This window comes from Ailuropoda melanoleuca, chromosome 2, assembly GCF_002007445.2.
Source record: "Ailuropoda melanoleuca isolate Jingjing chromosome 2, ASM200744v2, whole genome shotgun sequence".
Lineage (NCBI taxonomy): Eukaryota > Metazoa > Chordata > Mammalia > Carnivora > Ursidae > Ailuropoda > Ailuropoda melanoleuca.
In genome coordinates this window covers 152080041-152152129 of record NC_048219.1, presented here as the reverse complement: position 1 = coordinate 152152129, position 72089 = coordinate 152080041, and positions in this window count along the sequence as shown.

Sequence of the window (72089 nt, the reverse complement as noted above, 5' to 3'; positions counted from 1 at the left end):
TGAATACTACAGGAAATGGAAACATGGATATGATGCAGCTTTCTTTATTAATTTAAAGAGTAAAATTAAAGTCACTTGAACAAATAACAGAGCTTCATGCCTCCCCATGGTAACATTTGCTGCATTCTTATGATACGCCAAGTATAATGTTAATTTCTTTATGTGCAATTTTATTTTCATAACAAACTAATTAACTGCTGGCATGCCTACAAAGATACATTTGTTTGCAAAAAATAAAGATTAGTTTATTATTTAACGTTTGTGAATGTATTCTGACACCAATTCTTTGGCAGCAACTGGATGTCCTGCAATTCAGTTCATTGTGACACTGAATACCTCGAGTTAGTGTCAGATTCTGCAAGTTACAGGATGAGGTCTCTAACAAGACTGCTCCAGCCACAGCTGGGTTCCCCAGGTTATTTCCACTTTTCTCCAACTGGGCTACAAATTCCAGGATTCTCATGCCTCCTCCCCCTTCAGGTTATATAATTTGCTAGCAAAACTCATAGGACTCACTGCAAGTGCTCTACTTAATTATTATTATAATTGTGTTATAATGATTACAACTGAGGAACAGCCAAATGGAAGAGATCAATAAGGCAAGGTCTCAAGGGAAGAGGGGGTGCAGATCTTCCATCTTCTCTGCTTGTAGAATCCAAGCATGCCATCCTCCCAGGACAGCAATGTGTTCAGCAAGCCAGAACCTCCAATGAGCTTCAGTGTACAGGATTTTATTTGGGTTTCCTTAAGTAGGAATGACTGATGAACTCATTGACCACATGATTGAACTTAATCTTCAGTCCCACTACCCTCCTCAGTTTGAGGGATGGGGCTGAAAGTGCCAGCCCTCTAATCAAGTGCTTGGTCTTTCTGGCATGTCCAGCCTTCTTTATCATATCATAAGAAATAATATAATAATATAATATAACATAATATATAATAATATAATAACCCAAGACATTCTGCTTTTGAAAAGTATGTTTATGAAAATATCAAATAATTACAATTAATCAACCAGTGTAATGCTATTATGTCTTTGTTCTAGTGTTCTGAATATAGAACATAAAAGATATTATATGACTAGGCATTCATTTCCTTCATAATCCTCCACTTCAAAGGAAATAGATTGTATAAATACGTATGAAGCTTGTTCATTTTATTTTCCATATATATATATATATATATATATACATGCACACACAAATTTGAGTAAACTGCCCCTTTTACAGAGAGCAGCTGATGTAATTCTTTTTTTAAAATGGCCTGGGTTGATGAGAATGTTGTGGTATTTCAGTGATTTATTTACTTATTAAGTGTGGTATTAAGTGATTAGTAAGTTATACTCTATGAAGAATGAGCATATCTAAGAAAACATCTTAACTTTTTATCAAAAGGAAATTTATCTAGCATATTCTATTGATACAAATGTTAGATGGTAACCTGAGTCCTTTATGTTTATTGATGTTGGAAATTCTTTGGCTAAGGCAGGATTTAAAAATAACTCAAAAGCTATTTTAATGTAGTCGAAGGTTTGTATTTTTAAAAAGTCATTTCTTGCCTTCCTCTGGACTTCAATTCACAATGATCTTTCAACTTGGAGTCAGTACTGCATAAGGCAGAAATTGAATATGCCCTTTAAAGACACTCCAAATCTGAGGTTCTTTGATTTTAAAATATAAATGTAGTGTTATTTAGTGTCAGAGCTGCTTGTTTTCTTCTACTCACCCTATCATACAAAGGATACCAATTTAATCCTTACACAAAACCCAGCTCCACAAAGATCTGGCTCAAATTCCAGCTCTTGGAAAGGAGCCTTAACACTTGGCTAACTCCGAATCACCTCAGCTTTGCTGTTCATCTCATCCGGCTCTTGTGTTTTACACTCGGAGTCAGAGTTTGTGACATTTGTAATCTCCTGTCTGAATTTCTAGACCTCCAACTGCATTGCCTCGATTCTATGTTTTCTAATTCCTCATGCAAGCTAAAATTACCCACCAACTCAGACTACAGTGAAGTCACTATTTCATCAGGACACTTATTTTGCCATGAATGCATTAGGAATTTGCCTAAATGAATTAGGAACTCACAGTCACACTAACGGTTCACATGTCAAATTTGCCTCTTTTTTTTTTTTTTTTTTTCTTTTTCAAGTTTGTCTTTAAATTCCATTTAGTTAACATAAGTGTAATACTGGTTTCAGGAGTAGAATTTAGTGATTCATCACTTACCTGCAACATCCGGTGTTCATCCCAAGTGCCCTCCTTAATCCCCATCACCCATTTAGCCCATCCCCTGCCCACCTTCCCTCCAGCAACCCTCAGTTTTTCTCTCTAGTTCAGAGTCTGCTTTATGGTTTGCTTCTCTCTTTTCCCCCTGCTATGTTCATCTGTTTTGTTTCTTAAATTCCATATACGAGTGAAATCATATGGTATTTGTCTTTCTCTAACTGACTTGTTTCGCTTAGTGTAAACACTTTAGCTCCATCCATGATATCATAAATGGCAAGATTTCTTTCTTTTTTATAAACTTTCTCTTTCTTCATTTCAATTCCTTCCTGTCTTCCTCTTCTGCCTGTGACTAGATTGAACTTGGGTTTTGCTTTGATCTTCGTTTATGATACTCATGTTCTACCAATTTTTTTCCTTCAGTCTTATCTGCTGCTTCACTCTGCTAATTAATATGTGATCAGTATGTTTTACGTCATTGGGTAAGGCGNTGTCACTGGGTAAGGCTGACCTGATTCTTACAAACGTAAAGTGACATAAAAATTCTCATCTTTTAATACATGATGCACATATTCCCTACTCGTATGTTTTCCTTCCACGTGGTTAGTGCTCCACTCATGGCATCTTTTTCAGAGAAGGAACAGCTTTTCTGGCTAGTGAATTTGGGAGAAGTCAACATGCCTCAGTCAGACCCTTTTTCCTGTTCCACTCTTTATTTGGAAGGAGGGGTATCTAACTTTCTCCAGCAAGGACTTTCTTTAGGCTGCTGTCGTTCTTTTGGGGAAGGTGAGGCAGTTTCCATTGTCTAGACTTGACTGTGACTAGCTGTTTGATGAGCTTTTCACATTTTTCCCATTTCATTGTTATAGAAATCCCAGTCCTCCATTTGCTTCATGTAAAGATTTCTCATCGCACCAATAAAATTATTTCCTTAAAACAGTGACCATGCTTTTTCTTCCCCCTCTATGCCCCCAGACTTACTTGCACAGAACGTCTTTCATAAATAAAGACACTGATAAACTTCTCATAAAAGGGTTATATCCTCTTCAATTTGCAAATAAGGTTCTAAGAGTATATGTGGTTAAGTGAATTACCCGAGATACCATACCAGCTATGAAGCCTCCAGAGCTTGCCGTATCCCATCCTGACAAGGAATTCTGCTAACCTGGGTCTACGCCAGCTTCCTACATTTATTAATTTTTCCTCTTCTGTAAATAACGGGCAAAATCTGCCCTGTAGAAGTTTTAAAGTTGCATATAATTAAGAAAGTACATGCATGCACTTTGTACATGTGATCAATGACGTTTAAGACCAACCGGAATCCTTAAAAAATGTACCTACTTCTAAGAAATTGTCTTGGAGTGAATAATGTTAGTTCTTTAATAGGATAAAGTTTATACCAACTCATGAGTGACTTTGCCATGGAAATCAGTTCTTATACCAGAAGTTCTTCACTTATGGGCCCACTGATGCAATGCAGCAGGGTCCTTAAAATGGGACAGGGATAACATGAGATCTTGAGTGTTTCCTAACTTGGAACTTAAATTTAGCATTTCCTTCAACTATGAAAGTAGGCAACAAATCACAGTTGTATCAACAGTAACTGTAATTTTTTTCCCACATAGTAGGTGACATTTTCATATTTTTTACGGTAGCTCTTTAAATGTTTTGAAAGTTCAACAATTTGTTTCAATATTTACCTTTTATTTTTTATTTTTATTTTTTAGAGAGAGAGAGCAAGCAGGGAGGGGCAGAGGGAGAGAGAGAATCTTAAGCAGTCTCCATGCCCAGCATGAAGAGCCCATCGTGGGGCTTGATCTCATGACCCTTAGATCATGATCTGAGCCAAAATTAAGAGTCAAATGCCTAACAGACAGAGCCCCCCACGTGCCCCATCTTCTGATTTTTTTTAAAACTTTGGTTTCCATCAGAAAATGGCACCTAAGAAAAGGGCTTGCTGTGCAGTTTTGTTTTGGGAAGTGATCTCAGAGAACAAGGTGAGGGGCTGGAGAGAGAGAAATGAGAAATGAAGAGAAGAGGGCACACAGCTGTGGGTAGTGATGCCCAACTCCATTGGCATGTTCTGACATGGAGCTAGTAGCATTCAGCTTGTTGGTCAAGGAGCTGGTTCCTGGTGTGTTAACTATTAACCCTTGAACACTTCCAGGTTTTCTGAGAGAGGGTCTTGTGCCTTTGTCAGGAGTCCCTATCTATTGAGAGTTTAGCTGAACTACTCCATAACATTTCTGTGTTGGCATCCATTTTGTGCGGCCAAGAGGCCTCAGGGACTTTGAACTGACATATGCCCTTGATAGCATGTCCTAGATAACAGGTGGCAGAGTCACANATGTTCTGACATGGAGCTAGTAGCATTCAGCTTGTTGGTCAAGGAGCTGGTTCCTGGTGTGTTAACTATTAACCCTTGAACACTTCCAGGTTTTCTGAGAGAGGGTCTTGTGCCTTTGTCAGGAGTCCCTATCTATTGAGAGTTTAGCTGAACTACTCCATAACATTTCTGTGTTGGCATCCATTTTGTGTGGCCAAGAGGCCTCAGGGACTTTGAACTGACATATGCCCTTGATAGCATGTCTAGATAACAGGTGGCAGAGTCACCAATAATTGTAAGTTCCTGATGTGGCACACTTGGTAATAAATAGTCTCTCTTGCCTCCCAACTCCCTCTGCTTGTGTACTGCTTGGATAAGACCCTCACTGAGCTTACAAAACCACTCTTTTTGGTTTGAAATACCAATCTTACCTTAGCCTGGGAGCCCCAAGCACTCAACCCTTCTAAAGGCATGTGCCCCAGGGCCTGCTGCTAGGTGTCTGCCTGCACCCTGCCTTGCCCTCTCTTTGTGGCTCCTGGAGGAATGCACACCATGTACCTCCTTCAGGACCAGTGAGTAATGAACTTCTCTACTTCACCCCCTTGCAGTCTGTTGTTGAACCTTCACATGCTACCCACACCCTAAGGCTATACTTAACAAATGTTAGTTTAACAAAAGTCACAATACAGCCATAGATGTCAGAGAAACAGAAAGAAAAAATAGTTGTAAAGCTGAGGAAATGCCCCATCTGGTTACAGCTGCATGAAATTACTACCACTATTGTCCACGCAATGGCTAGAGTAAAATACAGGCTTGGAAGCTATAAGACAGGCCAAGAGAGATGGCTTACATAACTTTAGACTTAGGATTTTATATATCTACTTCCTTCTTTTTTATTTATAGGATCAGATTCTTGTTCTAAGAGCAAGATTTTATTCTTTTTAAGAACAAGATCCCTAATTTTTATCAGTAGTATTATCTTTCTCAGAATTTACTTTCATATTCTTGAATAAGCTTGGATTTCTTCTACTTGTTTTGTCAGCCTTGAGTCACAGTTATTATAGCTAAGACATACATTAAGCATTCTTATTTTTTCCTACATATTTTCCTTGCCCTCCTCACCGCTTCTTTTAGATGTTTTATTTCTATGTTGTCACTGTGTGTGATGTATATATTCCATTATTTCACCCTTATCCCATCATGGTTTAGAACCAAGAATCTTTAATTAAATATATTAAATGTTCAGGGACATTTCTTTTGCTAAATTTCCACAATTTCACTTGAATAGTTGAAGATATTCCTCTCGTCTTTCCTTAGAAAGACTCATGTTAACAGTGTTCCCTATGTTATTGCATGTACAAATGGTTTGTCTTTCATTATTGCACATAAAAGACAAACTGCCTGGATATAAATTTCTTCATTCCCCTAAGAATGTTGGAGATGTCACTCCACTAATTTTGGTCATTAAATGTTATTGGATCCCGTTTCTGCTTCATAACAAATCACTTCGAAATCTCAGTGGTGTGCAGCATTAAACTGTCATTTTTTAAGGTTTTGTTGATCAGCTGTTAGTCCACCGATCTACTCTGAGCTCAGCCAGGCAGCTCTGATGATTTCTGTTGAGGTGATTTTCATAGCTAAGGGCTGGTTCTGGTCACCTGATTTTAGCTTGGGCTTGAATGGGTAGCTCTATTCCACATGTCTCTATCTTCCCAGAAGAGTCCATCCATCCCAGGGGAGACTAGGCTCTAGATGAGCATGTCCTTCTCATGGTGATGGTGCAAGTGCACAAGCAAGTAAGTGCAATCATAGGAACACTTTCAAAGCTTTTAATTACATCACACCAGTGACATTCCTTTGGCGAAAGTAAGACATGTGGCTTACCCGAATTCAACTGTTGAGGAAATATATTCTACTGTTTTATCTTTAGAAATTGCAAAATAATATGACAAAGAATCTGAGTACAGGGATAGGTAAAGAATTGGACCAATACTGAAATCTACCTCAATGCAGTAAATAAATAAGTTCTACTATAGCATGATTTAATTTTTCTAATGAAATAGTTCAATCACATGTTTGGCTGCCCAAAGTATTTATTATTATTATTATTAATTATTATTATTATTATTTTGTCTTTAAAATCTGAAGTTATACTAAAATATGCCAGCTTTCCCTGGAAGTACTATCTTTTCATATGAAATTCATCTCATTTGATTTCAGGAAAATAGTTTGAATTTGTCAAAGTAAAAATTACATTGGACAAAGTTTAACAGACAAAAAGGACTTTCTCCAAGGCCACTGCAATAGGGAAGGAAGACCAGAACTCAATCTGAGCTCCACTCAGCTGAATGTAAACACTGGAGAGTTATTTAAGAGCTGGCATGGGGTGGAAGGACTGAAGAACACCTGTATTTGTTAGTTGGCTTTACTCAAAAGGAAAAGTAAACTTTCTCCAGTCTTCCGGACAGCAGGTAGTTTTACAGCTTCCAGTAAGGTGCTTGAGGAATTTAAATGCCTACCCTCCCAACAAAACTGGGAGATAGGGTTCTATCTTCCTTGATGATTACATTTTAAAGGGGTGACTTCCAGGTCATTGAGAAAGGCATTCCTGGGTTATAAAGCCATCAAGAAGGTGTTCTAAAGATTTACATCTCAAAAGGGCAGAGAAAGAATTTACAATTACACATTTTCTAAAGTAAATGATCTAGGTCAGGGGCCTAGAGTCAGGGAGAAGCCTGTTTAAAGTTTAGTCAAGCTGAAGGAAACATTAAGGCCTTTTTGCTCAAATTGCATTTTTAAGTATTTGTTCTGTTCTAGTTGTTTTAGTTCTCTCTGGCTTAGATCTCCTTCTTCCTGTACGCTGAGTCATTGAGTTTATTGGGGCTTAAAGGAATAGCTTTTCCTGCATTTAAAAAGAGGTTTCATGGTTGTAAAACATATTTTGTCAACCATGAAGGAAAGTTAATCAGATTTTTGCTTATTTACTTTTACACTACAATACTGTGATAACTTTAAGAGGAAGGCAGATATTTTTGAAAGTAGCATTTGAATCAAGACTAGCTGCATAAGAATAGAGCCCTATAATTGGATTTTGGGTCAGTATTTTTCAGTCCAACTGTGTACGTCTTGCAGCATGAAGGATGCTCTAAATAGAGTGACAAGGGTCCAGGTTCTCCTAAAATACTCTTGATGTAAGCCATCAAAAGTGATGTTTGTAGTGGGACGCACTAATTTTACCTCAAGTTGTAAGTGCTAGTTCAAAAAGTAAGTTATCCGTGAAGCACCATCCATAATCTAAATTGTAAAGTAACACACATGAACGTACTTCAGGCCGAAAGCCAAACTTTCTGTGTATCAGTACATGCTTTGCGTAAGAATAACATGTGTGGGTATGCATGTGTATTAATTTTCAAGTATCTATTCACAGGAAATTTGGAACTGAGATCACAAAAATTGCTGGAAAGAGGTAAATTCATGATTTTCCACTCAGAACAGTCTACCAAAAGGAACTGGTTTGGGAAGAACTTTTGATGTTTCCATGTGATATGCAAAGATGAACAACCCTTACTTTAGGAAATAAGTTAAGTCTGGATAATTGTGGTTTGATGTAGTCCATACTGTCAGTCATACTTCTATGTCATTCTTCTCAGATTATAAATGGGGGATGAGAGGTGGTCATATTATTGACATTAGCAGTTCAGCCACTCAAGGGCCAACTGCATGGACAGAATTAGAGAGGAGGGATATGTTTTCCTGGAGCTATTTTTCAGAAAAGTGACCCCCCACCCCCAAATTCAAGGGTATCCACAAGCTGCAGTGGTTCCCAGATTCCTTCTTGGGCTATCATCCCATTCCTCAGGAATAATCCTCAGCTATACATAGATTCTACTTGTTCACAAGGAACAATTAGTAGCTTACTACTCTAACATGTTGTCAATTCACTGCTAAGAAATTGGTGACAATGTTGTACACTGTTAGGCCTTGTCACTCCAAATTATGGTATTTTTTTAAGGTTTATTCTTAACAACTTACCAATGATGCTGCTGTTTCTGAGGAGGGGAAGTTTCAGCCCCTTAATGCTTTTGTTTCATCCATTGGCGATATATAGAAAGAAGTTTTTTAGCCAATTCCAGGAAGGATATTCTAGAAGGACTGCATATTTTCATCATTTTTATATTATATAGATATGTCCATAGCTTGTGTTCACATTAAGATCATATCCAGATCTCCTATGCCTATCTCAAAGTTCTTAGCTTTTGACCCATTATTGGTTGCTGTTGATGGTTGATTGGTTGACGTTAATTGCACTGTTGACAGTGCTCAGACTAAATTTGATCAACCAGGGAGTGAAAACACATGTGTGGTTGTATCCATACAATACTTGCCAACCAACGGAGATTACCAGCTATGGACATAGTATTTGAGAGGTCAAGCTAAAGAAAAGTATAATTGACCCCCATATGTGAAAACAAATATTTTACAAGTGGAAATATCTACTGCGGTTTGATTTCCTTGATAGATTATAGAGAAAAATGTAATTTTCCTTAGAAAAATCTAATGTGCCATAGGACTACTTAGTGACTTTACTTTTCATTATATTTATTTCAGTTGTTTTAAAGATATTCTGTAGTTATATTTTCTTCAAAAGACCAACAGCTAATTCAGAGGTGTTCACCAAGTCTTATATATTTCTTGTCCTTCTTCATAAGACACAATCAAACATTGTGACAAAAATATACAGAAAAATAAGACCTAGGTTATATTTTATAACACAATATGAAACAAGTAAAATAACTGTGGAAGATTAGAATTTTGGAGATTTCATAGAGGAAATCTTGGCTTTATTGTCAATATACATAGAGTACCACAACTCTTCGTCTTCCCCAACCTGTCCAAGTATCTCTCTTCTTTTAGGGGGAGGGGACTTCTTGATTATGTCAACTTCCTAGCTTCTCATACCCTTCCTGTTTCACCTGCCTCCCTTTCCCCAAAGAATCACACAGAAGCCTGAGTGATTCTTTATATATATAACTCAGACAATTTCACTCCTTTGTACTAATCCGTGCATTTTCCCCCTTGCAAATTAACCTGTAGGATCTGCACTCCCACCTCTTAGGCTTCTCTTTTAGTGCCCTAGTGAACTAACTCAACTGGCTTACATACGCTTTCTTCTTTTCTTTTTCCTTCCAAGTTTTTTATTTAAATTCCAGCTAGTTAACAAACAGTACAATATTAGTTTCAGGTATAGAATTTAGTGATTCCTCACTTTAACATGCAACACCCAGTGCTCATCACTGACAAGCCCTCCTTAATCCCCATCACCTATTTAACCCATTCCCCACCCACCTCCCCTCCTGGGTAACCATCAGTTTGTTCTCTATAGTTAAGTCTGTTACTTGGTTTGCCTCTTCTCCCCCTCCCACGTTTGTCTACTTTATTTCTTAAATTCCACATATGAGTGAAATCATATGGATTTGTCTTTCTCTGACTTACTTCACTTAGCATAAAACTCTCTAGCTCCATCCATGTCAGTGCAAATGGCAAGATTTCATTCTTTTTTATTACATACTATTTCTTGCACATTCCAGGCATGTTCTCTCTTCACGGCCTTTGTCCTACCTGAGTCCCAGCTCTCCCTGTGGCAAACTTCCTCATTTTTCTTCTGTGTTTTATTCAAATGTCTCAATGAGGCCTGCCCTGAATATCCAAATTTAATGCTTCCATCTGCATCCTCCCTCCCCCAGCACTCCTTTCCCTACTTATACTTTTCACCCTTAAAAAAAGTCCGTAGAATTTTTCACCTTCTTGACTGCTGTAATTTACTTATCATACCCATTGTTTCTTCTCTGTCTGTTCTAGCCTATATATGAGCAGTTTGAATGCAGATATTGCCAATTTTGCTCACTGATACACCTAAATCCCAACCATTTAGACTGTTTCTGACACGTAGCTGGAACTCAATAAGCATGTTTGCAATGAATGAATGCATGTATGCGTGGAAAAAGCTATGTATGATGGCAAGTAAAGGCAAAATAGATTTCAGTTGGCCAGTGAAGGATTTTATGTAAATAGGTGTGTGCATAAGACAAGCAGCAAATCTGGGAATGGAAAGGTATGTTTGTGGACATTGAGTAATGCAGAGAAGAATTGAGTGCAAGGAAATAGAAGAAAAACATGCTGGAAAAGTAACTTCTTGCTATATAATTTTCCCTAAGTGGTTTTGTATTTAGGGTTTTGAGTCACCAGGGAGCGAGTAAGCATTTACAATAGCCAGTGGCATAGTGAGCACTGTTTCTGTAGGTAGTACAGAAAATGGGCTGTGGAGGCAAAAGCCATTTGGAAACTGCTGTGATTGTCCCTTAATCTTAAGGGGATAAGTTTGAATAAAATGCCTTAAAATTCAAATATCACTAGTCCTAACACTGTTGTGATCATTGCCAGTTTCTGTATCACTAGTATGATTCTCTTTGTCCAGTAGTTTTCTATTTCTGTTACCTGATGAGGTCTTTTTTTTTATAACTTTTATAAAACTTCTTATATATGCTATAAGCTTGTTAAATCTTCCATTAATTTTATGTTTTATAATCATAATCTAAGGATAAAAACAGAACAGAATTTATTCAAGTTAACGCTTAAACCTTGATAGGGTAGTTTTTTAAAAAAATTTGTACTAGTTAAGGTTTTGCAAATTATTTAATCTAATATTTATAAAATTACTATTCATTTTTTAAATGTATATTTATTTGAGGTTAGTATATGATAACAATATTTAGATGCCTTTGAGGAGAAACACAATGTATGAACAGACATACTGAAAATATGTACTATATATACACATTTAAGATGGACAAATTATAGTCAAAGCTCCACTGACAATAGAAGTGGGTTCATTTGATGGGAGGTAATAAAAACTCATTTGTAAACTTGAGCATGAGGCTAAAAAATAATTTATTCATTTCATGAAAACTGAACTAATAACTGCTTAGAACTTCTTTACTGATATTTGCTTATCTGTCAAAGCTATTTCAGGTGGATATTAGGGAGAATCATCTCTCAGCTTGAGGTAGAGCTCACACCCAAGAGAATTGAGCTAACCAATATCTCCTTGAATAGATACAGTTAAATGCTTTGGTTTAAAGTAGCCTCCTCTAAGATTGCAGGAGAAATGAAACAATTGAACAAAGTGTGTAAACTAATAAAGAAAGTACTTAAATCTAGAAAATTTGAAGTATAAATAATTTGGAAAATAGAATGTCTTAATGATAATTTCTCTGTAGAAAACAGAAATAATAATTGCTCAGAAATAGGACACTATGTTGTGCTTCAGCAGTCTAATTTACAGTGAGCATTTAAATGCTAAAATTTCTTTAAGCACAGAAACACCTGGGTGGTTCAGTCGGTTAGGCGTCTGACTCTTGATTTCAGCTCAGGTCATGATCTGAGGGTCATGAGATCAAGCCCCACATCAGATTCTGTGCTGGGCATGGAACCTGCTTGGGATTCTCTCTCTCCCTCTCCCTCTGTCCCCCCACCCCCTGCTGTGCGCTCTCTCTCTCTCAAAACAACAACAACAAAAAAAAACCTCTTTAAGCATGTAGTTTAAGGCCAAGATCAGCCTAATAAAGATCCAATAATGGATATTTTCTTCTAGATTCATGGAGCAACTTAATAAACTCAAACTTAAAGCTCAGAAATCATATGATATTTAGAATAAAACTATTGGTGTTACTAACTTCTTAAAATATGGGACACCTGGCTGGCTCTTTTGGAAGAGCATGTGACTCTTGATCTCGGGATCATGAGTTCTGAGCCCCATGCTAGGTGTAGAGATTACTTAAATGAATGAATGAATGAATGAATGAATGAATAAATAAATAAATAAATAAATAAATAAATAAAACTTAAAAAAATAACTTCTTAAAATAATTTTTAATTTAGTGACTATATTTTGTGCTACTTGAACCAGAATAAGCAACTTGCATTTGAAATTTCTTGTCTCATAAACACTAATTGATAACCTAATTTTATCCACAGTATTATATATCGAATTACCAAATATTAAATACTAAAATGTACCTATATACCAATATTTCAACAACCTTAAAATCACTGATTCTGATGCTGAAAATAGAAGGTTTTTATATGTGTTACCATTATTGACAGTAATTTTAAAATACCATCACTTGTAAGATACATTGCTATTTTAAGTAAAATAAATGTGAAAAAAAAATGTACCTCTAAAAGTGATAAACTAGAGTAGTATATAGACAAAAGTAAATTTGGGAAAAGACTTTCTGAAGATAAGATCTACATTTAAAAAAATAAATACCACAACATTTTTTAAATGTGGAAAGAGAAAATGATAAAAATCATTACAAGAAACATTTTGGTAAAGTAACTTTGTGCTTTTCCATTACATTTACTTAGTACTGCTTTTATGCTTTTAACTATAAATTATTCAAGTTTCCACATTATTGACTAAGTTACTATTTTATATAGTTCTCAGCATCACAAATATGCAGTATTTCTAGGAAGAAAAATCCTGTATTACTAGTGATAATTTTAAGCATTTATAATAATTGATCAAGCCATTTCTTGGGGTAAATTTCTTTAAAATTTTACTGTCTGCATAACTCTACTATCCAACACTCTGCATAAACATTATTTCACTCTTCCAAGAAATTCTTACCCAGGAAGAAAGTTACAAATAAGTTTGTTCTAGAAACTTCATGAAAATTCAGACACCCGAACAATAGAATATTTAACTAGCTCTCCTGAAACACTATTCTCATCTCACGAATACAACATCTTTCACTGAAACACCCACATCTAGTTGGACCTCTCCAATCTTACAAATATTCTGTCCTTGACCTTCTTGCTCCAAAAAAACCTCCTAAGACTGTCAATAATTCACTCCCTTATTGCAGTAGCAATAAACCTATCATGACTTAATCAACAGGTTATTTCGGTAGTCCTTCGGAGAGGGGGACAGGAGACACCCCCACTACCTAAAAAACAGCTTAAGATTATTATTGACTGATTTGCTATGAGATTTCTATTAGATAAAAGAGCATTAGCATCCCTGTTTTGTTACACTCAGCAGCTTGCCATATGGTAAACATACATTAGAAGACAATTAAGGGTGAAAAGGGACTGCTTTTTGCACATAACACAATTACATAGTGTGAAAATATTGAGGGGTGTTTATGAACTCAGTGGATGCTGAAACATAAGTTATTTCTTCACAAGACATAAGGAATTTTGCAAGGAAAATATAACCAGTATTTTAGGTTTTTTTAAGAGATCTAATTAGTATGTCTTTTAAAGAAAAACTGTCTAAGATTTAGATTCTTTTTATGTGAATTTTAGTTACACAAAATCTTCAGCTTATAAATCAGGCAAAACCCTTTAACTCTTGACACTCTCACATATGGTTATGTAGCTTTAAATTAGGTTAACAGCAGATCACTATTTATATTAAGAGCTCGTCCTCGATTTAGTTAAACATACCGTTCCCTGAGACTGTTATAATGCCTGGGAGATTTGAATCTTTACTCATAAAATATTTTTGTGTAGAAAAAAACTACGCAAATGGGACATTGAGATTCAAGTTAGAAAAGCACAAGGGATTTGATACAAATCAGAACGGATTTTTTTATTGAAATACAACATACATTTGGAAAAAATGCACAAATCATCAGTTTACAGCTCAGTGAAAATCTATTAAGGCAACTGTGCAATTAACACCCAGATGAAAAAATAGAATATTACTCATATCTTGGAAGGGCCCCGTGTTTCCTTTCCTTCTTATCACCCCTCCAAGATGATATTTTCATGAAGGCGTTTGGTGTTTTCATAAATGTGTACTTATATCAAAGTTATACTTTAAATATATGAAGTTTACATTATGGTAATTATGCCTCAATAAGTTATTTACAAAAAGTAAATAACGGGCTCTCTCTTGCTCACTCTCAAATAAATACATAAAAAATAAATAAATAAATAAATAAATAAATAAATAAATAAAATCTTCTAAGAAAACCATATCAACATGTCTACATTTAATACTATCTATCACAATAATTAAAGCACTTCTTTTTTATTCCCAGGATTAAATATCTAGCATATGGGTGTTAGTTTCCACTCAAGATGAAGAAAGGTTTATATTGCTTTGCATTTTTCTAATATGTACTTAAACATGAGTCAAACATCATTTTTGATCTAGATTTGCAGACCAAGCGCTCATGCCTCACTTTTTTTAACACAATGTACACAGAAGACATTAGAATTCATTCAGTTTAAAATGTAAAGCACCATAAAACTTTATTCCTAAAAACAAAACAACACGCTTTTACAAGCACATGAAGTATCTACACTGAGAATCCTGTGTACAATCCAACAACCATACCTTGAAATCAGAGTGGAGATACTAGAAATTATCAAGCCGAGATCAAGGAAGAAAACAGGAACTAATATATGGAGCATCTACAGTGAGATTTAAAGTACTCAGTAATTAAAACTGAATAATGAACTAGCCATTCTCTGTTCAGTCTTATAAAATATAAACTGAGTTTAGAAAGTTTAAGTAACTTGTTGAAGAGTACATAATCAAGGAGTGGCAAAATTATTTCCGCCTAACACACGTTTTCCTAAGACTAAAGACAAAGCATTTAAAAGATGATAATATCAAAAGGAGTGTGAATACAGCAGTTACTGCTGACTCATAACTTCCATTAATTAGCCAATCATTTATCCTTACTTTTCTAACCTCTTAAGGCAGAGGTCAAAACAATATAGTATATAGGTAACAAATTTGGGCTACGTTTCTATAAATACGATCAATTCTGGAAACAGCTCCTTATGTTTGGTCTTAATTTGAGTTCTGCCATCATTAGATACTAACACAAGAACTTGGGTACGGTACATTTCTTTGTGAGTAGATCCCTGGAACCACTTGAGAAGGAAGGGAAGTGAGAAAATGAAAAGTGTAAATCCAGTAAGGGTAAGTTAATGAACAAGCTACCACTATTGGCAACTGGGCTTAATACCACTAGGAGCATCCAAAACCTGTGCAGAACATGCCAGAGAATTTTCCCACCAAGTGGCAGGGAATTGAAGAATTTATCTACAACTGCTGGCCATACATCTAAATATTGGAGAATTATCTACAACTCCTGGGGCTTGAGAGGCTCCAGGGCATTGACTTACATGCACTTCAAGCTTGTCCTGTGTGACTGGTGGCCTAGCATCCTCCTACAGCCAAGAGAAGTCTCCAGAACAGAGATATAGTCATTGCTATGTATAAGACCTCTCTGCGAACTACCTGAAGTGTACTGGGAAAATGACAGTTTGTGCTACCTATTTTGCCCCCTTTTTTGTGAAAGGTGTCATTGTCATTCTTCATGGATCTCTGGCTTCATTTGTAATTAAAATCTAAGATGTGCTCAGTGTTGGTGGCCCCCAAAGCATTCCTTCACAGAGACAGCAGACACCTAAAGTTGTTCCTCTCTTTTGGGTTTGCTCTATGGTGTTTCATGATGTTCTCAGACCCTACATCATACCCCTGAGTGGACGGATAGAGAATTTTTTTTCACACATTTATTTTCCACATGAATTATAACTTATTACATTTTCATAAACTATGAATAAAATCAACCACATTGGGAAAGGTGGACTTTGATGATCAATAAAGGCAGAAGGAACTGTTTGTGTCAAGATTACTAGTCCAAGTAAATAAGATAGTCACAAGCTGGGTGTAGTGAACTAAGGTGTTAGGTGGTTTAGGCCACTTAATATCTGGCAGCAAAGCAAGAACAAGTATAATAGGCTATGTAAACTGTGTCAACTGAAAAAGAAGAAAGTAACTCACAGGAAGAAAATAGCACGAGGATATTTTCGGCTAGCTATGGGATAGTGGTCTACTACAGAGGTCCTGGGCAGTTGTGACTCTGACATTTAAGAGTTCTTCTATTAATATACCTGTCTTTAAATGTCTAATGTCATTGACTATAAATGGTGCTCATTTAACTAGGCTGAGATACATATACCCATATTATTTAAAAGATGTACATCCTCAAGAAATAATTTGGAGCATAGAGTAACTTACATATACCCTAGAATTTAGCCGCAAGGGCCATAGGCCTCCTCATGGATGACACGCTTATCAAGTGTTTGACCAGGGCTGCCAGTGATAGAATCCCTGCCTCACGCTGTAGAAGCTGTGTTTGCAGTGTGCTGTCTCTGATACACTCATAGTAGTGAAGCTTGTAAAAATCAGGGGGGAGTGTATATGACAAAGCAGCTTAGCAGATCTAAGAAAGAAAAATCAATTTCATAATATTAAAGATCTGATCCAAGCACTGTATTTTAATCAAAGTCTCTTTTAAGTCTCATTAATAGATTATGAGAGAGAACTTGGATGAGTAAGCCTTTAAAGAGAAGCTTTGAATCTTCAGAACAGTCTCTAGATCTAATGTTCACCTGAGTAGGAATTTAGATGTGTTCTGAGAGGCTGCTAACGTGTCAGAACTAGTTTAGTCTCCAATCTATTAAGTAAGGCCTGGATACGGTATGTAGGCGTCACCGTGAATATAGAACATGGATCCAGGTGGTTCCTGGTGGTCACTGACGCATATGATGCAAAGAGAAGACAGCTTAAGTCGTAATTTCAATGAGATGATGTTATTTGAGTGTGACTTTATTAATGACATCAAGAAACCACAGATTGTTTGGCATATGGTTAACTATCTCCTAAATTTGATATGCATGTCATTAAAAATTCAAACTCAATTTACTCTTCTATTTTTTCTCTGTGTATTTATTTTGTGGAGTTGACTTATTGAGACTTCTGTTAATGAGTTAATATATTCAACAATCTGTTTTTGAGAAGCAACATGAAAACAGTCATAAGAAACACAAGTTCTATGATAACAACTATGTCCCTCTAATTCATGACAAGGGATAGCTCTATTTTGCCCCAGATTTCACTTGAAGATATATTTAGTTAAAGCAATGATTATCCTTCTTACTTAACTTTGAAGATGTTGATACTTCTGCTCATCTGAATAGCTTTCCCATATAGGAAACATAGGTCTGCCATGGGTTTTGTTCGCAGAGTTTGTAGACATTTTCCAAAAGTGATCAGTTTCTGCTTTGGATTTTTCCCTCTTAAGGATTTTAACTCTTATTTTTTTAAGCAAAATATTGTTTAAATCTAGCAGCCCTGTGTTTGATGTTTTTTGCTAATGGGTTTCCCAAATATCAATGTTTCTTGCCTATCAATGTTGATGTCAAATTATTCTTTAGGCACACTTTAAGCAAAATCTAGTGCATCTGATGCTCAGCTTTTCTCCATCACTCTTATTTTTCATGACAGTTTGAAATTCTTTTTTCATTCTCTCAGACTGGGCTAATACACAGAGGGAGTTCAATGAACATGACCTAGATATCATTCATAAGAATGATATCATACCACCAAACACACATGCAGTTTGGAGATGTCACAAGAGACATTATCATGGTTTCTACTGAAATGTACTTCTTTATTAGTGTGAACTTTACTTAATGGGGAAGTTACTTACCTTCTTTTCCCCATTGCAACATTTATCACTTCCTAACATAGCAAAGCATTGTGAAGCACTGTTTAAAAATACAACTTCCTCATGTTACTACATAGACCACTAGTAAACATTTTCCTGATCTAACACGGTGGTCTAATTTTCAGTAAGAATATGTGAGCCCTTATTTTCCACAAACCTGGTGCTAAGTAGTTTATGTATTTTATTTTGCTAAATCTTCACCACAAATCTCAAAGGTACATTATTACTGATTTTCCCAAAATTACAAATAAAAAGTCCTGATGCTTAGAGAGAAATTAAGTAATTTGTCCAAAATCACAGAGCTATGGAATTTGGGGTAAATATTTAAAACCAAGTCACTAGACCTCAGACATCTTGCTCTTAATCATTGGCTTACACTCAGTCCAACAAAGTTCTTCATTGATGCTGACACTACCTTTATTCCATTCTGTCATAAACTGCTAATAATGAGTACCTAGTAAACATGTGGATTCGCTTCTCCTTCTTAGGTAAAGTAAAAATGTAAGTAAAAATTTTTATTATTCTTTGTAAATTGTGTACTTTCCACCCATACATATAATCCTATCTTTTGTTTACCTTGAGGTATTTCTCAAGATTCCTGTCTTTGAAACTCCTTTTTAAATTACGTTTATCTGATGATAGTCTTCCAAAGTTTACACTACATACAAGTTTTTTAAAAATTTAGTATATCATTATTTTTAATTTCTGTCAGTTAGTTCTCCAGTAATTTCATGTAATGCTTTTTTATCAGCTTCACTGAGTTATAATTAGCATAAAATAAAATACACAATATAATGTGTGTATACACACACATACACACACACATACAGGTATTTCTAGTTGAGTAATTGAACAATTCTATTCCTGGCACAGTATGACTAAGCGTTCTATTTTTCTTTAGACAGTGAAACTACTAAAAATGTTCTCTGGCATATCATCTTTTTAGAATAATGACCTTGTGAGCACACCTGTGCTATTTTTGTAATATTATTTCCTTAGGGACAATGCAATATCAGATTCATATTTTCATAGGACTTACTACTTTACATCTCTAGTGGACTTGTGCAAATTTAACCTTTCCCATGGCTTTAAATATGAGTGAAAATGTTATTTTGAAAAAGAATTTTCTTATCTGTTTTCAAATTTTCAATAAAAATAATAAATGTCAGGGTGCCTGGGTGGCATAGTCAGTTAAGTGACTGACTCTTGGTTTTGGCTCAGGTCTCCATTTCCTGATGGTGATATCGAGCCCAGCGTGGGGCTCTGAGCGCAGCATGGAGTCCGCTGGAGAATCTGTCTCCCGCTTGTCCTCTCTTTCTCTCTCTAAAATAAATAAATACAATACAAAACAAAACAGTAACTGTCTCCATAGTTAGAAATGTTAGTATTTAAGTCCCTATTCCAGGTCAAATATGTAGCAAGCACTAGAGGGAATTAAAAACAAGGTACACAAGAAAAAGAAAATATAAGATTATGTGGACTATGTGGATAAATCTTTAGATATCATGGCACACTTCTTAAGTGAATTAATAAAACATGCAATTATGACCTAAGGCTATTAAGGCTTGTTCATTGCACAGAAAATATACATATGCCAGTATTTTCCCTATTGCCTAATATGCAACAAATTTTCTAAAATGTAAAAGCTAATTTATCTAAGAAGTTTAGGTAAATTAAAACCTAAGAAGTTTATTATCAAGGATCTCAATATTGAAAGGAAAAATTCTGAATAAAAAAAATCCAATATTTTTTAAACAGCGTTTTATGATTTGGAAGTCTATCACTAATCTATTATTTCTCCTGCATGGCTAATATTCTAAATTTAAATTCTAAGACATGACTTCTAAATGTCACAAATAGTGTGAAAAATGTCTTTTAAAAATTGGCTCAGATTACTAAGTGTTATTTTGGATTCTGGATGATTATATTCCACTTTAATCAGACCCTAGAAATTGCAGTGAAGTTTATAGTCTTATGGATGAATATAGTGAAATCCTAATTAAGTCCATCTAATATGACTCTTGTCTAAAGATAATAAATTTAAATCTTTCAGGTTCATTGTTTTGACATATGTTACCCTATCTTTCAAGCCTGTCACAGTGCATTCATTTGCTTATAAAATCTGTTTCATTTATACGTATAAAACTTTCCAACAGTGCTTCACAACTCATTTAATATTATCTCAGAAATTATAAGCTAACAATGTGCAGAAACTTCTCTATGTGACATTATCACGTACGCCATACACTATGGTGTCAATAAATAGAACTCTTTGAGTCCGTTTATGAAGTGTGTTAAACATAAAGCTTATGTTCTTGGGGTCAACTCAAAAATAAATTTAAAACTGAAAGAGATTGACCATTTGCTGTTATCTCATTTTATATCATGAAAATGAAATCCCAAGAAATTATACAACATGTAGAAATTTCTACAACTAGTTAGATGGTGATCAGGTGAGATTTCTCTGCCTCTCAACCCAGAGCTCATGGTACCGTGTACTTCCCGTGCGTGCGTGCAGAATGCAGTGTTCTCTGCAGAAAGCCTGGACTCCTGGACTCTCCCTTTCCATCCATCTCCATCCAACCTGGAAAGGCAGGGCCAGAGCAGATTGAAAGTAAATGTTTCCTGCTTGGGACCACACCTATCTTGACTTTCAAGGAAACGAACAGTTAACAGTATTAGAAGGAAGGGGTCACTGAGAAACTGGAAGCCATAATCTGTATTATGCAAAATACTTAACTTTCTTTGGCCACTGTATCAGGGAATCTNACCTATCTTGACTTTCAAGGAAACGAACAGTTAACAGTATTAGAAGGAAGGGGTCACTGAGAAACTGGAAGCATAATCTGTATTATGCAAAATACTTAACTTTCTTTGGCCACTGTATCAGGGAATCCTACTGTGAATATAGGTGTATAACTCCCACTCATAGACTTCTGTCCATAGTTTTTATTTCATGTAAGAAGAAATGAGTCATTTGTGTAAAACAAGATAATAAAGTGAGTCTGAAATTCAACAAAATTACTGGTTTTTGAAACTGAGAAGTTTTCAAAAGTTACAAACTATGAGTAAATGTTAATGGAAAGTAATGATTGCTTCAACCATATTAAACATGTATTGAGACTTAGATCCTGTTTGCTTCTCTAAACACAATTTTTGGAATACAGCAGTAGTTCAAAAAATAAATGCTGTCTATACATTTACGTAAACTGTGAAATGTATCCTTTTGCTTTTATTATTTTTAAATTAGTCATTAACATTCCAAGGACTTGTATAATAATGTAATAACCAAATTTTTCTTTTTAAAATTTACTGCCTTCTGTTGTTTCCAGGCTCACAACTGCATTTATCTGATTATTTTGTAAATCTATATATATTTAAAAGACTTTCCAAACTATTATTCTACTTTTTCCTTCATTTTCCTGCTAAATACTCACTGTCTAATCCGNTTCTTTTTAAAATTTACTGCCTTCTGTTGTTTCCAGGCTCACAACTGCATTTATCTGATTATTTTGTAAATCCATATATATTTACAAAGACTTTCCAAACTATTATTCTACTTTTCCCTTCATTTTCCTGCTAAATACTCACTGTCTAATCCGTGGTTTAAAAAATGTTTCTGCAGAAGAACATAATAAATATTCAGGCTTTACAAGCTGTGCCTTCTTTATTGCAACAGCACAACTTGGCCATTGTAATGCAAAAGCAGCATAGACAATATGTGAATAAAGGAGCCACACTGTGTTTCTACAAAACTTTATTTATGGAACCTAAAACTTGAATGTCTTATAATTTTCACATGCCATGAAATGTTATTCTNCATGCCATGAAATTTTTTTTTTTTTTTTTTTTTTTTTTTTTGCTTTCTTTTTTTTTTTTTTGCGCCAACCAGCATAAAAGAATGACTTTCCAATATTTTTTATTTTGACCCCACAATGACTACGATATTTTACCCTATGACCCAGTGTACATTTGTATATCTGTCTGTATCTATGTGTATAAGAATTTCTGTAAGAATTTCATGAAACAATGTGCAAACTTACTAAGTGTAAACACTCTGATATTTCCATTCTGACTATTCTGTTTTGTTCTACTCTATCATATTCTATGTAATTATGTATTTGTAAAATTAGGCATGATCTACAAAATGACTTCACAACCCACTAATAGCTTGTCAGTTACAGCCAAAAATTTGCTGCCTTACAATAACCCCTGCTTAGTAGCATGGATTAAGTTGTTGAGATTCATAATTTAATGCTGGCCTCTCTTTCCATCCCCTTAGACCATCACTTCCCTACCAACATTGGCTGCAAGCAACATGCAGTATCCCATTTATATATAATGTACTTATGTTTCAAACAATGATTTTATCTTTAAACCAAAAAAAAAAAAAAAAGAGGGTGTTGCTATATCTGCTTATGTAGATAACAATAGTATAATTAGGTATGGAAAGGTAAATAGATATCAATATACATACTTTTGACAAAATAGTATCATTCTTTACCATTTTATAAACTGATCTTTTTACTTCAAAATTATTAATATAGTGTATGTTTTTGGAGAAAATTATTTGTATTGGTTGCTATATTCCATCTTTAATGTATTTTTTTCCTGAAATTCCGATCGGGAGGTATTAAAGATATTTCCAATTATTGGCTCTTATAGTTATTTCCATAGTAAATATTTGTATATCAAAATTATGCATTTAGAATCATTTTCCCTAAAAGCAATGACTAGAAACAAAATTAGAATGTCAACAGTTATGATTTATTTAAGACTATTGATAGTATGAGTTTTTTAAGATGCTTTTCTTTGGTTGAAAAGTTCTCTATTATTCTTAGTTTGCTCAGTTTTAGTGTTTTTGTCACAAAAAGGTGTTGGATTTTGTCAAATGCTTTTTTGTATGAATTGAAAGAATCACTTTGTTGTTTTTTCTCTCACTCTATTAATGTGGTATATTACGTTGACTTTCTTAGGTTGAACTAATCTTGAAAAAGCTTATTAATTGGGAAAAATCAATTAATCATTGCTGGGAGTATTCCTGAAGTTTATATTTTATTCCACTGATTTACATATTTATCCTTTCACTAATATTACCTTACCTTGATTAGTAGCTTTATAATTATCTTGAAATAAATCAGTGTGAATTCTAAAACTTGCATCTTCTTTTTCAGCCTTGTTCTAGTTTCTTCACCTTTGGAGAAAGATTGTGGATTTGGTTTGCCGATTTCTGCAAAATAAGCCCAGGGCAGGGGGGTTGGAAGTTTTAATTTTAATGAAAAAAATTATGTTTTTTTCTTTACTGAAGTTATATACACATTACTTATCAGCATGAAGCTTTAAACAAGTACTAACATTCATTAATTTGCAGATGCTATAAAAATTAGCTACCTGTCTAATAAATAGTAGAGGTAAGACTCAGAATTTTAGTAAATGCACATTTTTCTTTCCTCTATATTCACAATAAATACTTTTTTGAATGGGTGGAGTCATTTAGTTGTTTAATCATTGCTCAATTGTATACTTATATTTGAAATAATATGTTCTTAAATCCTTTTCAAAAGCAATTGTTCCCAGCTGTAGCCAATTTGTCTGTTAGTACAATAGAAATGGAATTGAATACAATTTTCAATTAGCTAAACTAATGTGCTAAATCCCATTTTTACACACACACACACACACACACACACACACACACACCTCAAACACAGACATCAAGGATTAAACAGGTAGATATTATATGTAAGAATGATTGTTTATACTTCCAAAGTAAAGAAGACCAATTTGCAGTCCAGTACAAGTTCTCCTTGAATAATCAAAATGCTGGTGTTATCTATTATCTAGTAGCTGGACAAATACCTATTCCTGTCTTTAAATTTTTATCTTGTTTTTGTTGAATGAAATATAGTGCAGTCATTAAGAAATTTGCATCACTGCAGCTTTTCAGTTAGTTTTAATCCCAGTTTTTAATTGAGTATATTTCTAACATTGATGCTTTGGGCTTAGGACACAGTTCATGTCTAATGGGATCTGACTAGTAAAAGCCAATTCTAAAGACTCTACCAATAAAATATAAAATTTGGTGCACATACACCAAATATTGTAAAACAGCAGTTGCAAATAGAAAACCTAAAATCTTAGTCAAGGTCATCTGCAAAGTCCTTATACTGTAGTTTATACTTATACTGTAACTGACAGTTACATGAACATTTCATTTTCTAAATTATTTCCACAGAGAACTTGATCTTTAGATACATTTATCTTAGGACTGTATTTGATATGTAAATGTTAAAATAGACTGTCAAATAGTTGTGCAGNATTTATCTTAGGGCTGTATTTGATATGTAAATGTTAAAATAGACTGTCAAATAGTTGTGCAGCTCATAGGGAATGAATATACTTTTTGGAGATTATTCTTCTTCTTTATAATGAAAATAAAATATTTAGATATCACTTTGAATCTTTTAGATACAGGGTCTACAAAGTTTCATAGGTGAAGGGATGTGCCTGACAGTCACAATTATTTATTTTTTATTGAGGTTCAATTTACATAAATTGCACAGACCTTCTATATTTGTAGGAACGTATCAAGAGGCATAATATTTTCTATCACCCCAAAGATTCTTTTCTGTGTCTTTCCTGTCACTCTGAACCTCACTCAACACAGGCAAAAAAAAATGTTCTAATTTCATTCACTAAAGATTATGTTTGCCAGATCCAGAACTGCACAGCAATGGAAGATTATATCATGTATTCTTTAGTGTCTGAATTTTTCTCTCAGCATGATTTTTTAAAGATTTTTTTCAAGTTGTATATATTAGCAGCCCATTCCTTTTTATTGCTGAACAGTATTCCATTATATGTATACCACAATTTGTTTATTCAAGTAATAAAAATCTGATTTTTTTTTTCCTGGTTTCAGGCTCNTTTTCTCTCAGCATGATTTTTTAAAGATTTTTTTCAAGTTGTATATATTAGCAGCCCATTCCTTTTTATTGCCGAACAGTATTCCATTATATGTATACCACAATTTATTTATTCAAGTAATAAAAATCTGATTTTTTTTTCCTGGTTTCAGGCTTCTAAGAACCTTTTCATACCAGTGTTTTTGTGTTTTCATTTCTCTTGTGCAAACACCTAGATACATACTCGTTAGGTCAGAGTAGAGCTGCAAAAGCCCTCCCAGCCGTCTTAAGGGTTAACTTGCTTCAAGCTTATGCAGTCCTTGCTTGCTGACCCAAGTCCCTTGATCTGTAACAGAAGTAATTTACTTTCTTTAAGATTCGCAGACCACTGGCCTTGAGGAGTGAAGGACCAAACTTTTCCAGAAGATAGGGCCTGACTACAGTTGCCACTGATGCCAGCAAGTCTGTTCAGGGTCACGCTGACAGATGACTTACTGCCTGGGCACCAGCTTCTCCTCTATGTAGACCCCTCCCTTTTCCCACACTGCTCCCTTTAAAGCCCTCCGGCCTCCATTCGAGGGGGAAGACGGTCTTTGAGACATTAGTCCATCATCTCCCCAGGCTGCCTGCTTCCCGACTAAAACAACCTTTCCTTTTCCACCGTCACTTGTGTCTCAAGTATTGATTTTTGAGCATCCAAGCAGCCAAACCTGAGTTTGGAACCAGTTCTCTGGTAACATAGGTAAATGTTTAACATTTTAAAAACTTCTAACCCATTTTCAAATCTGGTGATACCATTTTGCAATCTACCAGCGACATAGAAGAGTTCTTGTTGCTACAAATGCTCACCAGGTTTTGATGTTGTTCATAAATGTCCTCGTTGCCTTTCTACTATGTGTGTAGTGCCGGGAGCTCACATGGCCTGACGGAGAGCCTGTTGAGCTCCCAAATGTTGGTGTAGCCGATTAAAGCAACAAGTCAGAAATGAAAGAGTGAAGTCTTTGATCACTTACTGTGATGGTGATGGTGGAGGCAAGAGACTAAAGGACTCTGGCTCTCCGCGTTCCATTTCCCCGATGGAACTGCGTGCTGGTGGAGGGTCCTGTGGCTCAGCACTGATGTGTGGATTTCCTCACTGTTGAGAGAGCCTGAACAAAGCCCGGTACTCTGGAGTCTGGTAGCCTTATGGATTTTGGGAGTGGAGGTTTGGAGGAAGGGCTAGGAGTGGAAAATACTGGGTACTGAGCCAGGGTGCAGAAAAGTGTCTTCATGATTTCTCTCCTTCTCCTACCCAATAAACAGGTCTCAGAAAATACACCTGAGGAAGACCTCTGTCCAAGACTCCAGATAAGGAGACCTAGGAATGAAGTCATCAGGACTGGGAATGCAAATTTTTGTGCTTTTGCTGCTGATAACCTCTGCTTATATCACAAAACTCTGAATACCTTGTGATTGTTTTTGCTCTCAACTTCCAGTTATCTTTTAAGAAATAAAAAAGAATAAAATATTGCCTTTTATAGCTATCCCACACAATATGTTTTTGTCCTTTCTTGATGGCTTTAAGTGTTATTTGGTGTTATCTGACCTCTGTTTGAAGGGTATCTTTTAATATTTCTTGTAGCAGGACTACTGGTCAAATTCTCTGAGTTCTTATTTATCTTGCTTTGTCTTTATTTTTATTTTTTTTTTTTAAGATTTTATTATTTATTCGACAGAGATAGAGACAGCCAGCGAGAGAGGGAACACAAGCAGGGGGAGTGGGAGAGGAAGAAGCAGGCTCCTCAGAGGAGCCTGACGTGGGGCTCAATCCCATAACGCTGGGATCACTCCCTGAGCCGAAGGCAGCCGCTTAACCGCTGTGCCACCCAGGCGCCTCGCTTTGTCTTTATTTTTAACAAATACTTTCTTTCACCTGATAATGAATTATAATTTGAAAGATTTTTCTTTCAGCACTTTAAGGATGCTGTTCCATTGTGTTCTTCTCTCAGGCATCAAAATCACGTACTGCTTGTTTTCCAGTATGTTAAAAAGATTTCTTTCTATAATTTGTCCAGTTTCATAGCTTTACAAAAAAGGTTAGGCTGATAAGAGATACATTGTTGTAGTCAAATGCCTTAATATGGCCTTACTGATAGCAAATATTATATTTCATTTTAGTGGATTTATACTCATTTTTTATGATTGAAAATTCTAGTGCATATAGCACTATGCTTGGTTTAGTAATAATATTGGAGCAATGCTGATAAAAGTATTTCTGCTGGGGCGCCTGGGTGGCACAGCAGTTAAGCGTCTGCCTTCGGCTCAGGGCGTGATCCTGGCGTTATGGGATCGAGCCCCACATCAGGCTCCTCTGCTAGGAGCCTGCTTCTTCCTCTCCCACTCCCCCTGCTTGTGTTCCCTCTCTCACTGGCTCTCTCTCTGTCAAATAAATAAATAAAATCTTTAAAAAAAAAAAGTATTTCTGTTGCCTATGTCAACAATATAATTGTATTTTGTTCTATAATGCTCAAAAATATTGGACAATTATCATCTTTGGTCACTATTAGCTACTAAAGAACATTTACATTTTTGAGTATTATTCAATTGTTATCACCAATAGAGTGATACAGAGTGTTTCCTTTCTGGAAAACTTTATAAATAATAGAAAGAGCATGCCTAGATGATTTAACTTATTCTAGAGTGAGCATTTGGGGGCATCATTATCATGCAATAGTATATTACTATAGTATCAGTACAACGCATGTTACTTCCCAGTGTCCTAACAACTGCTTGAGTTAAACTTATGGTAACTGGTTCCTGATGATTTTGAAAACAATAAAAATTAATATGCACCTTATACTTGGTAATGCTCTGAAAATTATGATCTTGAGCTCAACTAAGTCAATACTCCTTCTTTGGATATTGAAGACTGTTGAGTTTTATTGGTTCATAGAACATTTGCTGACTGTTATATTGAGTAAGATACATGGAATTATATGTTGGAATTGAAAATTATAAGCACTTGTACATTCTGAAAGAAACTCTCCAGAGATCAGACCAGCATTGATTATAGTATTAATATTTTAGATATTTACTTTCAGGAGAAATGTTATTGGCAATTTTTTTGAGCTAAACAATTGATGGTCCCGGTTGTATCAGTTTCCCCAGAATATTACAGGCTTTTTATTTGTATTTGTTTGTATTTCCAATCATACAGCATGTTCCTTTTATACTGAACTATTCACAATTCACTGAAAATGTCTAATTCTGTCAATTCTGTGAAATTTCTCCTATTATTACATCTGCTTGGAATGACCCAACCTAATTGCTGCTATTGAATACCAATGGACCATTCAAGGCTTCATTCAAGTATCACTCCCTCTATGGAGTGTTCCAGTTTCTGAGGCAGAGTTCACCAGTCCTTACTTAACAAGCTCATGATAAATGTTATTGCATGTTTCACAAACACTAGGTGTCTCCACTTTCTAACGCAGGTTTTTTCAAAGTGCAATTAAGCAGACTCTTTACCATTTATCTCAATGATAACTGGTAAGTTAAAAGAAAAAAAATAAAGTTATTTAAATGACATTTGATTATACTTTGCAATGACCAAAATGAAGCGTTCAGTCTTTCAATTATTGCTGGATTGTCAAGTATAAATTATTTCAAACAAACAGGGCTCAAATTAGAACTCATAATCACCATCATTATGTCATGATTTCTGAATATATCAACAATTGATTGAAGGGACAAGGTGAAATATTGCAAATGCATACACGTAAATAAGGTTGGGAAAACAATCATCATGGAAATGTAATTGCATTTTCACATTTATTTTAAAAATATTTTAAAACTTGTTATGTGAGGTATTCTTTTTAAATAATTCTGTTCCTTGAACATTGCCATAATTATGAAAGAAATAACTGAAAAAAACTATTTAATTTAGTAGTTTATTTGAAGTTAGGGAGAAAGTATCTTACTTGTTGAACAGTGAGCAAAAAATAGAGAAAACAGCCCTATTCTGTAGTGAAACCTCCTAAATAAAATTCTACTTAAACACAGATATAAATATCACTTTTATTTATAAAGTTGATTATTGCTTCTTCGAAAGTAATGGGAGTAATATTTTTAAAAAGTGAAGCAAAGGATCTACTAAGCACTAGTGTTTTTATATGAGGGTTTGGACTGAGTGATATTTACTTCAATTAAAAAGCAATATTAATTTTCTAATGATGCAAAAACATAATACATATTTTTCACTTAAAAAACAGAGTTATCATTTAATTATTTTGTGATTTGATATTAGATCCACAATGAAAGGCAGCTTTGCAAAAAAGGTAAAGCTCAATCACAGGGGATTTTCCCCCAAATAGAGACCTTCATTGGCAAATATTTCTTTGAAGTAAAATGGTAGCCAGTGTCTACTGGGTTATACAGCACAGTTCAGACAAATGCTGCAGCAATATTCTGCTTGGATAGATTATTTTAGATTGCTTCTTTCATCTCAAGTGAACGTGATTAACAAGATGAAAGACAACACTAAAAATTGTTCAAAGGGCTTTAAAAGTCAATAGTGAGAACAAATTAACTGATTATATAAAGTGGCTGATTTCTGTCATCATAAGAATCACTCCTCTTAAGTGGAATCTATTAATTTATCAGGCACATATTTGAGGATTATCTTTAAAAGTAGATTAGGAAAAAATAATTTATAGAACTTAAGCTTTTTATGGGGAAAATATATTATTAACAATCTCCTTACTGGTTTAGTCTCAGGCTCGCTTTCCTTATGGTTTAACTAATGAGTAGAAGGATATGTAATTTAGGGGAATGTTTTTTAGTCAAAATATGTTTTCTAATTCCTCAAGTCATGTTTTCTCAAGTAGATTTTCTGAAGTCACTAAAACATGAATAAAATCAAAGGCACTGTAAAGATTTGGGCATACTTAAAAATAATCAATTCACATTCTTAAATCCAAACATTGGTCCTATTTGTTAACCAGAACAAGACCTTTTTTTTTATTATTCTGCTCATATAATCCTATTTCAGAGCCCTGAGTAGAATACCATTTCTCAGAATAATTATACTTATTTTTTTCCCCACATTCCACTTCATGTAGTTAACAAAACTGACAGGATACAAATATAAATGAATAAAATAAAAATCTACGTAATGAATGTGATCCTCAGAAATTTTTTTACCACGTGTATGACTTATATTGACTTTTAATTACATTGTTATCATTAGTACTCTTATTTCTACCACTACTTAACCTTTTATGTTTGCGAATTTTGAGAGCCGATGATGTCAGTGCTCTGCCGCGATCCCCTTGGATGTCTGTACCACTTTCACGTACGCAGGCTCCTGGTGGCCAGCACTTGTTTCGGAGGGTTTCTACACTGTCAGAACTCAGATATGGAGCATGGGGATTGCTTGAGCAATTACTCTCTCTAGGATGCTGCCCCGAACCACTAGGAGTGGGAATATAAATATTTCTGCTGTCCTGACCCAAACAGAACAATGATGTGACTCTGCCAGGGACTCTAAACTTCCCTTGTGAGACTGAGTCAAAATTATGTTCTGTGGTACCAGACTTGATGCCGTACTTTTGCTTGGTTTTCTTCCCTTCTTTGTCTCACCCCGCTGTCTCTATTGTCCTGTAAATAGATCACTTTCCAAACAAAACTTCCAAGTCAGATTCTGTGGAACACAATTTAGAACAATACCCAAGTCGAACTTCCTTCTTTTCTCGATTTTACTAACCATTTGTAAAAGCTAAAAATTCAATTTCCCTACCTTCTTCATGGCTCAACTAACCCAGAGACTTTCAAAATCCTGGGCTTGACTTTATTGAGACTCTGATTTAAATAAAGGAAGCAGCAGCCTAACTATGGTTCTTATAATGAGAGACAAACTTGCATTCATGTTAGAAATTAGGTAGAAATTTGAATATTTCTGAATAGATTATGTTTTTGGAGGAAAGGCACTGTATTTTCTACTTCTTTATGTCTTTTTATTGCTCTCTGTAGCATAAAAATATTATTATGCATGTCTAGAGAGACTATTATGTTTAATTATTATATATTGCATGTTGATAAGTAAAAAGCACTTCAATTATTATAAAATATTATTTATGGATTTTATGCATGTATAGTTTCCTTCTTTTCTCATCAGAATAAAAACTGGATGAGGGCAGGAAATAGATTTTTAACACTTTGTCCCTAATGCCTAGAAAATGTTTAATGCATATTAAAAATTCAATAAAAACTTGCTTAATTAATCGAATTAATTGAAAAATAAAATATGCACATAAAACCTATGTAAATGGTATAGTACTTTTAAAGCTTTCAAGGTAACATTGCATCTATTGTTTTACCCCTCAAAGGAAACTTCGAAAACATATTGACAGATTATTGTGTCTAATATGCTGCCTAAATATCTTCTCTATGTTTAGGTAAGTAAATAGGCGAATGGATGAATGCAAGAAGGAATAAAAACCAATAATTTTGACCACAGTTTCTGTAAAGAATTAATTCTGAGTTCATGAAAAGCATGTATATTATATTTTATTTCAAAGTGCAAGTTTTCTTTTTCCATTTTTTTTTTTTGACATTGCAGGAATCAATGGGATAACAAGCAGCAGGGGAGAAGCAATGTGACATATCAGGAAATCTAAGTTTATTATTCATTAGGAAATGAAATCAGGAAATCTAAGTTTATTATTCATTAGTTATCTAACTTTGGATGAATTTTAACTCTCTTCTAAAATAGGGTAAGTATGACCTTAGAAAGCTGCACTGTCACCCAACAGTGGCCACTGCACGCTCTTCATGCTATACCACTACCAGTTACACAACCGATGGATGTTTTCAAGACATTAGGTATTAGATCGAACTACATAAATTTGCTATTTTTGTAAATTTAATAAATGGTTGAATACTGGTAATTCACAGTTCAATCTAATTTAATAAAAGACATTGTAGAGAGTATAAAAATTAACAAGATTCTGCCTTGCTGTCAATATTCTATTGAAGGATTTGGTGAACAAATGAGATTTTATGTAAAATGACCTAAACGGTAAAGTAAATCATACAGTTGATGCAAGCCCTATTTAGAATCACTTATTACTGTTGATTACTGTTAAAGCTGGCTTACAGTAAGCATTTGTTAAATGCCACAATGGGAGACTTTGTTGGTCATATTTTTATTATTTAGGATTATTAATGCCTTTCCTCCAGTTTGGTGATTTTAGATTAGTGTATGTTCATATGCTCATACATTAAAGGTACCTACCTGTAACATAAAATATGTTGACTACTTTGTTTTTATAATAATCTTATTAGAATAGCTGACAAATGAGTATTCAGCCCTGTGTCCTAAGCTACCAACAGGTGACCAACAGGTTCTTGGAATGAATTGGAGACTCTAGGTCACACCTTGACCCCATTACCAACATAACGAGACATACTGTCTTTCCTTAATTACATGAAAATTGCTTTGAGGCATTTCTAGTCATAACCTCAACTAACTCCATATTTTCAATATATTACTATTTAATTACTTTAGGATACATTATCAAATGAATTAATTCAGCAAGAAATGCATCCATAAGGGAACATCTGTGCATGATTTGCTGAATATTCTCTGACCGAACACAAATTATCAGTAATTTTTTTGGTCAAAAAAAATCCTTACATTTGTATGTTAGTTATATCAAATATCAAAAATAATCCATATGTACCATACATGACTAATTCATAAGAACTAAACGAAAAAGGTAATGAAAATTCCTGTTTAAGTTCCCTTGAGGAGACAGCAGTTGTCGGTTTAATTACCTTTTTTTTTTTACATTCATAAAAGTAGATCCATGAAATTAGACACTATTTATTGCAATGTTTCAAGTGAGCTTTCTATTTATGTCAGCTTCTAGAATGAGGCAAAAATAGTTTTGGGAGAGAATTTGAAGGTCATGTACTCCAAACAGATAAGAAAACAGTTCTGTGAGGTTTGATGATTAATCGAAGACTGCATGGTTATTTAAAGATAGACACAATATTTGAATACAAGGGAATGAGTAAGAGGGACTAGTCAAAGAAGAGGTGTCAGGCTACAAATTACAGAAAGAGAAATGAGGAGGCAGAGATGATTTTTCAGAAGAGTGAAAGAGCGAGCTTTTAGATGTGTCAAATTTGAAATAGAAATGCCCAGCAGGCAATTAAGAGATCCAGGCTTGAAATTTAAAGTAGAGAGATTAGAGCTGGAGATGTAGGTTTTAGGAGCAGCCTCAGAGTGGTGATTGTTAAGCACTGGGCTCAGAGAATTCTCTGGGGAAGGTTGGACTGAAGACTAAAAATTTCAATAAGCATATATTAGGGGTAAAAGAGTGGAAAGATATAAAGTGGCTTCGGAAGACTTTCTCTCATTTGTCTCACCCCTGCCTATGTATTCAATTGCCCCTTCTATTCTGGTTCATTTCCAACACTATTACAAAGAGTACTAAGAATCTGCCATCTTTAATACAAGAAGAGACAACGCCCGTTTCTTTTCCCAAAACACATGCCCAAGCCTATCTCTACCCAGTGTTTCATAGCCACCTTTATTGAAAGATTATGAACTCACTCTCTTCATTCCCTTCTTTCTATGTTTTAAGGTGTTTTTTTTCTTTTTCAACTCCTACAATCTAGCTTTATCTCCCACTGCTCTACTCACCTTTATAAGGTCACCAATCAATGGTTCCTTGCGGTAACTACAAAGAACAACCTTCACTGCTTATTCTGCTCCACTACCTGGAATGAAGTGATTAAGTTAACCACTTCTCCCAGAATATTCTTTTCCCTAAGCACTATGCCAGCCTCTTTGGCTTATCTTTTTCTATCATCATTTTATTGAGTCTTTTTCCTTTTCCCTAAATGTTAGTGTGCCCTGAATTCTGCAAGAGTTGTACCTCATTTCTTACCTGAGAATGACACCTAGATAATTTTACTCACAATCTTTTATTTAAATGAGTTAACATCCATAAAAAGTAATATAGAGTAAGTGCTGTACAGGGGGAAAAGGCATTATTACCACCCATGTGTTAATGAATCATAGGTTATATCTCTGTTTTTTCTAGGGATTTTGTATTTGAGCAAACTCGTGTTTTCTAATATGCAAAAGCCCTAGGAATTGCGTGAGCAAAAATGGGAGTATACCCATATTGAACCCCACAGGCAAGTCACTTGGTACTATAAACTGTACGTGCTTAAAACTGATCTGAGCACTCACCTCTTCCCTCAGTCTTTTCTCTCTGCGGAATGTTGATCTCTTTGTGTAGATACATGTGCTATGTGGAACTATCTGCCCTTGTGCATTGTGAAGTGCTTAGTATTTCCATGCTTACAAAATAAAATAAACTCCCTATTAATTTGTAAATAAGGCTCACATATGAAAGACAATGTCATTTTCCAAAACCAAGTCATTAACATCTTTTTTTAAAAGATTTTATTTATTTATTTTATAGAGAGAGAGAGAGCGCTTTGTGAGCATGATGGGGGGGAGGGGCAGAGGGAGAAGCAGGCTCCCCACTGAGCAGGGAGCCTGACGTGGGGCTTGATCTCAAGATCCTGGGATAAAGACCCTGGGATCATGACCCTGAGCCGAAGGCTGATACTTAACTGACTGCGCCACCCCGGCACCCCAAGTCATTAACATCTTGACATAACATCTTGACATAGAAAAGAACAAATCTAAATTTAGAGTACAGTCTTTTTCATTTGCTCGTGTGAGGTTGAGGGGAGAAGCACACATATAAATTTATCAGGTTTGCTATCATCATATTCAAGTCAACGCTGATTTTTTTTTCTTTCACAGCAATATAACCAAAAAGAGATAACATTTCAAGTTGGAAACCAATTGTATCTTCGTACATGTCTACTCCTCCCACTTTATGGTAAAATCCCAAAGAGGCTTTAAAGAGTTTGAGATACTCAATAAATTTCTGATGTGTCAGGAAGAACTAAGAATTACAACATTACAGATATAAAAAAGAAACAATTTCTGGAAGGGTAATCAATGATTCAAAGAACAGAGAAGACAATTAGGAAGTAACGAATGGCCTTTGACAGGGAAGGTTAAATTGAATGGTGGGATATGGAATTAGAGTAGAATAAATGAAAAGATTAATGGCTATGAAATTATGCTAAGAGAAAGTACAATTAGGATAGGTGTGATATTATTCAGAATAGTCTAGGTAATACGAAAAATAATAATAAAAATTTTGTGACTTCTTAACATCAAAGGTTGAATTCCTTTTTATGGTTGGCAGGGGTTCTGCTACACATAGTCACTTAGGGATCCAGCTGACATAGGCCTACCCATTTTGTAGCTGTTAATATGCCTCACATTTTCATATTGGAACACTATAAAATACAGCCTCCTTAATATTTGTAGCAGGAGAAAGCAGCTGAGAAACCATCACTGGACTTTTCCTGAATCACTTTGGAAGGTTTTAGACTCCAGGTCACTACTCAGAACTAATCACATGGCTTGGCAGTGTGGGAAATCAAGAGCAGATAACGGAATATTTGGTGAACACTACTGTGATTTCAATAGGTGCTGAATTGAAGAGAAACTTAACAGAACTAAATTCAGTTTTACCCCCTCACAATATATGACAAATGTAAAATAGAAATGGTTAGAAAAACATGTTACAATGGCTAAAAAGAGAGATTATATTCAATATTCAGATATGACTAACATTATGACCTAGCCTCGGCTTACTATTTACTCTTTTCTTTTTAATTTCCTTTATCTGTTCCTTTCCTTTCCTTTCCTTTTCTTTCTTGATTCATCTCTTCAATTTCTGGATGCTCCAATCATTCCAGGTTATTGTCATGACTGTCCTGATTTCCTACTTTTTTCTTAATATTTTATCCCTATTCCATAATGTACCACCTTCTTCCTGGGACCAGGCTAGTTATCAATTACCCTTCTGATAAAAGACTTTTAAAACTTTTCTCAAGTTTTTTCTTTATAAACTGCCACAGTAAGCAGCCCCAAATGCTCTATAAATAAAGGCAAGAAATAAAAATCAATATCTTGTTGGAAACAGCAGGATCAGACTACGCAGAAACACTTTTTATTAGATTTTTTAATCAAATGTGTTAATTTGATCTAGGTCTACTTTCAGTCATACCTGTTAGATGATATACTATTTTTAAACTCTGGAAAATAGATATGAAAGAGTAAGTTTCCTTCAAAAATCTCACTTTTATGTTATTATAGTTTCTGAAGACAATAAAATTTTTTGCTATTCATTTAGATAACATAGCTCTGGGAAGGTTTCTTGCTGTTTTGTTTGTTTTGGTATACACCAAGGTCAGGACAAACCAACAAACAAAAAGTATTGCGCAGTATTATTTATACTTAAAAAACACAGAGAAATTGAATTCAAAGAAAAATTAGTCAAAAAATAAACAATATGTATCCTTCTTAAAATGATTATCTCTGTGTAAGAGAGGAGGAAAATATGATTGAGGATTAGGATTTAACTCTGTTTTGTATTTTTTATAATAAAGTCATGGGCTATGCTTTTGACAAAGTTTTATTTTTTACTTCTAAATGGTATGTAGATATGTCTTTGTCATTATATTTTCATTTGTGTTTTTATAATGTAGTTTAAAAAATAGCAAGTTTAATTTTTAAAAGACCATTCAGTACTTTTTGTCAAGTAATGTGTGGCAAAACTTTGAAAAGATAGTCTATTTAATGTAATTTATCAAATTAATAAAAGCAAGAATCTTAACTCAGACTATGAATGGTTGAAAAGGAAGTCTGGAAAAATCAAGTTTGAAAAATGAGACAATGCAAATTATGAACATTTGGTTTATTACATTTCTCTCTTACTTTACACAAAATAATTTAATTCTATGGCAAAATATATGTACAGAAATAATACGACTTAACATGAGTTTCTTTATTCTCTAGAGAATGTACTCATATATAATTACTTTATAAAAATATTTCTTATGTTAACTATACTGAAATTAAAATAAAATAAAATAATAGGGGCGCCTGGGTGGCGCAGTCATTAAGCGTCTGCCTTCGCCTCAGGGTGTGATCCCAGTGTTCTGGGATTGAGCCCCACATCAGGCTCCTCCACTAGGAGCCTGCTTCTTCCTCTCCCACTCCCCCTGCTTGTGTTCCCTCTCTCGCTGGCTGTCTCTGTCAAATAAATAAATAAAATCTTAAAAAAATAAAAATAAAATAAAATAAAATAATAAAGGCTGGGGAAAACAAAAAATATTTCTATGCATTATTTGCAATATTTGCCCTATTTGAGATCTGTTAAAATGTTATAACCAAGTTAAAAAGATCATGTAGAATGTTCAATAATCCACCATATTTACCCAAACAGGTAAGAGAAATGAACTATTTCCTGGCCTTTTAAGTCAAATTTGGTATAGCTATCCTGAGAATTAATGCCTCTAGTTGTTAAATTCTCGTTCTATCACAGAACACAATAATATTTACTTATAGGATGTTTTTCCAGTCATGTTTTGGCAAAGTCACAAGCTTTTAGAAAAAGGAAAAAACACTTCTTGTTATTTGTTTGATTGATTGGCTTTTGTAATTGGAAGGGAATGATTCTATGAGAATTAAGCTACAATTAAATTAATATCATAGAAAATAGGAATAAAGGGAATCGCAGATTTCACTATGTCATTCTCATATTCAGTAGAATATTTTTCACAACACTCCTAACAAGTGATCATTTCTCTTTCAGTCTTTCAGAGGAGAGAAAGAAGAAAAGAGAGAAAGAAAGAGAGAAAGAAAGGGAGGAAGGGAGGAGAGGAAGGAGGAACGAAGGAATGAAAGGAGGTAGGAAAAAGAAAAGAAAAGAGAAAAGAAAAGAAGAAAGGAAAAAGAAAAAAGCAAGCAAGCTTAATATTCCTATAAAACAGAGAATGTGTTCAATGAATCTATATGTCACAAGTCATTTTTAGTGAACAAAATATGCCTCTCTTAATTTCCATGTATTGTTCCAATCCCCGAAATTAGGTGTGTGAGAAATAACCCTTAATTTTGTAAGGAGCAGCTTCACAGCTGGCATTGAGCACCATTTGGCCAAATATATGAAACACTTAAGCTAAATGGTTCTTAAGTTGATGCTTTTCCTCTAATATCATGTCAGAATCTGGTATCTTATGCCAAGCCAAGGCATATGTTTGGGCAAAGGAGGGTGAAAGGGTAAGACTGTCATTAATTAATCAGAAATGCCTTCTCTAGCATACTAGTGAAATGGGAACTGTGGAGGGGGCTGGATCCTCCTCTGTCAAGTGTCTTACCCAGGAGACGTCTTCTCTAGAATTTCTCCCCTTCCCACAGATGACGCCAAGCAGTGGGGCACAGGTTCTATTGCCCAGTACTCATGAACTTCTCTCTCTCTCTCTGACCTGTCTTTTCCCCAGACTGCAAGCATTTTTAGGCCTTTCGGTTTTTCAAGATCTTTTTTATAAGCCATCAAATGTATCCCAAGGATTTAGGATTTTTCAATAAAAAACCCAGAAAAACCCGTGATTTCTGCCCTGCCACACACTTTCTTTAAGGCAATGAAAAACAGTGAGCTTGTGGGAATATGAGAGGAGAGTCATGGAGGAATAAAACAAAAACTAGAAATAAAAATCCCAAATTAGTATTAAGTATATGAACAGTCCAGGTGCTGCCTATTATCTGCTCTCACACATGAAGATATCGCTCATACCTACTCCACGGTCCTCTTCTCTTACCACCTCAGATACATCAGCATATGATGTGATTTTCTGTCCTCCGATTTCCCAGTTAATATTCTGATACATTCCCATGAATCAATATCCAGTTTTAAATGAGGCTCCCTCCCTGAACATAACCCTCCTGATAAGATATGACAGTTGAACATTACAGAGGGCTAGATGCCACATTCATACATGACTTTTCTGTCATAATGACAGAAAACTTTATCTTAAGTTTATCATCTGAAAACAGATAATCTCTTTTCATATTAACAAATGCTAAGACCTATATTCAATAACCTATGTTGTGTGTGTACTTAAATTTAGTATAAAACTTTCCACTTACCTCTGTTAAATTCATTGACACTTGGTTATTAATTTGAACACTTTCGAAAGTGGTAGAAGAAATTTCTCCTGGGTTATCACACCATGTGTATTTCTCATGCAACAAAAATTCACCAATTTGGATTGCACTATTCTCTGAAGTATTTTCCCATTAATAAATCAGAAAAGATACTGTTAAAAATAGTTTTGAGAATCATAGGTTTGACTTGGAATATCAGTTAAGTAGATACATATTTTAAATATACAGTATTACTTGTGTTCTTTTCTTAATGAATTTATGCTAATCTTTCATTATTTGCTTTTCTAAGGACATACGGAAATAATCATCATATTCTAGAATATTGTGGGATAAATTATAAGGGTTACTGGTGTATAATTTTGAAAATTTATCTTTATAAATTAGGTGATATTTGTCAGTTTCAAGACTTAATGACCTCTTGCATTATACATTAATGACTATTTTTATATACACAGTACATGATATAATTTCTAATATATAAGAGTTGCTAAATATTTTTCAGAAGGAAGGAGAGAGGAAGAAAATTATATTCAAGTAAGTGAGTTGGAAGGAGTCCTTCAAATTATGTATTCTTTCCTCTTTCTAGGATTAAAAAATATAACCAACAGATACTTAAAAGATAGTCACAGAGCCTCTGCTTAAGATGAAATAATGAAAAACTACCTATCTTATTACAAAAGAATCAGAAAGGATGAATACCCACCATTTGCATCGACATGGATGGAACTGGAGGGAATTATGCTAAGTGAAGTAAGTCAAGCAAAGAAAGACAATTATCATATGGTTTAACTCATATGTGGAACATAAGCAATAGCACAAAGGACATTAAGGGAAGGGAGGGAAAACTGAAGGGGGAGAAATCAGAGAGGAAGATAAACCATGACAGACTTTGGACTGAGAAACAGACTGGGCTTTTCGGAGGGGAGGGGGTTGGAGGGAGGGGGTAACAGGGTGATGGGTATTAAGGGGGGCATGTGATGAACACTGGGTGTTATATGTAGCTAATGAATCATTGAACACTACATCAAAAACTAATGATGTATTATATAATGGCTAGCAGAACATAATAAAAAAATTGCCAAGCAAATATTTATAAACAATTAAATAATAATAATAATTTCTGAAAAAAAAGAATTTAGAATATTTCCAAATAAAAAATCAGTGAAATATTTTACTCCCCACTGATTTTGTTATATAAATGTCATTTTTCTATCACTGCCGTTTAAGTCATATTTATTTAAATAGCATTTTTAAAAGATTTTATTTCTTTATTTGACAGAGAGAGCACATGTAAGCAGAGGGGTAGGCAGAGGGAAAGGGAGAAGCAGGCTGCCCACTGAGCAAAGAGCCCAACATGGGGCTCAATTCCAGGACCCTGGGATCATGACCTGAACTGAAGGCAGACACTTAACCGACTGAGTCACCCAGGCACCCCTATTTAAATAAATTTTTCACAGTTCAAAACTGTTTAACTTTTCATGAATCGTTCTAATTTTATAGGTATTGGAATGTGCAATTGTAAAAGCACTTATACATATATCCTGGAACTTATTAAACAATTAATACATAGTTGTAAAATAAATGAGTACAGACCTACGAATGACTTTTCCAGAAAAACCAACACTGTCAATTCAAGCAAGTCACCTAATATTTTTTTAAATATTTTTATTTATTTATTTTAGAGAGAGTGAGAGAGAGAAAACGAGGTGGGGGAAGGCCAGCGGGAGAAGCAGACTCCCCTCTGAGCAGAGATCCTGGTGTGGGAGTAGATCCTGGGACTCTGGGATCATGACCTGAGCTGAAGGCAGACACTTAACTTACTAAGCCACCCAGGCACCCAAGTCACCTAATATTTTACTGACTTCACTTCCTGGCTGTAAAGGCAATATAAAAATACCTACTTCATATAATTTTTGTGAGGCTTTAACTAAATAAGTATATGAAAGAGCTCAAGTTTAAAAGATTATTTTTCAGGATTTTTGTTATATTACCACTGTATATCTTTCCTATTTCGTAGCCAAAGTTCTTGAATGATTGGTCTAAATTTATCATTCTTTACACTTCCACCCACTGAAATCTATTCTTTCCTTCTAAGTTATTTTGTTCAATTTCTTTGTAAGCTACTTATCATCAGCCTATCCTCTAAATGATGATACTTTTAGTCTGATTTTAGCCCCATTCTTGCTCATATTAAAAAAAAAAGAAAATTAAAAATAAAATATATCCCCTGACAATCTTATCTATTTTTATAAGTTATTTTTTGTGGTGAGATGATTACCAAGTATAAAACTATGGTCCAAGCATTCCTGAGGGCAAGGATCATGATCTTATTATCCACTGAAACTCTCTAAAGAGACGCTGTATGGTATCATCAAACAGAATATGTAAACACTGAATTCATTCTTTAAAACCAGGAACTAGAGGGATGCCTGGGTGGCTCAGTTGGTTAAGTGGCTGCCTTTGGCTCAGGTAATGATCCCAGGGTCCTGGGATCGGGTCCTGCACTGGGTTCCCTGTTCAGCAGGGAGCCTGCTTTTCTCTCTGCCTGCTGCTTCCCCTCCTTGTGCTCTCTCTCTGTCTGACAAATAAAATAAGATCTTTAAAAAAAGTATGAAATATAAACCCAGAAACTAGAGAGAGTTTTGATATTTGAAACGTGTGAGCAAGAAATAGTTTTAAACATTCCAAAACAAGAGAGGAAGATTAGGATATTAAAGTGAGAGGAAAGAATTTTGACCACTTTGATCAATTATTAAATGGAAATTATAAAAATGGAAGATATAGTTATTGAAATATAAAAAGAAAACAGAAACCTAGCTTTAATAAGTGGGTTAAGTGGTAGATCCCACACAGATGAAGATAGAATCAAAGATTTGAAAATGGCAGAGTCAGTAAAGCTCAGGTCATGATCTCAGGGCCGTGAGATAGAGCCTCATATTGGGCTCCATGCTCAGTGCAAAGTCTGCTTGTCCTTTCTGTCCCCCCTGCTGGCTCTCTCTTCTCTCTCAAATGAATAAATAAATAAACAAACAAACAAATAAATAAATAAAATCTTTAAAAAACAAGATTTAAAATAGATTTGATGAACTCACAATCCAATATGGGGAGAATAAAATATTGAATATATATATGAATACATGTGTATATGTATATGCATATATATATATGTATTTGTAAATGTATATGTATTTGCAATATATTTGTTGTATAATATATAAATATAAAACATAACTTGCATAAATACATCTAATGTGTATACGTATGTATAATACATGTGTACACTAAGGACATGGAAGCAGAGTACAAACATCTATCAAATATATAATAGGAGTTTCACAGAGAGAAAATAGAAATAGTTTAGAGAGACATATTTGAAAGATAATGGCAGAGGAATTTCTGTTGCTTGTCACAATGAAGTAACTAGTATTGAATTTGTTCTTCTAATACAATCAAGTTTTACACAAGATAAAATATATGAAACAACTCTTTTCAGACATTTATATGCATGCAGCTCAAAAAAATGATTCTTGAGAAAAAGTAAAAAAAAAAAAAAAAAAACTTGCATTCACTTCATTCAAAAGCTGGGCTCTTTCCAGACAATTGAGCTGGAAGGTAGAGTCTCGGCTCTCTCTTGGAGTTTTTGAATTGGTTCATGGGACACTGGAGAGGAGACATCTGTGAAGGAACATGACTTCATAAGTCCGCACAGTGGATCCTGCATGTCTGGGTTAAGGACTGGACAAAAAATTAACAGGACAAAACTTAAAGGGCCCAGAACAGAGTGGTTTATTTGGGGCTACACGGTGAACAGAGATACCATAGCCTTGACAAAGAATCCAAAGCCTGATGAAGTCAATAAGATAAGCCAGCTGTATAATTGCTTGTCAAAAAAGAATACCAAACCCCTTGCAATTATTCACAATATCAATCATACAATAAAAATAATAACAAAGAAGCAGATGTTGCAATAGCAGATAAATGCCTTAGAACAACTATTGTAAGTATACTCAAACTTAAAGAAAAATATTACAAAAATGAAAATTATAAAAAGAAACCAAATAGAAATTCAAGAACAAAAAGTGTAACAGTGGGGTGTTTGGTTGACTTTGTTGAGCAACCAACTCTTGGTTTTGGCTCAGGTCATGATCTTGGAGTTGTGAGATTGAACCCCACTTGGGGGCTCTGTGCTCAGCATGGAGTCTGCTTGATTCTCACTCTCCCTTGACCTCTGCTCCTTCCCTGCTCTTTTTCTCTCACAAATAAATAAATAAATAAATAAATTTTTTAAAAATTATAATAGCTAAAAGGAATTTAAAAGTATGATGCTTCAATGTTAACAAGGTTTCAAAACAGCTAAAATGTTCATACCCTACAGATAAGTTAATTGGTATACCACTTCGGAAAGTAGTTTAGCCATTTAAAAAAAAATTAATCACATATCTACATATTACTGAGTAATTCTATTTCTATTTATTTACCCAGGAGTAATGAGAATGCATTAGTACACAGAGACTTGCACACAAATGTTCATACAAGGTTTATCTGAAATAACCATGGGTGTCCTGAGTCTTATAGAATTTACTTAAAAAATTAATGCGATATGCATTATAGACATAGCTAAAACTAAAACAAAAAATCTTTTAGAAAAAAATAAATGTCTCATTAATAAAATGATCTGAATACAGGAAAACCACTGGCTTATAAATTTTTTTAATAAGTTCTTCTAAAATAAGGCACTGATATTGAACATATGATATGCCATACTGAGTTTACAGACTAAAAGTGTATACAGTTAAGGGTTTATTTTATCTTATAGTTTAATTTTTATTAGTTAACTGAATATAGTCAATATCAAAATGCAATTTTCTTTTTTCCCTTCACATAATTTATTAAACCTTAAATAAAGAAGAATGTATTCTTCAATGTTATTCAAAGTAGTTTTTATTCCTTTACGAAAGTAGTTTATATCCTTATCAAAATACCACCAACATTTTTCACAAAGCTAGAACAAACAATCCTAAAATTTGTAGGGAACCACAAAGGATCCCGAATAGCCAAAGCAATCCTAAGAAAAGAAAAGCATCACAATTCCGGACTTCAAGCTATATTACAAAGCTGTAGTCATCAAGACAGTATGGTACTCCCACAAAAACAGACACATAGATCAATGAACAAAATGGAAAACCCAGAAATATGGCCAACTAATCGTTGACAAAACAAGAAAGAATATCCAATGGAAAAAGGATAGTTTCTTCAACAAATGATGTTGGGAAAACTGGACAGCCACATGCAGAAGAATGAAACTAGACCACTTTCTTACACCATACACAAAAATAAATTCAAAATGGATGAAAGACCTAAATGTAAGACAGGAAACCATCAAAATCCTAGAGGAGAACACAGACAATAACTTCTTTGACATTGGCCATAGCAACTCCTTTCTAGATATGTCTCCTGAGGCAAGGGAAACAAAAACAAAATGAACTATTGGGACTACATCAAAACAAAAAGCTTTTGCCCAGCAAAGGAAACAATCAACAAAACTAAAAGACAACCTACAGGATGGGAGTAGATAATTGCAAATGACATATCTGATAAAGGATTAGTATTCAAAATATATAAAGAATTATCAAACTCAACACCCCAAAAATTAATAATCCAATTAAGAAAATGGGCAGAAGACATGAATGGATATTTTTCCAAAGAAGACATCAGATGGCTAACAGACACATGAAAAGATACTCAACATCATTGATCATCAAGGAAATGCAAATTAAAACCACAATGAGATATCACTTCATATCTGTCGGAATGGCTGAAATTAACAACATAAGAAACAACAGGTGTTGGTGAAGATGTGGAGAAAGGGGAAACCTCTTGCACTGTTGGTGGGAATGCAAACTGGTGCAGCCACTCTGGAACACAGTATGGAGGTTCCTCAAAAAGTTAAAAATAGAACTACCCCGTAACTAGATATTTATCCAAATAATTCAAAAATACTAATTTAAAGGGACACATGCACCCTGATGTTTACAGCAGCATTATCCACAATAGCCAAATTATTGAAACAGCCCAGGTATCCATAGATTGATGAATGGATGAAGCAACACACACACACACACACACACACACACACACACACACACACACTGGGCTACTACTCAGCCATAAAAATGAGTGAAATCTTGCCATTTGCAAAGATTCTTGCTTCCTGAAATTTAGCTCAACCAGAACACTAGAACTGCAGGGTGAAGGAAAGGCATGGAGGCAAATGGCCCCTTAGATAAAACAAATAGAGCAAGTCCATACACAACTGCGGAGTGCTAACAATGGAGCCGAAATTCTACCTAGCCCCCTTGTACTTGCCTGTAAGTAAATATGACTCAAGGCATTGGTCAATAACATTACAATTTAAATATGCAGTGCTTAATATATTTTAGCCTAAGTGAGGTTTCCAAAAAAAACCTTGGGAGCTTTTGCAAAAAGGAATCAAAGTAAACTGTATATTTCAGTTCTCAGTTTACTAACTTTGTGCTCTTGGTTCACAAATTAGATCTGACAGTAATTTCCCTTGCTCCTGCACTCTCGCCTCTCAGGTTTGCATCATTTATGTGTCTTACTCTGTTATAACAAAATACCACAGACTGGGTATTATAAACAACTGAAAGGTGTTTTTCACAGTTCTGGAGGCTGGAAGTCCAAGAAGGGGAGTGCTAGCATGGTCAGGCGAGGGTCCTCTTCTGCCTAGTGGAAGAGACAAGGAATCCCTGGAAGGTATCTTTTTTTATAAGAACACTATTAACATTCACGAGGGCTCCATCTCCATGACCTAATCATTTTCCAAGGGCCTCCTTCTCCTAATACCATCACATTGGTCTTTAGGATTTTAATATATGAATTTGAAGGGAAAGCATTCAGACCATCTCATTGTGCTAGTTTCAAAAAATGAAAAAAAAACCTTTATTTTCTAGAAGACTTTCTTTAATACTGGAATTATTTCTTTCTTGCAGTTTGATAGAAGTTACTAATGAAAAAGGTCTAGCCATGTAAGACTATTTTGTGGAAAGATTTTGATTATTCAATTTCTGTGATGATTTCAGAACAATCCAGGTTTTCCATTTCTTCTTCCTCTTTTTTTTTAAGATTTTATTTATTTTTTTTTTGCGAGAGAGAGAGAGAGAGAGAGTGAGAGAGAGCGAGAGAGAGCGTGAGCTGAGGGAGAGGCAGATGGAGAGGGAAAGGCAGACTCCCTGCTAAGCAGCAAACCCAGTGCCTGGCTCGATGCCAGGACCTGGGATCATGACTTGAGCTGAAGACATGCTTAACCGACTGAGTCACCCAGGCACCCCTCCATTTCTTCTTATGTGAGTTTCATAAAATTATTTCTTCCTATGCATTATTCATTTATTCATAATATTTTTAATTTTCTATATGATGTTTCTTTTACTTAATTTCTGTAATGACTATAGGACAGTTCAAACTTTTTTCTTCTTGTGTTTTAGTTCTTTTTTCTATGATTTTGTCCTTTAGCTTATTGTATCCTCTGCATTTTCCCTGTATTTGTTGTGATGTCTTACTCAGCAATCTTGAATAGGTTATATTGTGCTTTGTTGAAATGGATGTTTAATTGATAATTTTTAGTCTTTTTTTTCTTATGCTTGTATGTGAGCTATAACTTTGAGTTTAAATACTGATTTTTCCTGGCAAGTTTGCCTAAATATCTCTATATATTATAATACATCCAAAATATTATCTAATCCCATAAAAATGTTCAATATGGAATATTTAGAAGTGTGTTATATATTTCTAAATATATGAAAATTTTATAGTTATTTGTTATTATTGTTTCATAACTTATTTACACTGAGGCAAGAGAGTGTTCTCAATGTGATTAATATTTTAAAATGTGTTAAGACTTAGGTATAACTCAATATACCAATCAGTTTTTGTAAATGTTTTAAGAGAGCTAAAAATAATTTGTATTATGCAAATTTTTTTATATCTTTACTGAGTTTTTGTTCAACATTTCTATAAATTATTAAGAAATGCATGTTAAGGTCTTTCTTGATAACCCTGTATTTGCCAGGAGAAAACAGACAAATATAAGGAGCAGCATCAGCTTTCTCTAAGTGTCTATTAGCATATATTTTCTGTCTTGTTAATTTTAAACATTTGTCATTTTTACATTTAAGACATGAGCCTTAAAAATAACAGAGATTGGATTTTGTATTTTTAATATAGTCCGATAATCTTTTTCTTTTGTTTTGTCACTTTAGAGTCAATAAAACTATTGATTCATAGTTAGGTTTAAATATATTTTATTTTAATATTCTTGTTTACCCCATCCATTCTTTTTTTGTTGTTTTCAAATTGAGTACTTTATAATAGCATTTTTCTACAAAATGATAAGTTATATATTTTTAACTTTTAGTAGTTACCCCAGAAATTATAATATTATACCAAATTCATTTATCTAAGGCCAAAGTTTGATTATCTTTGATCCTTCTTCTAGACAATGCAAGAACTTTTAAAATACAATTTACCTTCATTTCCCAATTACATTCTTAGTATTTTAAGTCTCTCTTGTTTAGATTTACTTTTATCACTGTAATCATGTAATCAGATTATGTTTCATAAACATTTGTAAATAAATTTGTAAATTTATTTATTTATTTACAAATTGATTTGCTCTTCTGCATTTCAGATCACCCATCTATCTGGGGTGAATTTTACTTCTCTTTTAAGTTTTTTAATGTAATTCTGTTCATGATAGATAATTTCTGTTTTGATTTTTTGTTTTCCTGTGTGAAAAAATGGTGAAGTAACTTCTTATTGTCTATTTATTAATTTCAAGAGTAGAGGTATGCTATTGATTTTATGTTTTTCTTTCCTTTAGAAATGTTTCTGAGTTCTTATATTGATATTTAATACTTTGTTTTCCTTATAATATAAATTATCATATATGAAAGATAATAAAAATTTTGTTTCTACATGTGGTGGGCAGAAAAATGACCTCCTTAAAGATATCCATACATACACTGTGTGTGTGTGTGTGTGTGTGTATACATATGCAATCTGTAAAATCTGTAAAAATCTGTAATATATATATATGTATATGTGTGTGTGTGTATCTGTAAATGTGTTGCCTCACATGGTAAAAAGGGCTTTGCAGTTGTGATTAAGTTAGGGATCTTGAAATGCGGATGTTCTGCATTATCATGGTGAGCCCAATGTAGTCTCAAAGATCCTTATAAATGAAAGAGGGAAGCAAGAGAATCAGAACCAGAATGATCCAAAGTGAGAAAGATACATCTGGCCATTGCTGGCTTTGACAACAGAAGGAGGCCATATCCAGGTAATGAGGGTAGCCTCTAGAAGTTGGAAAAGGCAAGAAAATGGGTTCTCTATCAGAAGCTGCCCAGAGAAGAACACAGCCTTGTCAATACCTTGATTTTAGCCTCATGAGACCCATTTCAGACTTCTGATCTCCAGAGGTATAAGATAATAAATTTGTGTCAATTTTTAAAAAACTTTATTTAATTTATTTATGAGAGGCAGGGCGAGCCGGGGGAGGAGCAGAGGGAGAGGAACAAACAGACTCCGAGCTGAGCACAGAGCCTGATGTGGGGCTTGATCTCACCACCCTGAGATCATGACCTGAGCTGAAATCAAGAGTCAGGTGCTGAACCTACTGAGCCACCCAGGCACCCCAAATTTGTGTTATTTTAAGCTACTATGTTTGTGGCTATTGCTTGTGGTAATTGTAAAGCAGCAGTAGCAAACAAATACACTACAATTCTAATTGTTATTCTCCTTATAGAATTACATTTCTTTTAAAGGCACTCTCTTCCTAGATACAGTGTTGTTCTTTCTACACTATAGTCATACCAACTTGCTGAACTCCTCCTGGGTAAGCGATACACAATTGTCGAGCTTTCAGAATTCCTAATTCTTCACTATTTCTTTCCATGTTAGAGCTTAGTCTGCAGTGGACACTGTACTACCTCTTTTCTAAAACTGTCCTTGAAATTTCACTCTAACTCTCGTAAAACTTCTCCCTACTCCAACACACCAAAGAACAGTATTGTTTAATTTGGGGGTTAGGATAGGCAGCGGGGCTCCTGGATGGCTCGGTTGGTTGAGCGTCTGACTCTTTGATTTTGCTCAGGTCATGATCTCAGGATCATGAGATAGAGCCCTGCAGGGTGTCTCAGCTTGAGGTTCTCTCCCTCTGCCCCTCCCCCCCACTTGCACCCTGGCACACTCTCTCTCTCTCAAATAAATAAATAAAATCTTTAAAAAAAAAATGCAGGCAACAAAGGAAGCATTGTTTTTACTCATCAGGTATTTGCTTATATCTGCTGCTCAGAATGAGCTTCAATCATAATTTCAAAAGTAGCCATTTAACACTCAGAATTTGAAAGAAACTCATATTTTTCCTTTACTAGTGCCACAACCTTCTCCTAAGGAATAACTGGAGAATATCAAAATGTTTGAATGTAAGAAAGGACATAGGATGAAAAGACAAAATTGGTAATTAATATTAACAATATATTGTGTATAAGATTTTTAAAAAATTAGTTATATTTTTCTGAGACTGTCATCAGATGTGTACACATGATTCTTACATTTGATATTCAGAGTTATATTTTTTACTATCTGCTCTCCTTTTAACACTATTACTCTTTCCTTTTCTTCTCATTGATCCTTGAATGATGCAGAACAATACATTCGCCAAGTGTTAACTCCTCCCACTTGGAGAGATATAACGAGGGCTACGTGCAAAAATCAACAGGTGAATAGTGTTAGCTTCTAATTAATGTGTTTCCATTGTTCTAAAATTATAATTATTAATCAGATCTAGCTTTAGAATAACATAATTTATGTCTTCCCTTTAGTTCTTCTACTAAAATTATTTTATTCTTTAAACAATAGCATATTCAACAACTGAAACAAATAATCTAAATGTTAATAAATGTGTTATTAGTTATCGCCATGTTAACAAACAAATTAACTGAATTAAAAGCCCTCCCAGTAATCAAATTATAAAATCCATTTCCAAATACATAGGTTGAAAATCAGAGCAGTTTCATATTTTTTCCAAGTTACTAGTCTTCTAACACAATACATCATTTGCCAATGTTTTTTAAACCAGCCTTTATAAACTCATATCCCTGATGCTTATTTTGGATGGTTAATATACATTGTTTCTCTCTGTCTTTCTTACTTTTGAGTGGAAGTACTTTTTAACACACCAAAGAGGATGCTAATGTGGTGGGTATCCATAATCCAATTTTTGTTATTAAGATTTATTTCCAATGACAAATTCATGTAGGGGAAGCAAAATTCACCATAACACAAAAAATATTCACTGATTAAACTGACCACAATGAAAGCCAGTTTCTATTTAAACACAGGTCTTATTTTATACTAGGACCCTTTTTTAGTCTTTCTAGGGAAAGTTTTAAAAAATCAGTATCCTGTCAACTGGCAAAAATGCAAATCAATTACTAACTGAAATAGTTTATTTTTCAGCAGATGAAACATTTCATAAAGTTAATTACAGTGTTTTTGAAAATGTTCTCATAAGCAAATCCAGGACCGATAATCAGCTGATATTCACTGCTTCCGTATCTGCTCAGATGTTACATCTTCATGTCATACCAGTTGTAAATATCTTGTATAAAACTATTTAAAAGACTGGCACCTAGAGATCTGGCAGATAGAGACTAGTGATCAACTGACAAAGAGAAAATGGACAAAGATGATGATAGTAGATATGCTTCAGAAGAAAATGATTATTATATGAATAGACTAAAAGTGGTCTTTGGAAAAAGTGATAAAGCTTCAGATAGTTTGACATAGATGACCCTTTTATGATCATGTTCTGAGAGCCTCCTGTAAAGATTATTTATTTTTCAATTAAATGAGTTTGTCTGAAAAATTATCCACAAAAGTCAACTTAATTCATTTTTATTCACTCATTTGTTTATTCATTCATTTATTCAAATATAATCATAATTTGAAGAAATATTATATTAAGTATATACATTCACTGAAACAATTTTAATCCAATTTAATTTAATTCTGTTTGTTTGCTTTATATTTACAATATAATTTTGACCCCATGCCAAAGGATTTATATTAAGTAGACTTTTTCAAATAATAATTTCCCATGATTGGTAAGAACCTCCTCAAATGACAAACTGTCACAAAGGTAAAGGAAATATTAAGAATTCATGGAGAGGATTTTTAGGGCAGTGAAACTACTGTTTGGTACTATAATGGTAGGTATATGTCATAAATTTGTCCAAACCTACAGAATGTATAACACCAAAAGTGAACGTTTGTGTAAACTATGGACTTTGGGTGATAATGACGTGTCAATGTAGTTTCATCAATTGTAACAAATGTACCACTCTGGTAGGAGATGCAGAGAATAGGGAAACTATCCATGTGTTGGGCTAGAAGGTGAATGGGAAATCTCAGTACCTTCTGCTCAATTTTGCTGTGAACCTAAAACAGCTTTAAAAATAAATTCTATTAAAAGGAAAATCCATGGCAGCTTCCAACAGAGTAACCATTCTTTATCATGGAGGATTGGGAGACCTCACTAAGAACATTTTTATTAGTCTAAAATAGGTATGCTGAATAAAGCAGGAACAGGGTTCAGGAAGATGCAGCATGCTCTTCAGAGAGACAGGAGCTTGTGAGAAAACCCATTGGTAGGACTAAGTACAGGACATTCAGCAAATGGAAAGAAAACCTGGCCATAGCACATAAAACAAGAAGCATGACAGACAGAATTGAGAAATACAAAGAAACCAGGTTTGAAGTTAGCATATTAGTTACTGTAGAGAAAACAGAATCAATTATAGACTTAGATATGTTGATAAAGATATAAATAAAGATTTTAAGGAATAGGTCCAACACAATTGTGGGGGCTGACAAGTCTGAATTCTGCAGGTCAAGCTGGTAGCCCGGACCCAGGAAAGAATTGATGTTCCAGTCTTGAGTCTAAGGCAGTCTGGAGGTAGAATCTCATTCTTTTTCTCATCAGTTGGATGAGACTCACCCTCATTATAGAGGGTAATCTCTCTCTCTTTCTCTCTCTCTCTCTCTATTTATTTATTTATTTATTTATTTATTTATTTATTTTTAGGTAGGTTCTACTCCCAACATGGGACTTGAACTCATAATCCTAAGATCAAGAGTCACCTGCTCCACCAACTGAGCCAACCAGGCACCCCATGGAGGGTAATCTCTTTACTCAGTCTACTGATTTAAATATTAATCACATCTACAAAACACCTCCACAGCTGCATCGAGATTGGTGTTTGACCAAATATCTGGGCACCATAGCTTTGCCATGTTGACGCATAAAATTTAACATCACAATTAGTAATGGAAAGCAGAAACTATAATCTAATAATATAGGTCTATAATCCCAAATCTGAATCCTGGGGCCATATATGTTTAAGAATTCAGATTGAGGGGGGTCGTGATTTAAAGAGATGATAAATTGCATATATTGCATATTTTACTACATTGCAAACATAGTCCAGGCATGGAATTTCACAAATATTCAATTAAATGGGATAAGTAAATAACATCATGTCAATTAAGATAAAGTTTCATTACTAATGGATTACTAAACTTACAAAAAATGTGACAGATCAAGATCAAAAACAGAAACCCACAATATAAAGCACCTTTTTTCTATGTTTCTTCTTTGCTCTGTCCCATATTTTGACCATAAATATTGAATTCTACATAGCCACCTCTCTACTCTTTTGAACTCTTGACACAATTAGCATTTGGCAACTCAGTTTCTTCTGACTACCTCCAACATATGTCTTGCTTTGCTGAGTGGAGTTCTGGTTCATAATTGTGTCCTCTTTCACCTTCAATGCATTATATAGTGACACCGTTACTAAGTCAAGAAATTAATCAAAGTATATTCCCCAGGTAATAATATTTTTTCTATGTGAAATTCTGGTTCTATTGCTATATTAATTCAGTTTTTTTCTTATTAAAGTGGCTGGAGTACCTGGTAGTGGAGATAAAAATTAGAAGTGTATTCATAATGTGAAACTTGAAGGACCTGAAGTTTGCAGTTAAAAGGGAAGGAAACCATTTTCCTTTTCGAAGTATCATCAGGACCATTTGTATGTCTTCATTGGAAAAATGTCTGTTCATATCTTTTGCCCATTTTATGATTTGATTATTTGTTTCCCATGTATTGAGTTGGAGAAGTTCTTTGTAGATCTTGGATACTAGTCTTTTATCTGTAGTGTCATTTGCAAATATCTTCTCCCATTCCGTGGGCCTGCCTCTTAGTTTTTTTGACTGTTTCCTTGGCTGTGCAGAAGCTTTTTATCTTGATGAAGTCCCACAAGTTCATTTTTTCTTTTGTTTCTCTTGCCTTTGGAGATGTGTCATGAAAAAGGTTGCTGTGGCTGATGTCAAAGAGGTTGTAGCCTATGTTCTCCTCTAGGATTTTGATGGATTCCTGTCTCACATCGAGGTCTTTCATCCATTTGGAGTTTATCTTTGTGTATGGTGTGAGAGAGTGGTCAAGTTTCATTCTTTTGCATGTAGCTGTCCAATTTTCCCAGCACCATGTATTGAAGAGACTGTCTTTTTTCCACAAGAAGAATTTCACAACATTTGCTGCAACATGGACGGCACTGGAGGAGATAATGCTAAGTGAAATAAGTCAAGCAGAGAAAGACAATTATCATATGGTTTCACTCATCTATGGTACATAAGAAATAGGAAGATCGGTAGGGGAAGAAAGGGAAGAAGGAAGGGGGGGTAAACAGAAGGGGGAATGAACCACGAGAGACTGTGGACTTTGGGAAACAAACTGAGGGCTTCAGAGGGGAGGAGGGTGGGGGATTGGGATAGGCTGGTCGTGGGTATTAAGAAAGGCACATATTGCATGGTGCACTGGGTGTTATACGCAAATAACGAATCATGGAACATTGCATCAAAAACTGGGGATGTACTGTATGGTGACTAATATAACAAAATAAAAATTATAAACAAAAAAAATATCATCAGGACCAACCTGGGGATTTGCCCCAGCTGAAAGCCCCAAATCTCTGTTGTCCCTTTCAGTACAACTCCAAAAGATCCTCTCATAATCTTAGTGAATTCAACCTTGTCTGCTGGAGCTGCTTCTAATGGCTGAAAAATAGATAATATTGCTTTATATACAAGAGAGTATCTACTCCAACAGTTTAACAGGAAAGGGGCACAGGGGTTGCTGGTCTCTCCATCAAGTTATCAATAAAAAACGGTGTGTATATCAAATTGGAATTCTGAATGCACTTTTCCAATTATTTATTGAGCAAATATTTTGAAATATCTGTTTATATACTAGATCCTATTCTAAGACATGGAGTACTGCGACGCTCACGTGCCACTTATATTGTAGTAGGGAGAACAGACAGTAAATACTCTACATGGTAAATGTGTAAACTATATAGGGCTTAAGGAGATAATAAGTGCAATAAAAATTAAAAAGTAGGGCAGAACATATTACTCAAGGTGCCAACAGAAAAAAAAGAACACATTCAGAAATTAAAAAGAAATTCTTAAGTAGACTGTTACAAAAGAGCAGACATGGTAATGGAATCATGCAGGGACTAGCAATACTGGAAAGCCTTTACCACATCCAGACCTGAAGTGGCAAGAGAAGGGAGCCTAAAGCAGTATATAGTGGGCACTGCACCCATGGGAATATGGTTGACTCACAGAAACCATAGTCTTGAATTAAGGAATGCACCACTGCAAAACTAGGGAATAGCAAGGAAGGAACCATGGGATTAAATATTCTGGCCTCTCTTATTTTTTAATCTCCTGAAAGTGCCATATACTAGCTAGCCTCAACTTAGAGCAAGGGAGCCTGAAATGCCAGAGCACAAGGCAGGCCAGATGCACATGGAGACAGAAGAGGATGTCCCACGAAGCTAGAGTTATTGAGTTAGTCACTGTGTTATTATGGGTAGATAGCAAGGTTAAATAAGTTAGCCCAAGTTCATCTCACTATTGAATATGTTAGTCATGTTCTAAAGCATTGTTAGCAAAATATTATAAATTAAGCACTACATATATATTGTACTGTTTACCATAAAACTTAGTAAACATGAAAAAATGTTTCTGGTAGATAATAACTTCTGTTTATCAACAACCTGTTTGTACATACATTTTTATGCCATTTGTGCATACATTCTAAGCCATTAAGAAGTTGGGCATTTACTATATTTCAACACTAGAAATCAGATCATAAATTGTTATTCTTTTTTTTTTTTTTTTTTTNGTTTTTTTTTTTAAAGATTTTATTTATTTATTTGACAGAGATAGAGATAGCCAGCGAGAGAGGGAACACAAGCAGGGCGAGTGGGAGAGGAAGAAGCAGACTCCCAGCAGAGGAGCCTGATGTGGGGCTCGATCCCATAATGCCGGGATCACGCCCTGAGCCGAAGGCAGACGCTTAACCGCTGTGCCACCCAGGCGCCCCATAAATTGTTATTCTTGATAAACTATCAAATGAACAGTGTTTTTGTTCTGTTTTTTAGTTCACTCTTAATATAATCATGCAGTTCTGTGAAAACTGTTAGTTTTAAGAGTTAACATATAGAGCAAGAAATATTAGCAAAATTGACCTAAATTAGATGTGACTGTATAGCCCATGATAGACAATGTGATAAAAAAGACAAAAAAAAATCTTTCTCATTTTCAGTCTTTCAAATTATTCAAAATTATTATTTTGTTTTAGATTTCAATATGCAAACTTAACTATAATTGTAGCCAATTAAGTCATTATAATTTTGTGGTCCAATGAAGCCCATCTACAAAGTTAAACTAAACTATTGTTCATATAGCATGTTCTATATTTATTCAGTAAATATTGGAAACCTGAGGCGACAGATTTAATACCAAAATGTCAAGGACATAGATTAGAATGATATCATTGGTGGTGATTTGAATAATCTTCTGAAACCAACTTTAAATCTCCAATTTCTGGAAATAGCACATGAAACAATTAAATATCTTCATTCGGGCATTTTAGTCGGATATTTTGCTATTTTTATTTGATGACAATGCTAATGGATACAACAAACTTGGTCTAATAGGACAGAGGTACATAAAACAGATAAAGATGAAACACTTTCAATGATTTAACATGTAAAGGTATGGTAATATGAATTCTCTGAAAATGGTATTAAAGCTTAGTTTTGAGAAGAAGAGAATTTTGTGTTAATGTTACCTCAGAGCTGGGTTAATTAGATAAACTAGAAAACAACAACAACATTTTGGGGAAAGGAAACCATTTAAGCAATGCCAGAAAATTGAAAAACCCAACTGTCATGAGCCCAACTATTGGGTAAGGAACCCAGTGAATGGTTTAAATGCTACACATTAAGTGAATAAAGAAATTAGCCTAGAATGCTAAGCAAAGGTAAGATCACAGGGGCCATTTTATGCTCTGCTAAATGTCACAAATTTTATCCTATGTAGTTTGGCTTTGACAAATTATCTATATTTAAGTGATGGACCAAAAATATATCAGAAAAAAAAGAGAAAACACATCAGGGAAGTATGAGAAGAATTGGGAGAGTTTAGTTACATAGCAGCCATTTGACAGGGAGCTTCAATAATAATTAATTCAAATAGCCATTCTTAAATTTTTACATATCACTTTTTAGTTTTATTTTTCTCATGTACCTGCATTTCTAATAAGCACTTTGGAATCTACACTGAGTGCATATTTAAAATTAGATTGCTATTATAAAAAGTTCTTAAAAAGATCTTTGCAAATAAATAATAATTACCTAAGTAATGATTTCTTCTTAGCCCATTTTTATATGCTTGGAATATGAAGATGACCTGGCATTTTCTAAGAGAAAGTCTTATCTGTCTATTGATAGATGAGTTTTCTAAACATTACACAAATGTATTCTAGTTAGTATGCCTTTGATAAACAATGATTTGGTAGGACAGCAGTTGTATGGAGTTTATTTGAAAATATAGCTTAAATATAATCTCAATTACATTGAACAAAACTATGTGGGTTCAGGGATTATTTCCAAAAGAAAAAAGAAAAGGATGATTCTATATTTTAAAAAAATAAGTTCATAAAGGAAAACATTCCATCTTGGAAAAACACAGGCCATAGGTTTATAAATATTTGTTTTAAACCTTATATCAAGTATTAGCAGTACAACTTTCTGTAATGAACACATATTTTAAAATGAAATTTGACAATTTTTAAAAAATATTCTTAAAGAGAAAGAAAATCTTAGTTAAGGTATTGTGATATTTCCAGGCTTTCTGATGAAGATATCTTTAACTGGAGACATATATTCCGGGAATTGCTTTCAATACGCTTTAAGGTATTTTCCTGATTGCCTCAAGAGAATGTCATTGTGGAACGTATGATTGCACCATGTTATTATTGGCTGATGGCTTTAAATATTTGATTCACATAAATGAATTGTATTTTTTCTCATCTGATACCAAGAAATTGTCTTTATAGTTCAAAAGTAGCTTATTTAGGGGCACCTGGGTGGCTCAGTAGGTTAAATGGCTGACTCTTGATTTCATCTCAAGTCAGGATCTCAGGGTCATAGGATCGAGCCCTATGTTGAGTCGGCTTCAGGATTCTCTCTCCCCCTCTGCCCCTCCCCCAACTTGCTCCCTCTGGCTAATTAATTAATTAATTAAGTAAGTAGTTATTTAAACTCACTAAACATATTTAAGTTTGTTAAGAATAAACCCATCTTACTGATATGGAAAATAATGCTATTGCATATGCAACCATTCCATCCAATGTTATACAAATACCATGTACTATTAGCGTTTTTTTTTTTTTTTAAAGATTTTTTATTTATTTATTTGACAGAGTTAGAGACAGCCAGCGAGAGAGGGAACACAAACAGGGGGAGTGGGAGAGGAAGAATCAGGCTCATAGCAGAGGAGCCTGATGTGGGGCTCGATCCCGTAATGCCGGTATCACGCCCTGAGCTGAAGGCAGACGCTTAACCGCTGTGCCACCCAGGCGCCCCTATTAGCGATTTTTAAATTCACTTCTGCCTAACTTCAAACATGAAATTTTTGAAATTTCATGTCTCCAGGCACATGATTGACTGGATTTCACCAGGTAAGGAATAAATAGAATGACTAAACATTTTTGCATTCTATTTGTTTTTATTGAATAAATCTGACTTGTGACATTATATAAGTTTAAGCTGTGTGTTACTTTGATATATTTATATATTGTAATAAGAGTGCTGATGTAGCAATATTTATCACATTACATATTATGGTACAATATTACTGTCTATGTTCATTATAATGTGTGTTAGATCTCTATGCTTATTTACTACTTGTTACAGGTTTGTACCCTTAAACACCATCTCTGTAATGCCCCCCCACCCCCATCACCTGGCAACCACCGTTTTATTCCTTTTTTAAAAAAGGTTTAACTTTTTTAGTTTCCTCATTTAAGTGGTATCATACAGTACTTGTCTTTCTTTGTCTGACTTACCTCATTCGGGATAATGTACTCAAGGTTTATCCATGTTGCTTGGATTTATCTAACCAAATGAAAGGTTATCTTTCTTTCTCACAGTTGAATAATATTCCACTGAGTATACGTACCACATTTGTTTTATTCATTTACCTGCTGATTGGCATTTGGATTGTTTCCATATCTTGGCTATTACGAGTAATGCTGCAATAAACATGGGAATGCACAGATCTCATCAAAATCTTGTTTTAATTTCCTTTGAGTATATTCATTCTCAGAAGTAAAATTGCTGGATTATATGGTAGATCCATTTTTAATTTTTGAGGAACTCCATTTTGCTTTTCATAGTAGTTGGACCAATTTACATTTTCAGCAGTATTGTGTAAGGGTTCCCTTTTCACCACATCTTCGTTAGCAGCTCTTGTCTCTTGTCTTCTTGATAATAGCCTTTCTAACAGGTATGAGGTAATATCTCATTGTGATTTTGATTTGCATTTCCCTGAGATGTTGCACATCTTTTCATTCAGTTTTTCTACCATTTTTAAATCAAATTGTTTGGGTTTTTTAATGAGTTGACTGAATTCTTCATATATTTTGAATATTAACTCCTTATTTGACATATGGTTTGCATTTTTTTTCCCCATTCTGTAGGTTGTCTTTTCGTTGTGTTGTTTCTTTTACTATGCAGGAACTTTTGAGTTCGATGTAGTCCTGTTTGCTGATTTTGTTGTTGTTGATGTTTGTGCATACCCCCCGAATTATTCCCAACACCAATACCAAGGAGATTCTTGCCTATGTTTTCTTCTAGGAATTTTATGGTATCAGGTCTGATCTTATGTCTTTAATCCATTCCAAGTTGATTTCTGTGAATGGTATGAAATGGGGGTCCAATTTTATTGTTCTGCATGTGTTTCTTCAGTTTTCTAAGAGACTATCTTTTCCACATTGAGTATTCTTGCCTCCCTTGTCAAGTATTATTTGACCATATATGCTTGGGTTTAACTCTAGACTGACTATTTTGTTTCATTGGTCAATGTCTGTTTTTGTGTTGGTACCATGTTGTTTTTATTACTATGGCTTTGGTGTATAGTTTGAAGTCCAGAAATTGACATCTCCAGATGGTGGTGTTATAATGCAAATTTTTGATTTCTCTTAACAGAGCTGATTCACTGTTAAGGTTCGCAATTAAAAAAAATAAATTAAAAGGGAAGACTAGCAGCAGGGTAGGGGGAAGTGTATAGTTTGTACTTGGAGTTTTGAGTGTGCTCACATCCAGGTAGGGGGATCCCCAAATAGGAAGATCCCAGAGATCTTTAGTAAGTCCTCTTGTCTCCTGAGGTAGACAGCAGGAGATGCTTTCCTTCAGTTCTCTTTGTCTGCTTATTTCCCCTTCCTTTCCCTCTCTCTAATCTCTACAGTTTCTCTTCAGAGAAAGCAACTGGTCCCTCCACCCGCAGCATATGTGATGGGGCAGACCCTCACTGCTTAACCCTGTACCTCCTCTACCATTAAGGTCATGCTGGCTCACCGCCTGGCTGGCTGCTGCCTTCTCTGCCACTGGGGCTCCACTGCCACCTCCCTCATTGTGCCTCGTCCATGGTCCAATCTACTCACACAGGGTACACAGGTACGTGAATCTCTCAGGTGTTTTGGTATGTTGTGCAGAGACACATTTTTTTTCTTTTTCTTCTCCTTTTTTTTTTTTTTTTGGTTATGGATGCCCAAATAATTGCAAATCAAAGGGGAGAAAAAAATAGGCACAAGTCACACTGTCATGATGCTGACCTAAGAACCAATTTTAAACGTTGAGAGTTAAAATCTAATAATTAGAGTGACTTCCTATTAAATATGGCAAATTCAACACACGTACTTGCCCGAGTTTCCTCCTAAAAATTTATTAAATTGACAGTAAAATGTTCATATAAATAAATAATACGTCCTTAAGTAAAATATAATAAAAGTGATTTATAGGCACACAATTTTGGAAGTTGAAAAGAGCACGGATTAGTGGAAACTGATTTAGCAAATCTGAGAAATAGTAATTGAGTCATAGCAGAAGAAATCCCAAAGTAACATGATTTTCACTGCAGAAGCCATAAAAATCTCAGAAATTGGTAGCTCTAAACATGGGGACAGAGTTGGCTTGACAGCAAAAGGATTTGCTAACTTGTTGAGTTTTTTTAGAAAATGGGTAGATCTTCAGAGTCTTCCTTTATACTAGAGTATCGGTATGGAGCACCCAAGGGACATCTAACTTCCGAGTAAAATAGTGAAAACAATAGGATACGTTGTCACCCAAATATGTAGGGTTTTTTCAGAGGCAGTACATTCTGATTTAATAATAACAGATGTAAAACAGTCATTTGTCATGGGACCAGACTCATTCTAAAGGAAAAAAGAGTTGGATTCATCACCACTGAAAGAAACACAGAGGTTTATTACTTAGGGAGGGAACTTGGTTTTTGCAAGGAAGGGGTCCATTTCACCCTCACGGCGGAGTGTGGTGAAATGATAAGGGAGATTCTATGGTACAGTAGACGAACAATCAGCACCCTGACAGTGGTGCCTCATCTTTGGATCCCCCTTATTGGCAGCCAGGCTTGTATCCTTTTGGGAGGGAAAGGGAAGATTTTTATCTGAATATTTTAACCAGTCTAAATTATATCTTTGAAGATGATTGGAGATTATTGATTTGAAGCCTTTACTCAATAAGCCTTGCCTCAATACACCAAGCTTCTGCTCAACATTTTAGTGCCTACTGCTTAAACATGAGTGTATAGCCCTGAATACCCAAATATTTGAGGAAAATTCATAAAATCAGATACTGAGACACACCTTCCGGAAAAATTAGCTTGGATGACCAACGGCAATGTCCTCAGGGAGATGAGAAAGATATATTGCTGTGAAGAAAAGTACTCAGAGAATAAAACAGGAGTTGTTTGAATTAAACATACTATAGCAGAAAGGGTTTTTTTTAATTAATAATTTTTTTGTAAAATAAAATTGAAAACCTTCCATTAAAAAGGAAAAAAAAAACATATGGGGAGTAACAGAAATAGGATAATAAATTGTAATAAATTTGAGAAACACTTTGGGTCTCTAATACCAAATATTTGAAATTTCAGAAATAAGGACAAAATTAGGTCATGGTGCACACCCCCTTAAGCTGGAAGATAATGAACATTTGCAGGGTTGCATGTATTCTAGTATCACCTTGTTGTAAGTTTCCCTCAATAATTTCTATTTCTATTTAAATAATTATTAATATAATTATAATTACTAATTATAAATAATTTCTATTTATCTTGGTACTATGACTGTTTGTGACCTGTATGCCTGGTGTCCCTTCAATGGCTATGACTTAGAAACCTCAGCATCACCATTTATTCCTCCCCTTTTTTATACATAATATTCATCCAAACTTACCAAGTCCTTCCATTTTTGCTGCCAGCTAAATACCTCTCAACTCTTGTCTTCTTTTCCATCACTCTGATGTTTAATATTTATTTCTTACCTTATTGTAGGGGACTGCAGAACTATACACTCTAATGTGAAATCTTTAAAATAAAGATTTTATGTTTAAATTCTTTGATTTGACTGAATTTAGTATCAGAACTCTTTGCTTTCTGCCTCCTTCTTCAAGAAATGGTGTATGTGGGAGGGTTTCCTCTTGGTGAAAGCCAGTAGAAAAAGATCGGATTGAGATTAATGTTTTAGAAATGTAGCTTCACAGAGGTATTCTATTCATTTTATCACACAAAGTTACTTCTGCTTAGAGCTGAGGTTGGACTTTATCAATGTGCAATAGAGGCAATAAAAATCTGTATTTGGAAGTTAGAGAAAATGACTTCTTCAAAAGTACTCTATTGTTCTGTAGTGAAGGGTTAGCATAAAATGCAGAAGAAATTTTATTCTGGATATAGCAAGTCTGAGGTTTCTTGTTGACTCCTCCCTAAACAAAGATTCCTCTGACTTCAGGAGAAGAGCAACAGCACAGGGCTTTTGAAATCAGCCAGAGTGGGCATGTAGACATGCCCTTTAGAGGATCAATAGCCCAACTGGTAATGAGAAGTAGAGTCTATTTCAAGAAGTCCAATACCAAAACTCACAGATTAGGAGTTCTATTATACTTAAACTTTCAAACTCAAACAGAAGGGGGAAAGAATTCATAAGAGAACAAGAGAGAGTCGATGGTCTTTAATAAATCACCCTGTGACTTTCTCCACAACCAGTAAAGTTCCTATTACAAAGGCTAAATTAAGACCTAGGTCTCACAGCTTATTTTGAAGATGTTTCCAGGGGAAGAGGCTGAGGCAGTCAATTTTCTTTTTAAAGGAAAAACACTGGCAAATACTCATCTGCCAAAAAGCTTGAATATCTTCCTGGATAAAACAGTCCTTGAGGCAAGAAAAATCAAACAAAAATCTGTCTGGAGCCTTTGACGTGTCTTGATCTTTTAAAGTTTTGTTTTTTAAGCTTGAACAAGGTTTTGTAAGTATGCACTGTATTTTTACCTAAAAGCAATATATCTTATGCTTTTAACTGACACCTTACTTTTACATTAATTTTAATTCTTTAAACCTCATATTAATCCAGTAGGATATAGGTTTTGTCATTATTTTTCTGAGTCTGGAATTCCCTTTTATACCATAGACTGTTTCCCTTGTTCAGTTCCAATTACATTTCTCCCACAAGTTCTTCCATTAGTTTCTAAATATGATAAAACATTCTAATCAGCTAGGGATTATCATAGGATTATGGAGGATATAGGGGTTCAATATAAATGTCAGTATCCAAGCTTTCTCAAGAAAGAAATAGGATCCCCCTTTTTAATTTATATTTTGGGATTATATGATTGTATTCTTTAAAAATACTTTTTAAAGCAGTTTTCCATCCCCTTCTCAGGAATAATGCAAACACGCACATGCACACACATACATATACAGAGTTATAAAATTTTTTAAGTTTACAAAAAGATAATTTAAAGGTAATCATGAATAGATACTGTATCTATGACTATTGTACATATAACACTTGCCTAAGAATCCCTTTAGTTTGAAGTAAAAATGTCAACTAGCAAACCAATGACAATTTCCCAGATTCATGAATTCAAGTTGAAGAGATAATCTCATTTTTAATTTTTACAAGCCAAATTGGTTTGTGATGAGAAGTATATAAATTTATCAAATTTTTGAAATTTGTGGCCATAGATAAAGTTGTTTTTGCAGTCTTGGCATATTCATTTTCTGCCCATAAGTTTCTGACTACAAATTTCATAAAAGTGTTATTTAATCTTTAATAATTGATTTTCAATAGTTTTGCACCTCTATCTAGTACTCTGACCTTAGTCCAAATTCTTTATTTTTAGCTGTGGCTCAACTTCGCCTTCTGTAAAATTAAGGAATAGAAATACATTGTTACTGACCCCCTCTTCCATCTCTAGTATTCTAGATTCCCTATAGAAATTATTGTCATCTGAAAATATGTTATAGTAATATGCACAAAAGCTCTTATTTTCTACATACTTACCTGTCAGACACTGGGAGAAGCTCTTCGTATTATCCTATTTAAGCCCGATAACAACCACACAAGCTATGACACAACTTAGATAGTTTGGGGAATGAAAGACTAAGAAACGGGTCCAATGACATATATAAAACAAGGTATGGAGGATCTGTGTTTGATGCCAGGACCAAGCCCTTTAACACTATCCTATACTGAAATTATTGCTTCTGTTCTGTGGACAAGTTGTTTTCAAAATTTAAAGGTAAATGTAGGAAATCTGTCCCTTCCACCTGCCTGAGCCTTCATTATCCTAGGGGTAGAAATACAAGCCAATTGTTTGTTTCTTTCTTTCTGTTTATACAGTATTGCAAGATTCCCAGCCCAAGTACCTGGCCTCTAACAAAACTGAAGACAATGGTGACTAGTTACTTAAAGACACCCAGGAAATGTTCTGATTCCCGACCTAATACTTCCTGTCCCCATTATGTGGCAGGCTGAAAGCCAATTTCCCACTTGGTCCTTGGAATCGGTCACCACAGCCATCACACCAACCCCTTCCTCTATTCCGTTTCTTTGGCATGAGATGCCAGCAGTAGCTAAGTAGTAAAATTCACCTTCCAATTCAACATAGATATTACATCCTTCAGTGGAAATATTCTTTTCAGCCAAACCCGAAGTGTCAGAGGAATAAAAAATTATTTCTATGGGATTTTAAGTTTATTTGTGATAAGGGCCACTCCCACACCTCGATTCCCAGACCTATGTATTCTGACTACAGGGACATGAGGCTCTCGTCACCGCTTCAAAGCTGAAGGAATATTTTGTAGAACAGCACACTAGGTTTTCAGGGTATTGTCTCCCACAGGGTAACACAAATAAGTGTTAGCAAGTATTTTTCAAAATGATAATATTTGACTGAGTAATTCTAGACTGGTTCAGAAAATTCGCAAGCCACGCCTGGCCAGGTAGAGATCCTGCTATTGAAGCTACCTTGTATCTTGATGCCATTTGGCATTCATGGCACAGGCACAGGTTAGGTAAATAGGAGCCAAAATATCGTGTGCTCCATGAGACCATCAGCTGGTCATACTCCACACCAAAGCTCAGTCTGGGTGTGCCCGGAGACTTCTGACAAGTGTTCCCTCTGCAGTGTCCAAGGACAGTCTTCGGTGGAATGAGGCAACCATATCATTGCTGAGTCCACTGCCCTCAAACTAACCAGATTTTCTTGCCACTTTCCTTAAAGGCATTCCATCCAATTTATATTCAGTGTAGATGAAAGAGCAAATCAAATGATATTTCAGGTATGTGGTAGCAATCTTCTACCCATCACACACAGACAGCTGTCTTAGCAATGTGTCGTCTTGATTCATAGTCACACAAGCTATAGGTGACTGGATGTTCAGCAATTTCCATACGGTGCCAATCAAAGGTGATCTCTCTCTCGGGTTATCAGCAAAAGAAGTAAATTAGTAAATATAGCCCAGAAATTGTGAACCAAATAGTAGGTGTGACTTGCTACCTATCAGTTGAGTGAGCAGGATATACTGTGTCAAATCTTTTCTCTAAATTATCCAGATTCAGTCTTTAGACAGAGCCCATAAATCTTCAGTAGTCCCCTTTCCCTTCTATCAGCACCAGCTGTCTGTCCACAACAGATTGAAAGAAATAGCTTAGAGTATTATTTTCTTGTTCTGGGACACTCTCATTGGAAAAAAGGTACCGAATTCCTTTCATGACCCAGCTGGTTATAACCTACTTTTCTCGCCCTCTTTCTGCTTACTACAATCTCCTTGTTCATTGATTACCTGTTTTAACTCATACCCTTTGTCCCCTGGTGGCATTTGCTGGCTTGGAAAATAGGTACTGTTTCATCAGGGCTTAGGAAGATGCTGTAGGATGTGACAGGAAAATAATTAGAGATCTGATCCTGGCACTTGGTAAAATGGCCATATTCAAATTGAACTACATGGGGAAGTTATAATGTACTCTGATAATCCCCTAGAAATGCATGAATGCAATCGAATTCAGTAGTGTGGACACCATATCTTAAGGACTGATACCTCTCTTTCTCTCATGGTAATGGATCAAATGAGATGAAAAAAATTTGGAAGATGAAAATGTTATAAAGTTGTGTGGATGTAGCATTCTTCACCTTCTCCTTCCTAAATGCTAAAAACATTTCCAGTGGAATCTTCCTATACCGCTTCTCATTTGTGAAAACATTCATTTAGTCAGTTTATGTAGCCATTCAAGCCTTTTATACCACTTATTTTTAATAGCAAATGTTTAGTTGTCTGTATCATTTTTAGCGAGACCAATGGGACCAATGTTCTGAGGGTGATAAGGACTGTGATATTTTTACATTATATTATGTTTCTTGCCTATACACACTACTTGCCAAGTACAATAGTAATAATAAAGTGCATACTTCGATCTCAGGAAACGCACTCATGTGAGCAAATCCATAGACTATTGGCAGCTACAATCCTTTAATTATGCTCACTGTAGTTAGTTCTGTTACAGAATAAGGAAAACCTAGAATATAGTAGAAGATAAGCCACAGATGAGAGAGAACATTTGAAATTTATATATCTGATAAAAGTCTTTTATCCAGAATATATAAAAGATTATCAAACTCAATAATAATTTTTTAAATGAGTAAAGGTTTTAAAAACACCCTTTATCAAAGAAGATACAAAAATGACAAACACATGAAAATGTCATTAAATAAATAGAAATTAGTTTGTATGACTTGATTCCTAAAAAAAATTGAAGACGGTTTTTATGGACAAGAATGTGGTCTATCTTAGGAAATATTTTGTGTGCATTTGCAATGAGTGTGTATTCTGCTACTACTTGTTGCCTTATCCTAACATCTCATTTAAGCCAAATTAGCAGATGTGCCTTTCAGATATTCTCTACCATTACTGATTTTATTCTACTTATCCTATCAAGTATTGAGAGAGGCACCTTAACATCTCTGAATGCAGTTGTAGATTTGTTTATTTTCATGTTTGGTTGTGATTAGTTTTTGCTCCATTTATTTTGAAATTATGTTATTAGATGGAAACACATTTAAGATTATTATATTCTCTTGAAGAATTGATTTCTTTGCTATTACAAAATGTCATTCTCTATCACCGGTAATACCTTAAATCTGAAACCTGCTTTTGATTTTCTGAATTGTTTCTTATGCTCCCAATATTATTGATTTTTGCTCTAATCTTTATTAGTTTCTTGCTTCTGGTCTCTTTGGATTTAATTTGCTCTTCCTTCTCTAGTTTCTAAAGGGAAAGCACAAGTTACTTACTGTCAGTTTTTTCTTTTTCTTGTATAAGCCTGTCTTGCTATAAATTTCCCTCTAAGCAGTGCTTTAGCTATACTTCACTATATGGCATATATACATTTTAGTTAGTTCAAGATACCTTATTTCCTTTGAAACTTCCTCTATGACCCATGGCATCCTTAGAAATATGCTGTTGAATTTTTCAATTATTAGGGGTTTGTTTCAATCTGTCTTCCTGTTATTGATTTCTAGTTTGTTTTATTTTGTATAGTTTTGTTTTCTGTTATTTTAAATGTGTTCATATTTGTTTCATAGCTCAGTACCTGCTGGTGCCCGGAGTGGTTGCTCCATGAGCGCACAAGAATAATCTGTATTTTGGTGTTGAGTGGAATGTTTTCTAATATCAATTAGGTCAACCTGGTTGACAGTGCAGTTCATATTATTTACAGCTTTACAAATTTTCTGCTTTTTTATTCTATCAGTTACTGAAAAAAGAGTGTCACATTTCCAAGTATAATTATGGATTTGTCCATTTCTACTTTTAGATTTGTCAGTTTTTGTTTCCTGTATATTGTAGCTCTGTTTTTAGGCATAAATATTTATGAATGTTATGCTCATTTTCCTTGGAGAATTGACCCTTTAATCATTACCTGATGCCTCTTTTTACATATATATATGTAAATATATATATTTGTGTTGAGAACTATCTTGTCAGAAATTATTGTTGCTTCTCCAGCTGCCTTGTGTTTAAAGTTTGTACAATACACCTTTGCCTCTCCTTTTACTTTTAACTTGTCTATGTCACTACGTTCAGAATAGGTTCTCGTAGGGGCACCTGGGTGGCACAGCGGTTAAGCGTCTGCCTTCGGCTCGGGGCGTGATCCTGGCGTTACGGGATGGAGCCCCACATCAGGCTCCTCTGCTATGAGCCTGCTTCTTCCTCTCCCACTCCCCCTGCTTGTGCCCTCTCTCGCTGGCTGTCTCTATCTCTGTCAAATAAATAAATAAAATCTTTAAAAAAAAAAAAAGAATAGGTTCTCGTAGATGGCAAATTCGGGGCTTTGCTTTCTTATCGAATCTGACAAACTCTTTCTTTTGCACTTTTAGACCATTCATACTTAATTAAGGTGATTATTAATATATTTGAATTGAAATCTATCACTTTGCTGGCATTTATTTACTTATTTATTTATTTATTTATTGCTGGCTGTTTTAAATTTTTTCCACAGATTAATTACTTTTTTATTCTTTTATTTTCCCTGGTTTCTTTGGCTTTAATTGGATGTTAAAAAATTCTACTTTACCTTTTCTATCTGCTTAAAATTGAAAAAAATAGCAGCTACCCTAGTAATTATGATGTATACATTTTAAAAATATTTGAGTGCACATTTATAAAATATTATAAAGTTTCAAATATGGCATAAGGACTATAAAACAACAAATTACCAATTCCTCACTCCCAGTCCTTCAGCCATGCATTTCATTTTTACAAATGCTATAAACACATTGTAAACTTGCTTTAAACACTCAGCTCTCCTTAGAACAACTTAAACAAGAAAAAATCGCTTATTTTATCATATTTATTTCAACTTCACGCTTTTGTTCTTTTGTGTGGGTACTGATTTCTGATCAGTATCATATTCCTCTGCTCTCAGAACATCCTTAAATTTTCTTATTGCCTAGCTTTGCCAAAATTGTATCTCCTCACTTTTTGTTTTTCTGAGAAACTCTTAATTTCTTTTCCTCTTTGAAAACACTTTTACTTGGTATAGAATTCTGGTTGGAAAATTTTTGTTTTTTGGTTTTTTTCCTCCTTTCAGTACTTTAAAGATTCTTTTTGCCTCCAAGTTTTCTGATGAGATGTGTTATAATTCTTATCTGTGTTCCTCTGTAAGTGAACTTTGTTCTCTGGTTGCCTTCAAGATATTTTCTTTTCCTTTGTTTTCAGAAATTTGAATATTTTATGCCTAGACATTTTTGTGGAAGGGGGAGGGAGTAGTGGAAACATTTATCCTACTTGGCATGTATCTGAGATTTGGTATCTATCACTAATTTTTGAAAATTCTCAACAAGCATTTCTTTTTGTTTTAATTAATTTATTTTTTATTATTTTTTCAATTTTTAATTTTATTTTTTTATTTTATAATTTTTATTTTGTTATATTAGTCACCATACAGTACATCCCCAGTTTTTGGTGCAATGTTCCATGATTCATTATTTACGTATAACACCCAGTGCTCCATGCAACACATGCCCTCCTTAATACCCTTCACCGAGCTAACCCATCCCTCCAATCCCTTCCCTCTAAAACTCTCAGTTTGTTTCCTGGAGTCCATAGTCTTTCGTGGGTCATTTCCCTCTCTCAACAAGCATTTCTTAAATTATTTCTTCTGTTCCATCTTTCTTCTTCTGAGATTTCAATTACATCTTTGTCTATGGTAAGCCCATTGATACAGTACCTCAGCTCTTGTATGCTCTGTTCTGTTTTCTTCATTGTTTTTCTTTCTGGGTTGCACTTTGGGTAATTTCTTTTGACTTATATTCAAATCCACTGATTCTTTCCTTAGATTCTACAAATAAGCACTTCAAAGACATTCTTGATTCCTGTTACTATATTTTTTATTTAAACAATTTTTATTTCACTTGTTCTTAGGATTTTCATCTCTCAGCTAGAATTACCTTTGTGATCATTCATATCCTTTACCTTTACTACTACTAGAGCCTTTAGCATATTAATTAGAGTTATTGTAAATTCCAAATTACATTATCTTTTTCATATATGGAGCAGGGAGGTCTGGTTCTGATAGGTGCTTCATCTGTTCAAAGCGTTTTCTCTTACTTTTTTTGTATATATTATTTTTTGTTCTTGTCTGAAAGCCAGATATGTTGCTTGGTGCAGTGACTATTAATTTAAGTCCTTTTATGTTTGGGGGCAAATACACTTTCCCTTCTAGGCCTTCAGTGTGGGCTTTTTATGAATCTTGTTAGGTTTGGGCTGAGTTTGAAGCTTGTTGTTACTAAGGTTTCCTTCTTCACACCCAAGGCTTCTAATTCCCCTAGTGACAGCTTGTGTTTATGGTGTGGGCTAATTAACCAGAGAGCTTTTCTCAGTGTCTCCTCCCCACTTGCCTTCAGGTCTTCCCACTTGTCTTCATATCTTTTCTTTGCACTGTTTCCCAGAAAGATGGTCTTCCAGCATTCCCTGATGTATCTTTCCCACTTAGTTTCACCTGAAGCCTGTCGGCATTGTGATGCGGGTGGGGGAAAGCCCCTTTCGCTGACACTCTGAATAAGGCTCAGTGTCAGACCAGGACTGGGTCTCTAGGGTCTGGACCCCACACATTTTTCTGCTGTCTTGCAGATGTAGCTCTGGGCCCAGCAGTATTCTTGGCATCCTTTCCATTAATAAGCTTCTTTCTTTCTTTGGTTCCTTCCTGCTTTCTTTGCTTTGCTTTTCCTTGCTTTGCTTTTTCTGTTTCTTGTCTCCAATTGTGACTCTCCACTAATTCTCTTAGGATGTAGCTTTTATTGCTCCTCCAGCTGCAGACTGAGAAGGCTGTTTTGTGGGAAAGATAAGGGAGATGGGCTTGAGTAGATTTTCTACAGTGACTGTCATTCCCTTCTTTCAGTCACAATAATTTTCCACCAGTTCATTCAATTTATAGTTATCATTTCCCAGGAATCAAAAGTTTTGTTCAGTAGAAGAGATGAGAGAAATAGTTCTTGATGAAGTTCGGGAGTGGCTGCCATTCTTCCCCCATTAACCCCCAGGAGGGTAGCATTCCTCTCTGTGGATGTCCAGTAAGGTTCCTTGAGAAAAATCCTGCATAAGGCTGTGAATCCCCTTATGTCTGCGGTCTAGGGGCTTGGCATTCTCACACTTGACTGAACACTTTGTTGAAAATGGCTGGTGAATAGTCTTATTGGGTTATATGGATGAGTTAGCCTCCCCTGTCTCCTTCCATCTTCCCATCCACCTCCTACCATATTAATCAAATGTTGGGTCACACAGTTTTCCCTTTAAGCACCTCTCTTTCCATATTTTAAGGTTAGTTGTTTGACCTGACATCTTACTTTTCTAACAGATACAAGACAATCATTACTTTAGTTTGCTCACATTTTTTCTTGTTTTTTTTTTTTTTAAGATTTTATTTATTTATTTGACAGAGAGGCAACAAGAGAGGGAACACAAGCAGGGGGAGTGGGAGAGGAAGAAGCAGGCTTCCTGTTGAGCAGAGAGCCCAATGCGGGGCTCAATCCCAGAATGCTGGGATCATGACCTGAGCCAAAGGCAGACGCATAACGACTGAGCCACGCAGGCACCCTTTCTTGTTTTAATTGTACTAACATTCTTTTCAGCATTCTGAGGTGCCAATCTAAAACTGCAAGTCCCTTTCTGAAAAAAAAAGTTATATCTATCATTATATATGGCTGTGTCTAATATTTTATAGTATATTTAATATCACATAGCAAAGTGATGAAAAGTATTTTCATCTAGGTAAGATTCATTTAAACTGCTCAGACCTAGTTAGTAAAAGGAAAATAATCATTTCAATGCTATCCTATTTCTGTTAGTAAATATTTCTTAATGTGCATGTATTCCGTCAAC